Below are 72,089 nucleotides of genomic sequence, written 5' to 3'. Positions count from 1 at the left end.
CTGTTTATTTCCTCCTAGAGGGCACTTTCGTCGTACATTCAAGTCGAGCATCACTAAACGTTAACTTAGTTCATCTCGTTTCGTCAAACATGTAAATCTGAGGGTGTAAATCCCTATTTTATTACTGTTCTTTATTTTTGTAATCACAATTGTAAGATTTATGTCGAAAATACTCTTAAAACCGATTTGTAAAACCTTGTTTTAAAACCCTTTTTACGGATTATCAGAAGACAACCGTCGAGAAAGGACGCAGCAACTGCTGCGCCTCTTCGAAGGGACGCAGCACCTGCTGCGCCTCTTCGTGAGGCTGCCGCAGCTCCTGCTTCCTTTCTTCTTCCTTCGTCTTTTGTTCGTCCTATTGTTTTTTTTTGTTTTGCATTCAATTGTACATTGTTCATTGACACGGTAATTTCTAATATAATAATTTGACATGTAAATATTTCATCATCATTAACTTATCATCATTAAAATCCCGACTTAAATCCCTTATAATCCATATTTGCGGGTTTTCGTCATTGAAATCAATTCGGGTTTTAGAGATTCGATTTATCAATATTGAGTCTCTGGAATTCATCATTGGTATATTTGCATCTGTTGTTTATCGTCACCATCATTAGTTCGTCATTAATAACTTGTTTAACCTAATTAATTCATTTAATTCGATTAATTTGTATTTATATAATAATCTTGTTAATCTTGTAATTAATTCGTTCTAATTAGTTTTGTTCATGTTTTATTGTTTTTATGTCCTCATTCACATGTAAATAATCTGTTAATCACTTTCATCCGAGTCAATTGTTCATAATCAAGCATTAAAATCACCCACGAATATTAACAATTTGCAATTCCGGCTTCACAGCCAAAACTGAGCCAAGGAACAGACGCAGCGACTGCTGCGCCTCTTCCAAGGGACGCAGCTCTGCTGCGCCTGTTCCTGGTTAAGTTCTGTCCCTGAACTTCCGTTTCTGCTTTGACCTAGTTTATTAATTACGTATTTAATTAACTATTAATCGTATTATCACCCTTAATCTGTTCGTTTATTTATTTATTCTTTGTTTTCCAAAACCATCCGTTTTAAATGTATTTTCGACATAAATCAATAAATCCGATGTAATTATTGTAATTTTCTTTATTGTATTCCTTTTATTATATTGCTTGTATGTTTTCACATGTAATCAATCTAAATCCCGATTCGACCTAATTGTATGCTAAATTACGTGATAACCGACTTAGTCTAATTCTTCACATGTTAGTATTAAAACGTTGGATGTTGCATTGCATGCATATAATCGACAACATATCGAGTATAGAAAATTTCCCTAATCATTAGTAGAGGCCGCTATCGAGGCGGGCGGGATTAGGTGTTCGATCAAAAGAGCTTCCTAATACGTACCCTCACCCCTTACTCCAGATCTCTGTGAACACCCGTGTTCATTGGCATCCACGAGAGTCATTCTAGACATAGAATGCTAAGGGTAACGAGTTCTTGGTGTTCATGTCACTACTTTGTGTCTTGACATGACACGCGGTGTTCGAACGGTTTCCAATTTTCCACAATAAATTGGTGGCGACTCCACAAATGCACAAGGAAAAGCTTGCTTCACTTTTCGCCCCCGTGGGCCCGCGTCCACATGTTCATACAGTTATACTGGACTGACAACACCTTACTTCCCTTACTTAACAGACATATTTCTAAGTAACCCCAAATGTACCACACAATGCCCCATTTAAATAACCTTAATTCATTTGTTAGAATTATTACAAGTAAACAGGCGCAACATCAATAATAACCATGTCTCAAACTATCGTAAATCTACTTATCTTTAACAGGCTTAAGCCAAATTAAGGGGTCAAGTCGCCATTGTTAATCTACACACGAGCCAAGCGACGCACAATTGCAATTCTGTTATCATGCACTCGGAATGTAATAATCTAATCTAATTATTTCTACACAAAAGGCCATCAATAAATCTGTGTGAGATAAGGCAGTTGTGTTAGCCTTAATTAGCTACTTTAATTCGGTAGTCATCTAGCCTAAGTTTCCTCAGTTGAAGACATGCGACCGCCGAGTAAAATCGAGACACGTTTAAACTGCACACCTAATTAGATGTCAGCGAGTTGCTTGTTCCTCCGAAGTCGTTATTAGTTTTACGCCACAGAAGCGGCAACAATTAGCGTTATATAAGTATGGTGTTAAAGACATATTCAATTATTCATCCTTGCTAAGCCACTATTAATCCTTTCAGAACTCGACATTTTAGTTTCAATTTAATTGGCCTGGGGGCAAATCGGTAGTCTGATTCTCTTTCTACCTACATTACAGCTAAGTTTGTTAATTTTAAGCGCATTTAGAGTTACCGTATAGCGAGGATTGTTATCCTCTCAGAACAATACATGAAACTTCTAATCTTACTCTTATCAAATCTGTCTGTGTACTAAGCATTAGCTGTAATTTGTTTATAATTGTAAGCTAACTATATTGCAGCGAAGACTTATTATTTAAAGCGCTGATACAATTTACATAATATTCGGCCAATGAAACCCAAGACTGAACATAAATATATAAAAGCGAAAATGCCACGACAGCAATAACAAGCAGTTTGCTGCACTGCGATCACAGTTATGGTAAACCAAACGCGAAGGCGAATATCCAATCGTAAAACTAACATAATGAATCGTAAAAAAAGTAAGACAAACAACACGAAGAAACAAGTCAAGCCCAAAGATAAGGCCTTCAATTGTCAAGGACAGAGCAACAGACGTTTGCATGTGCCATATCCAACTAACTATTCGACCCACCCTCATGCAACAACCGAACTCAACCCGCCCGGCAAGGATTAAAAAAATAATAAATATCAACTATTCATCCTACTATTCATTAGGAATAGTAACTTGGCTTGCTCACTTTTATATAAGGGGAGGACTATTCGACCCACCCTCATGCAACAACCGAACTCAACCCGTCCGGCAAGGATTAAAAAAATAATAAATCTCAACTATTCATTAGGAATAGTAACTTGGCTTGCTCACTTTTATATATAAGGGGAGGATGCGACGCTTTGTAGGAAGTGTAGGTTCTACATCCATATCAAGAGCAATTTTTTTAGCAATATTAATACAAGAAAGAAATCCATCAACTCTAAACTTCTCAAAATATGATATTATACCGTCAACATGTACTATTGTGGTGTCAATATACATGGACTTAGATTGCAATTTCTTACTTACCTTGTTTATGACAAATAAAATTTCATACCAAATAATCATACCAAGCAAAAAATCAAAACTCCCAAGTGAATTATACAAACTTTCAGCCTCGCTCTTTGACATTGCATCATTATCACACGAATCATATAAAACTGACAAAGCCACCCTTAACTCGGGTGCTTGAAATCTAATAGCTTAACACTTTTAATTCGACTCTCCCAACGAGTATTAGATAAAAATTTTAAAGTATGTTCGGGAACATTATCAAGCAAAATTTTCCATCTTTTTGCGGAACTAGAAAACAATGCATATATGCGCTGCACAATACCAAAAAATGAAACAGCTCTAGTACAAGAATGTGCCATATCGCTAAGAGCAAGATTTAAACTATGACAAGCGCGAGGCATATATAATGCACTTGGGTTTACTTCAAGTAAACGTTTTTGTACGCCTTTGTGCTTTCCTTTCATATTGGAATCATTATCATAACTTTGACCTCTTATATCATCAATATTAAGATCAAGAGACTTTAAAACTTTTTGTAATTCAATAAAAAGTCCTAACCCCGTTGTATCATTCACCTCTAAAAATTCTAAAAAGTACTCTTTAATTTTTATTTTTTCATTTGACATATTCACGCATCTTACTATCAAAGCCATTTGTTCTTGATGAGAAATATCAGGAGTACTATCAAGAATTATAGAAAAATATTTTGCCTCTTTGGTAGTTTTGATTATAGAACTTTTCACATTATAAGCCAAAAGAGATATAAGTTCATTTTGAATTTTATGTCCAAGGTAATGATGATGAATATCATGATTTTGAATCTGTCTAACATGATCTTGCATTACCACATCAAATTCAGCAATTATTTCAATCAAACCTAAGAAATTACCATTATTATTTTGATATAATTTTTCATTAGATCCTCTAAATGTCAAGTTATGAGTAGCAAGACACTTTACGGCTGAAAATATTCTTAAGTAATACTTGCCTCCATCAATTTTTCTCTTTCATAATTATTTCCTGCAAGTTTTTATCAATTATTTCACACTTATCTAGCCTTACTCTCGTTTCATTCCAAGTAATCATTATAGTCTAATTTTATTCTCAAATTGCTAAAGAAAAAAAAAAGTAAATACCAAATAATACCCTTTATGGCTTTATCCCTCCCTTGCCCGTAACTCCTTTATATCCTTATTAGTTCCTTCCCCATCCTAAGGCTATGTTTGGCAAAGCGTTTCAATCTACGTAGTTTATTTGACTAAATTTCAGTTACCTTCCCCATTTGCTCTCTCACTTGCAGCTTGTGAGAGGTTTTAACCAATCCCGAAAAAGCCTCAATCCAAAGTGACTCATACCCAAAATAACACGACTCTCTATAATTCTGACAACACCACATCCGAAATTGGATTGAAAATAAAGAGCTGGGAAAAAAATGTGTAGCATACCCGACCTAATTGGCCACTTGTTAAATCTAATTATAATGGAATTTCTTCGTAACATGTTTGGCTTAGGTTTGAATTTTGATATTGTTCACGACTATTTTAGTCTTGACTCTTGACTGTGGGCTTAAATTAACAGGGCGCAATATACTCCAGTTTTTTTGGTCTTGTGGATGAATTAACGAGCACATTTTGATTAATAACAAGCCACTAAGGCCCATATTCCTTTTCTTGGTTGCTTTCTGTTTCGGATTCTGTTTAGTTTTACCGCGAATATGTGACTGACTGCTGTACCTGCAAATCTGAAATACTGCAAGTTTACAGCAGTTATCGCGTTATTAAGGCTATCAAAATTATATTAATGCAGGAAACCAAGTAATTAGGATTGAGACGAGACCACTAATTTCTCAAGCAAATGGAGTGTCGGAACCAAATGGATGTTTCATTAAGTGTTCATTTAGGCAAGGAGAACAGAATCCGCTTCCTCTACCAATGGTTTAGTATTCAAAACAGTACATCCAAATCTCAAACTTCAACCAAGTTTCGTGGCATAAAATTATGCGAACTCAACTGATATGTCGACTAAAACTTCTACCCTCCAAATTCAACATGTTATGCAGCAGCATCAACCTTGAAGCGTCTGGTCAAAGTGCCATACACCTGAAGATAGGCAAAATAGCATCATCAGTATCAATAATGAAATTGATATATAGGATATAGCACATTATTGCAAAACCAATGAGGTAAACATTTACCATGTCCCTTGCCAACTCTCCGCAGCTGGGCCACATATTCGGATATCTTCTTGATGGCGTCAACCTACACAATGATAAATAAAAATTATGAGATGTATGGTAAATAAAGATTCTGATACATGTATTAATAGGCAAATGGAGTGGTCTCACAATAAGCAATGTGAGAGGCCGTCTCATTTGAGAATTCGTGATGGATAAATTGTGCAAACAGCAGTAAATGCATATCAGCACCAACTGTCATTTAAGCCTATAGCCTGAATTCTGAAATTACCTGCTCGGTTAAGAATTCTCCTTCAACAAACTCTTGCAATTGGACATCGTTGTTTTTCTCAGCTACCTGTCATTTAGCCAACCAAGTAATGTTAACAAAAAAAATATGATCATTGTCAAAAAAAGAGATGCATTTGTAAAATCACAAAGGATTGAGATGTGTAAGAGCTACATTTGCAGATTCTAATGGAAAGAAGGTAAAGGAATCGCGTGGAAGATTATGTTTTATGTACTTACTTGATGCAGATTAAGTAACTTCTCATTTGTAAGCTTTTCCAATGACAACGCAAGTTCCATAGCTACATCACAATAGAAGCAGTAAGCATTGGAACAATAAAACTGACCGCAATAGAACAATCGCCATTCGACACTGCCTATAGGTAATGTTTGGTAACTGCAAAATGAGATGACATAACCAACATTCCTGGAGGTAAATGAGTATATGTGCTCGTTCATGCCATTGTAGAAAGTAGAAACTAGGGTATATTAGAGGTCAAATGAGGTGAAGTCCATTACAGTTAAAATTAAGCAAGACACAGAAAAACTACTAGTTGGAAAGCCAAAAACCGCATAGCAAAATTATACGAGGATTGACCTAAATAGTTTATCGTCTTCATACTGCTTTTACTCAACCACAAGAACTTGGCATGTCGAACTCCAGCTCAACATTTATACTCGCTAAAAAATCAATACATAGGACAACAAGTCATGTTGGCCAACATTACATATCATATGCCAAGGTGGCACAATGCTGGTAATGAGATTGTCAGGGAATGTTAAAGTCAACCTTCAAATCAAATATCTAATGCCAAAAGATCATTTATATCAATCACAAGACTTGTTATGCGCTGGCTACAAGAACATGTACTCCACCAGAACCAAAATGCTAGGGCAGTTTCCTTCCACTAACAATTTTCCTCCAAAAAACAGTGATTAATTTAAATGCAGCTTGCATAAACAATAAAGAGTAAATATAATGCCTCTCCATAACATTCCCATGAACAAGCAGATATGTCATTCTAATCTTACTATCAAGGTTTGCAACAGGCATATACACTACTTCCACTCCTACCAAACACAGTACGACGACATTCTAGCAAAAATCAATTAATTATACGCGTACAAGTCAGGTCACCACACCATTTAGGTTTAATTGTCAACACGAGACCAAATATAAGTTTCAATGCAGTCATGTAAGGAATGGCAACAAAGACGCCAAGTTGCAAAGAGGAATGGTAACAAATACTCCTAGTTTCAAAGACAAGACTCACCATGTAAAGCGTCTCCTTTCTCAGCATGATCGAATTCAGAAAGAGGCATCACTATTGATTGCAATTTCACCTTTCCACCTCGCTTGTTCTGCAATTCACCAAAGTAAACAATAACTTTTGAGTTCACATAAAAGGACACACTATTTCGTGATGATTAGACAATAGTCTTATCGTAAGACCAAACTGGATTATCGTGAATATTTGCAAGACACTCTAGTTGACTTATCAGTTATCATCGCAAAAAGAATTTGAGTAAGTATGCAAGTTATGTACCTGGTATTCCATCAATTTCTCAGCATGCTCCCTTTCCTCATCACTTGATTCCTTGAAAAACCTAACCATATGAAGCCCAATTTTCAACATACATTCCAATTGACACTAAAACATTACAAAAACAATAAAAAAAAGAATCGAGTATTTGATATTATACTTAGCAAGACCCTTGAGAGCCACATTGTCCCGATCAAAGTAGGCAAACATGGCATGATACACATAAGAAACGTTGTACTCCACACTGCAAAATCACCAACAGATACGATTAGGTCAGTAACTATCCAGAAATTAAGATTTGCACACGTTCCTATTCCTAATCGAATAATGGACGTAATCTTACACTTGCAACAACCGATTCAGAACTACAGAATTGCAAATCAACAGTCAAACGTACATAAATGTCATTTTAATTAATTCCACAGGTATCATTTGAAAAACTAACTATTTCAGCTAACTTGTACAAAAACAACGCAACATTAAACGCTCAAACAAATTAATGGCATCGCATTCCAAAAATGTACGAGTACTAATTACTTACATAACAATTATTTAACGGAATTAAGTACTGCCTGACTAAATGTAACTAATCGCATTTAAGGAAACACGCTGACAAAGACGTCGTCCACAACAACTGACTTAAACATCTCGAAAAATAACAGAAAACTAATCGATTTCCCACACATTTAGAGCTACTAAACGAACACACGTAACTGAAAGAACTTTATAGTTCGAAACGAGAATATCTGTATTAGTGTATCTATAAATCTATAATCGCATCTACAAGCTGATAACGGTATCAATGAAAATTCGATCAATACACAGTTTTAACACCATTAACACATACAAAGCTTCAATTCTCACAGATCATTTTTTCAGTACGGATGTATACTAAACTGTTTTGCTCGTAAATTACGATAAATCAAGATGATCAACCACAATTGGCGCAATTTGATCGAAACATAACATTTATAATCGACACATGACATTAAATAAACAAATTAACAACTTCAATTCTCACAAATCATAACTGTTCTGGTGAATTACAATATAATCAACAACGATTAGCGCAATACGATCGATAAATAACATTAATTCAAAAAACTCATTAACAAATTCAATTCATAATAAGATAATCATAGACGATGCAATCGAAAATTAAATGCGGAAACGAAGAAAATACGTACTTAATTTGCTCATTAATGGCGGCCACACACTCATCGAAACATAACATTGATAATCGACACACGACATTAAATAAACAAATTAACAACTTCAATTCTCACAAATCATAACTGTTCTGGTGAATTACAATATCATCAACAACGATTAGCGCAATACGATCGATAAATAACATTAATTCAAAAAACTCATTAACAACTCCAATTCTTAATAAGATAATCATAGACGATGCGATCGAAAATTAAAAACCGAAACGAAGAAAAATACGTACTTAATTTGCTCATTAATGGCGGCTTCACACTCATCAACAAACTTCTGACGAGCGAGAGAAGCTTGAGGAACATTCGGCACCATTGACAACTCCTTCTTCACCTCCTCAAACGGCTCGAACACGACTCCAGTCAACGCCCTGTTATTCGACTCCGTAGCCGCAACCACAACTCCTCTCCTCATCGGCAATCGCACAACCGCCGGCGAGAGAGGAGTACTCTCGCCGGAGATGGTTCCGGAACCGATAAGGGAGAACGCGGGGGAAGCTCGGAGAAGCATTTTAAACAAACGTATGAAAATGAAATGAATCGAGACGGAAATCGAAGAATTGAGGAATGGTGTGGAAAAATGCGGATGAGGGATAGGATGAGGTGGTGAGGTGGTTATATATATGTGGAAGAAGGGCTTGTGGTTGGAGTTAGGTTTGGAAGGAGAGCCGTTGGATTGGAGGACACGTGGAGGGATGAGATTAGAGGCGTGTGTTTTGCTCGTGGTCTAAGATGATGATGTTGACTGTGGTATGGTAGTAGTTTGTTACGCCACACATTTCTAGGTGTTTTGATTTAGATATTTTGTTATGTGGTTTGTTTAGACCCGGCAAATGGTGAGACGACCTGAAAATACGATATGAACCTGAGATGAAATTAGTGGGTTTGAGTCAAAATTTAGTGATCTATTTATGTAAGTGGTTCGACACGAATATGACATTAAACTTAATTGGGTCGGGTTTGGGTTGAACTTTATAAACACAAACCCGACATAAAAGGCCAATTTGTGTTTACCAACAAATCTCGCTTGTGACCGTACCCTCTCTCTCACTTACTCTCCCACTTATCATTATTATAATCGATGTGAGAGGTCACAAACTTGTGACTGTCAGAAATGACAATTTGTGTTTACTACATTAATAGTAATTTCTCTTCATCCTCTATCACGTAAATATACTTAAACTGTCCAAATATTAACAAGCTACGAACCCAACACGAAATTAGCAGGTTAGGGTTGAGGCTTGATTACCCAACTATGTAAGTGGGTTGATACAAGATCTAATTGGTTCGGGTTTAGGTTGAAGAGTTTGTGACCCGTTTACATATGTCACGAACATAAACCCGACATAATCCTGTTCGTTTTTGCGAGACCTAGGTTTGTGGAGTATAATGTGGGTTGGACTGTGTAATTACTAATTATTGGGCTAAGGAATTGGACCTACAAATAATATGATGGCCCAAAACACAGGCGCTGATATGTGAAAAACATTATCACACAAACACACACTTTGACATCAAATACTCGTAGAAAGGTTTTTTTTTATAAGGTATTTAACATTTAAGTCACTTAGCTTTCTTTTTTTTGCCTAAAAGTACTTAAAAATTATATATTTCAATTGTTAACAAGTACCAATTAATGTTTCCCCTCAAAAAAATAATTAACCTTAGGATTTGACTTACGGCAAAATGTGATTTATTTTACTCTCTCCTTAATACCGTTCTCTAAGATTGATTAATCACATAATTTAAATCACGTGATAAGAGTATAAAGTATCATAGGTGGGGAGGAGGAAAAGAGTTAAATTATGTGATTAATTAATCTTAAAAAAGGGATTAAGGGAAGTATTTAAGGTACCATGTTGAAATTTTTAATTCGCCTTGACGCCAAGTATAATTTTCAAATATTTGATTTTGACACCAAATTTGAAATTCAAATTTGATGTTAGTTTTTATTTAATATTTTTTTTATTATTGATTTTCGAATGCAGTTTCATAAATAGAATATTTATTTAAAAATTAAATTTTTTCGTTTTTTCTTAAAACAATCTCATGGTACTAAAATCTTATCTTTATTAATTCAGAAGACAATACTCAATCCAGGGCGCGCCACGTCATTAATTCAGCCTTTTTTTTTTATTTTTGGAAAATACATGTTATGGTGATACCCGTTAGTATGCAATGTATTTATTTCTTCAGAATTCCGGCTATACAAACATGTGACAAATTCCGTCTTAAAACAAATACTATGAAATAATTTTATACATTCCGAATAAATAAAATTAGTGGCATATAAGCAGAATGAATTACAAATCGTAATAAATGAAACTAATTACAAATAAATGAATTACATAATTTTAAAAAAAATAAAATAATAAAATTACATAATTACGAGAAAGAATTACATTTAATTACGGGATTGAATTACATATAATGCGAATAAATTACATGCATAATTTTTAAAAACTAGATAGTACGATATATTTAAAAAAAAAAATATCCTTTGTTATTTCCTCTTAAACCATTGCATGTGAACACGTATTTGTAACAAGTTTAAACATTAATTATGTAGATCGCTGATTTAGACCAACTAGATAAGTACAATAGAAATGCAAAAAAAAAAAAAAAAATACATCCAAAAACATTAATACCGGCCCAAATACATACCCGTGCAATTTTGCACGGGTTTAAAACTAGTTACTTTTAAAATAATTTACAAAAAGCCAGAAAAAAAAATATAAAAATTGGTAGAAATATAGAACAAGAGATGGATGAATGAAGGAAAAAAATCTGTTAGTTTTTTTTTTTTCAAAATTTATTTTTTCGGGCCGGGTCAACTTTTGGGTTAATTTCGAGTTAACATTTGTTGGGTAAGGTAAGGTCATGCCAGTATATGAAACGGGTTGACTTGGGTCACAGGGTCATCTCGGGTCAGCCTAAATCAGGTTATGTCGGGTTACGATTAATCAACGGTCCGGTTCAGTTCGGTTTCGAGTCTTAGACTCTGTTTGGCAAGACATTTCAGGTACCTACGGTCCGGTTCAGTTCGGTTTCAAGTCTTAGGCTCTGTTTGGCAAGACATTTCAGGTACCTTATTTTTTTGTAAGCATTTGGGAAGTAATTTATTTAACCAAATAAGCTACCTGAAATGAAATGTTATCTAGAGTAGCATTTAAGATTCCAGGTACCTGATTTGATTTGATTTTACGCTTTTACCCCTTAAATTCATACTATTAAATAATTATCATATCCATTTAAGTCATTTCATCAAAATCAGTTGCCTTTTCAGTTACTTAGTCAAACATTTTTTTGATATAATCAGCTATCTTATCAATCTAATTTTCAGCTACCTTATCAGTTACCTTTTCAGTTTTCAGTTAGTTTTTCAGTTTTCAGCTACCTTTTAAAGTTTTAGCTATCTTTCAATTAATTTTACCAAACAGAGCCTTAACATTTCCGAGTCAGGTTTGCTCGGGTTCGGGTCATACTTGCCAACTCTTTAAAAAAAAATTACCTAACCACACACTCTAACCAGTGAGTCAAGCTCAAGAAACAAATTACTAAATGGCTCCTTCTCATCCATACACCTAACTATCTCCCTCTTTCTTCAAAGTTGCTTTACTCGAGCTTCCTGATTGACACTGCTATCACTGTTGTAAATTTCTATCCCCTCCCCTCCACAGTTATGCTTCTTTCCTCTTTATGGCGATTCTGATATTTTTTGGGGAGCGGAATCTTTATTTAGAATCTTCATCGATGAGATCAATGAAGGTATTAGTGACATTCAGTGGGATTGATTAGATAATTTTAAAGATAACAATTTATAATGAATGTGTGATTAAATAATGAATTTGGAGAGAGCGAGGCGATAGTTTGACGAGCGGGGGGGATCAAGCAAGATTTCAAAGTGTATATTGAACATGGTATGTGCTTGGCTTGCATCTTGCATAGTTGTAAAGCTGATTATAAACTGATTACAAATTATCATTTTAAATCAATAAGCAGAAGTCAGACAAAAGCGAAATATTACTATGGCACCTGCAGGCTTATTGAACAACGGGTGTGCTATGGTGCCATGTGAGCCGCTTAAACAGACAGACCTGTGTACATGTTACAACTACATTTAGTACGGCTTGGGTGGTGGTGTGTATTTAGCTTGTCGTCAAAGCTAGCTTTCAACCAAAACAATATTTACTCCCTCTTATTCTACATAACCGTCTCATTGTGAAAATGACACAAGAATTAAGAAAATGAGTTTAGACCACACAAAACGTACAATGGGACAGTTATGTGAATAGACGGAAATGGAATTGAATTTGGACTACACAACACTTACCAAAAATAGACAATGAGACAGTTACCCGACTAGACGGAAATGGACAATGAGACGATTATCTGGAATAGGAGGGAGTATATCTTAACAAACGATTTTTAGTAGAGCGGTAAGTAAAGGTCTAATCCCAATGGACGGGTATTGTATTGACTTATCAATTGTAAATAGCTATGTCTTTAGGTGTCACAAATTGGGTTGATGTTGAAATTTGCAATCTAAACTACTAACAATGAAATGTAAATAAATGCAAAGCAATGCAAAGCAAGTAAATAAGGGTGTAAACAATTGATTAAAAACAACAGGGTGTCATGGGTTTATAGGGGAATCATGGTGAAATTACATAAACAAGTTCATAGATGCAAACAATTTATTGTTGTAGTGGAATTGAGTTAGTGTATATCTTATAATTCTTAGAAAGATTTGGGTCCCTGAGCCGAGTCGGTCACGACTTTACAACACCTAAAATCGACTTAATTCTTCCCATTCAACTATATGCATGGTCTAATAAGCCTTGAGTTGGTTTATGTCTTTCAAGTCTTGTTGAAAGGATAAGAGAGAATCATGCTAGGTTGTCAATCAAGCATTTCATCAAGCATAACAAGTGCATAAGTTGAAATTACAACAAGCAAGCAATCATATAAACATATTAAGTTTAGATCTACCCCATGATTAATTCCCCTAATCCCTCACTAACCCTAGTTAGGAGACTACTCACTCATGATCATAGAAAACATGCTAATATGGGTGTCAATCATCTTAACAAATGTAAACATGATGGATGAGTAAAACAATAAACAATAATTGATTAAGGAATAAAGGAATTATACCAAACTTAGGATGAACAATATGTAAAGGAGAGAATAATAGAAGAAAACTTGATTTATTGATGAAAAGATGTCAATTCTTCAATAATAAACCCAATAATCTTCAATGTCCAACTAGATCTAAGAGTACTTGAACAATAATTAAAGAAGGATTAATGTGTAATTAAGCTAATTGGTTTCTAATTAGCTAGTTGATGTAAGTCGTTGATATGGAAGCATAGACTCATTTATATTACGTTTAATTTACAAAGTGTGTCGGTTTAATTCGTCGTCGTGTTATTTTATTAGAGTGCTCGTCAGCCAAGTGTTATAGAATGTGGTTACTACATCATGAGGTATATGCTGGAAATTGTCACTCGTCCTAATCCGACGACAACTATCAATGAGGTCAGATTATCCCACTCGCCTGTTGTCCTACAAATCTTGGTGTTGCCTTGCAAATATTTCCCCATACAATCCCATTATTATAACTAGAATTGAACTCTTCAGCTAGCTCAGACCTATTATATCTTTTATTATGTGTGTTATTATCTAATTAGAAACCTTTATGTGCATGATTTACAACTTTTTCAAGACAAAATGGCTTATTCAGAAGAAGAAACCAATGAGGTTCGGGACTTATGGGCAAACTATTTTCTTAATGTCTAGTCATGTTACTAGATTTTACAAATTATGTTTTGGACCTTTGTAGGATGTTGAATTTGGATGGCAATTGTATAAACTAAGGTTTTGGTAAGGTCGTTGTAAGAAACTATGACGGACGACCTTTCTTCGTTGTTGATTTGGACGACGTTGTATGAATCTATATTTTGGTCGTTGTATGAAAGTATGATGAATGACCTTTGTTGGTTAGTTGTTGAATTGTGGATGGTGTTTTTTTTGTTATGAATGGCCTATGTTTTGATAAGCCCGCGGATCTATGAATGGTCTGTTTTAGAATTAGCAATTCCAAATTTTTTTAAAAAAAATGGCAAGAAAAAGGACAACGGTTTTATTAGTAAACGGATTGTAATATCATTTATAATACACATGAGGTTTAGGTAAAATATTGATGAATATAGGTACATAAAGACATCAGAATTCTATTGAAGAGGTAGGAACGATAAACACCTAAGAGGGGGAAGGGGTGAATTAGGTGTACTTTTTAAAAAATTTATCCTTAACTTAGTTAATTGATTAACTTAATTAAGTAAAGAATATTGAAGTACACAACTTGAGAGACTTAATTGAATGTAAATTCACAAGAAGGTACAACAGTTCTATGTCACAGTATAGGTGATTGTGACACAGAACTTGATTAGGTACATGCGAGAAATAGCAAAGTGAAAGAACGTAAAAGTAAATGAACAAACAAACGACATTTTAAAAATTGGTTCAACCTCTACTCCGAGGCCTACGTCCAACCGTTATTTTATTACTTGTTTAGAAATTTACTCAAACTTACTAAACCCCTTACAATGAAAATAACTCGCCAACCTACTTCGGTTGCACTCAAACTTAAAGCTACTTGGCTTCAAGAGTTTATGGGTTCTATCTCAAGGTGTTACAGAATCTTGAATCTCAAGAGTTCACTAAATGAACATGGAGATCACAATTAAGATCTAACACGAGAAACATGGAACAAACTCATTATGTCACAGTACAGCGAACTGATACTTGGAGGTTTTACAGCTTTTTCGAAAACAAATGAAGACTTTAAAAATCTGAAAAATATTTTGCAAACACTTGAAGAACAAAGCTTTAAATGCACAAATGATTTGCAATGTTTTACAATAAATGCTTTGGAAAGTCTTAAGAAATAAATGAGACTAAGACACTCTATTTATAGTGGATTTAGTCTTAGGTAAGTACAACTTAGGAAAATTAAATCCAATATAAAAATAGTAGCCTTGAGTGATGGTAAGTGTTAGACTATAGGCTTGGAGCTTAAGAAATCAGAAAACTTAAGCTACTACACTCAACATGTGACATTTTTACCAAAATGGCAAAAAACTTTTCTTACTTTAGAAGTTTGACAAGTCTTCCTTACCATTTTAGTAAAAGGTGTTTGCACAAATCTAGAGGTTTAGTCAAGTGGATTTGTGACTCAAAAATTTCAGATTGTTTTCAAACTTTTGAAAATTCAAATGTTTAAGGTTTGAAATTTGCAAAGTTTTAACACTTAAAACATTTTGTTGAAAGACCTCCTTCATACGGTAGTACCAGAAACCACAGCACGACGTACTGTTGCATGGTTTTGCCATAACTTGACTTAAATGAGAATATTACACTTACTCTTACATTTTTCGACTAAGGCTTAGAAAATATCATTGTCTTGACTTTCTTGATTATCTTGATCATCTTGAATCATTGTTGAAAGTCCATTTGATTGCTTCAATCACTAATCATTCAACTAAAAGCAAACAATCAAATAACAAAGGGGACTTGGCATCATCAACTTAATGTGTTCTAACATCTATGTAAACCGATGTACATAACAACAACAGACATCGGATTACAACTAAACACTGATGTACATAACACTAAAAGACATCGGATTATAACTATACACTGATGTATATCAATATATATGGACATCAGATATTTAGAAATCCGTTGTGCAAATTTTAATGGACATCAGTTTAAAATCCGATGTACATTAATCCACAATACTAGACATTACCGAACTCTACATCGGGTGTCTATCCGATGTCCATATACCAAAACGTCCGATGTGGATAACGAGTTTTGTAGTAGTGCACTCCCATAATTGACTTTTGCCAATCTAAATTTCTACCATCTCTTAGAGCTGCTATAAAGCTCTGTGGTAATCCTTCAAGAGTTAAGGGTTTAAAAGACACTTGGACTAATCCTATGTGAAGAAACTTATAATCAGATTTTCTGTAAGGTTCTATATCATAATTATTTAGTAATTGAACGTACATCTCATCATTATTCAAAGAAATTGATTTTTCGGTAGTTTTGACTACTTGTTTTAAACATATTTTTTCAAACCATCATATTTTATAAATGTTTTAGTATTAACTTTAGGAATAGTCCATTTGTTTAATAAATCAAGATCTTGAGGTAAATCAACCTTGTTAGTGATCTGTTTTTAACAGCAGACTTGCTCATATTGATATGCTTTACTAACTTACTCATAACAAAAACATGTTGAATTATATCTTAACTATCATAAACTCCCTATTATTCCATGACTCTGATACCAAATAATCTCCATGACTAAACAATAATCTTTTAATTAAAATAAAATAAATTTGGTATGAAGCCATAAGTTACAAATTGCTAAATTTTTCATTTGGCGTTATTATAAGAAAATGATTTAATGCGTACTTATTTCGTATAAAGTAAAACTATAAATTGTTATTATAAATAGTTTTGTGATAAAAATATTCATTAAAAAATTGAGAACGTTTATACATGAAACCATTAGCTTCGAGTTAAAAAAAAAACATTTTCATTAAAAAACACATTTCAAGACATTACTTATTTTTTTTATTAGTTTTACAAATTAGTTATTTTCTCTTCTCAAATCAAAGTATATCGAGGTGAAATTACAAAATTAACGAGGTGTCAATTTAATACTCCCTCTGTTTTTCTATATATGACTTTCTCACATTTCGAGACACACACTTCTCTCTTCAATATCTCTCAAATTATATGATTAAATATAGTGATATGTATACTCATATGAAAGAATTTTTCATAAGGAATTTAATGGTATAATTTTTATAATTTTTTACCAAATATATTTTTGTAAATATTAAAGTCAAAGGCTCACCTCGAAAAAACAAAACGTCATATATTAAAAAATGGAGGGAGTATATAAGAGCAATAGCAATAGAAGAACTTTATATAAAGTTCTTTTTTTGCCATGTCATATTTTAGTAATTTCAATGTTTAAGAACTTTTGTTTACAATAGATCTCATTTATATAGGTGCTGTTTGGCCTTGCTTATGAAAAATGGCTTTTCCTTTTTAAAATGAGTTTATTCACAAGTTACTTTTCGGAAAAGTTTTAGTTGTTTGGCCATACTTTTGTAAAAACGGTTTCTCACAAAATTTATATGTTTGGCTTAACTACTTTAATACAACTTTTGTTTGCTTATTTGGTTCTTTATATAAAAAGTAGAAGTAGAAGTAGTAAACATCTACTTCTCCTTTTGGGGGTGAATAATCAGTTTTTGACTTCTCAAAAGCACTTTTAAAACTCTCTAATTTACCATGTTTGGCCAAGCTACTACTTTTTCAATTACAAAAGCACTTTTTAAGCTTGGCCAAACAGCACCATAAAGTTCTTAAATTGAAAATAGATTATAGTAATTGGCCTTTCACAATTTTCAAAGTTATATTTATTGGTCACCAAATTCCAATATGTAACAAACTAAGTTCTTATTTTAGAACTTGGTTCTTTATTTTAAGAACAACTTTTAGTTGTAATAGAGGAACTTTATAATTTGGGGTTCTTATTGAAGACCCCAAGAATAAGAACCACTATTGTTATTGCTCTAAATATTGCATAAATGTTGATTATTTTCTTTCTAAAGTTTTTGTGTCAACATTTAATATCGCATTATTTTATAATTTGTTACTCCATTAAAGAATAACAATTGACAGGAACGAAGAAGGTGTTGAGAATGCTCCAAAATTAGTTTTAGTTAGTCTCCTATTATTTAGTTAATTAGGGGCTAATATGATTCCTATTAATATGGCATTAAGATAGTAGTGGTCAAAGTAATTGTTAACAACAAAGTGTCTAATGGCAGTTGATGCAAGAGGTGGGTTTGCCCACTAGTTTAGGATATTTAGTTAAAGTTGTAAGCCTATAAAAAGGCTAGTAATGTATCGGAAATAATTGAGTCACTTTACGATAACTTTCTCCCTATATTTCACTCTCCTCTCTAATTTCTAGTCTATCATGTGGTATCAGAGCTTTTGAGGCGGTGTTGACAACGTTGTCATCCCCGCTCAAGTAGTCAGGTTCGATTCCCGAAATGGGGCGATCATAAAAAAAAAATGTTGAGAGCAAAAAAAAAAAAAAAAAAATCCCATTTTTGTGTTGAGTTACAAGTGAGCCACGCAGCCTTTGTACCAATTTATTTCCACATTGAAAAAAATTTGAGAGAGAAGTTGAGTGAATTGTTTGGTAAAAAAAAAAAAGGTGAAAAGTGCATCATAATTGAGAGATAGAGAGAAGTGCTCTATCGGGTTTGGTAGAGAAAAATGGCTCTACCGTATTTTGGGTGAAGAGAAGTGCTTCACATATTATGGTGAGAAGTGGTGGAAAGAAGGGCTCCATCGATAAATCGGATTTTGGAGAGAAGTGCCCCAAATGAAAGTTGGTGATGATGTGCACCAACAAGAGGATGACGAGAAGGGCGTCACAAAGTGAAGACAAGGGCTTCACAAATTGAGATGGAGAAAAGTACTCCGTTAATTGACGTTGGTGACAACGGGCATCAACAAGGTCGGTGACAAAAAAATGGGTCACAAAGTGAAGACAAGGGCTTCACAAAGTTAGATGAAGAAACGTCTATTTGATCGAGCAATTTACGATTTTGGAGTCCAAGAAAAGGAGACTCAATATAAGTCTCGAAAGGAGACTATATTTGAAGTTGGGTGTGAAGCTCAACATGTGCGGGTGCGAAAAGGATCGCATACCGTTTAAAGGTGATTTGCTCATCGATGACAATTGAAAGGGAACAATGTTCTGAAGATGCAAAATTGTAGGCAAGAGGTTGATAAACATGAAATTAGGTGTTACGTGATGAATTTGTTGGTCTAGGTGTAATTCAAGATCATCGTATTCAATGAAATTGGTTGGAATGGAAGTATGTTTTTTGAAGGCATAAGCAAGCAACCAAGTCAACAAAAAATGAACGTGAGGTCTGGTTAAAAGAGACGCCAAATGCTAAATTTTGAGTCAATGAAATGGAGACTCGTCTTAAGTTTCGAGCTCGAGAAATTTTTTTGAAGATGTTGGTAACAGAATCTAATCATGATTGATGATGGTGATTGAACAATGATTGTATGAATGTAGAGAAAGAATCAGAGAGAATGAACTTGAGAGAAGAATTCTTATCTATTTAATGAATGAATGATAACTCGTGTCTTACAATGGTACATGTGATCTTGCTTATATAGTCAGTGATAAACCGACCTAAGCTCTAACCATAGAAAGGTAATTCTAACTAATTGAAGTAGTTACAACTAACTAAAGTTAGTTGTACTAACAGCTTATAACTAACTTTGTAACAGATTTCTTCCTTAATCTCCAACACCCCCCCTCAAGTTGGAGGGTGTGGAGAACATCCCCAACTTGGCTTGTAGAAACGGATGCCTTGGTCCAGACAATGCTTTAGTGAATAAGTCTGCTGGTTGCTGATGTGTAGGTAAATAGGACAAAGTGATCAAGCCTTGCTGTAGTTTTTCTCGAATGAAATGGCAATCCAAGTCTATGTGCTTGGTCCTCTCATGGAAAACGGGATTCCTGGCTATATGAATAGCAGACTGACTATCACATTTGATTGGTACAGCAGCAATGTTAGGAACTGATAACTCAGAGAGAAGACGACTTAACCAGGCAAGTTCAGCTGTTATACGACGTAAAGATCTGTACTCAGCCTCTGCTGAAGAAAGTGAAATGGTCTGTTGCTTCTTCGACTTCCAGGAAATCAAGGATCCTCCTAAGAAAACCAAGAAACCACTAACAGACTTCCTTGTGTCAGGACAAGATGCCCAGTCTGCATCACAGAAGCCCTGAAGAGAATAATCGTCTTTATCATTTAGAAAAATACCCTTTGAAATGTCCCCTGCAATGTATTTGAGGACGTGGATTGCTGAAGACCAGTGTTGCTCCCGTGGAAAAGCCATAAACTGACTCAATAATTGGACAACAAAGGCTATATCAGGACGTGAAGCTTGCCTACTAACTTTCTGTAAGCAGCTGGATCATCTATGAGATTACCAGATCTGTTGTGAAGCTTGACTGTTGGATCCAGTGGACAAGACACTGATCTTGCAGAAAGGCAGTCAAATTCTTGTAACAGCTCTTTTGTAAACTTTGCTTGTGTGATAGCTATGCCACCTTGTAAATGATGAAATTCCAAACCTAGGAAATAATTCAGTTTACCCAGGTCCTTGATCTTAAAAGTATTGTCTAAGAAAGTCTTGAGAGCAATCATTTCATTATCATCATCTCCAACTAAAAGAATATCATCAACATAAACTGCTATATATACAACCTTGCCATTGTTATGCTTGGAAAACAAGGAGTAATCATTTAAAGATTGCCGATAACCTCTTGACTTTAAGGACTGGCAGAGCTTGGCATTCCATTGCCTAGATGCCTGCTTCAGACCATAGAGTGACTTCTCCAACTTGCAGACGATATTTTTATCCTGAACTGGCAGACCAGGGGGGACTTTCATATACACTTCTTCATGTAACTCCCCATGAAGAAATGCATTATTGACATCTAGTTGTGTCATTTTCCATCTCTTCTTGACTGCTACAGCAACTAATGACCTGATGGTGGTCATTTTGACTACTGGAGAAAACGTCTCTGTATAGTCAATGCCTTCTTTTTGTGTGAAACCTTTCACAACAAGCCGTGCTTTGTATCTCTCAATAGTGCCATCAGACTTATGCTTGACTTTAAACACCCATTTGCAAGATATAGATTTCTTCCCAGGAGGCAAAGTAACTAAAGACCAAGTATTGTTGGCCTCTAAAGCATTGAACTCAGCAGCAATGGCTTCTTGCCATTCAGGATATATAGATGCTTCCTCATAATTTTTAGGTTCTTGTACAAGCAGTATATTTCTTATAGTGGAATTGGAATCAACAACAACAGACATACAAATAGAGTTTGATACTGATGGTGTGGGAATGCATAAAGAAGTAAGAGTGTGATTGCAAATATCAGATATGGCAGCATTACAGGTCTTGTTATGTGATGGACAAACAAAATCTTGTAGATAAGATGGAGGATGTGACTGTCTAGTGGACTGTCTAACATTTGTATGAGGTTGTGAATGAGGAATAGATACTCTAGATGCATGAATGGATGCAGTATCAGCTGAATTATGAGGATTAACAGGTTCTGGTATGTCTGGTATAGTGGGTGAACCAACAGTGGGAGTAGATGACTCAGTACTATCAGGTGCAGAGATGGGTATAAAAGAATTCATAGCATCTTTAATATAAGGAAATACATTCTCATGAAACACCACATCTCTTGAATACATAATGGAAAAATTATTCAGATTTAATAGCTTATATGCCTTCTTGCCAAAAGGATATCCTAAAAAAGCACAAGTAATAGCCCTGGGAGAAAATTTATCTCTACCAGGCTTAGGTGAAGATGCATAGACTAAACAACCAAAAGACCTCATGTGACTCAGATCAGGTTCTTTTCCAAACAGTAATTGATAAGGAGAAATATTATCTAAAATCTTTGATGGTAATCTATTGATGATATAAGTTGCAGTTAGAATGCATTCTCCCCAATATTTAGTGGGCAAATTGGATTGGAAACCTAATGCTCTGGCTGTTTCTAACAAATGCTTGTGTTTCCTTTCAACGACCCCATTTTGTTGGGGTGTGTGGACGCAAGAGGTTTGATGTAAAATTCCATTATCATTTAAAAATTGAGAAGTGATAGTACTAGTCCCAAGCTCAAAAGCATTATCAGACCTGATACACTTAACTTTCTTACCAAATTGAGTATCAACCATGGTGATGAAGGATTTTATGAATACAAAAGCATTACCTTTGCAAGTGAGTAAATGAGTCCAAGTACATCGTGTAAAATCATCAACAATTGTGAGGAAATATTTGTAACCATTATAAGTAGCAGTGTGATAAGGACCCCATAAATCAATATGTAATAACTCAAAAGCTTGCAAAGAAACAGAATCACTTGAAGAAAAAGATAGCCTATGTTGTCTTGCCTTGGCACAAATAGAACAGGAAATGAGAGCATTTTCATTCATAGAAGAGACATTACATAGCTTCTTAAGTTTGTAAAGTGGTAAATGGCCTAGTCTATTATGCCAAACATTACAATTCTCATCAGTAATCACATTATTAGAGCTGCTACTATTAAGAGAAACATCAGGTACAGCAGTTTTATTGTGTTGCAGTAGATAGAGATCATTATAATTCCTACCAAGGACCAAGTGCCTCTTGGAATAGTCCTGCAGATAGCAAAGGGAAGGGGTAAAGCTAACTACTGAGTTGAATTGCTTATTTAATTTACTGATTGATAGCAGATTATATTTGAAACAAGGCACATATAAAACATCATTCAAACATAACTCAGCAGTTACAGGCACTGACCCAATTGTATCTATGCACACAACACTTCCATTTGTTAAGGAGATTGAATAAGGTCTTTGTAAGGTTTTAAACTCAGAAAACAAAGCCTTGTTAGAACACATGTGGTCACTGGCACCAGTGTCCAGAATCCAAGAATTAAGGAATGGGTTAACTAAATATTGCGAATAAATTTCAGGAGAAGAATGAGATGTACCTGAAAAATTAGCAGAAGATGCTGGTCCAATAGAGTCATCAGAAGAATTAATCCCAGCAAAATTAGCAGATGAGCCAGGCACAAAAGAAAAGCCTCCAAAAGATGAAGCAGAACCTGTAGCATTATTGAGAACTTGATTTGAACCGGAAATAGAACCCTGAGCAAAACCTTCAGATGCAGGCCCTACAACTCCTTCTTGCTCATTGAAAACGTTGCCTGCAAACCTTCTATTTCTATTCTGAAGATGTCTACAGATTTCAATCTTATGCCCATGCTTCTTGCAGTAATTACAGAAAGGAATAGGGACTGATGGAACAGCACCTTCATCTGCAGCCAAACCCTTGCCTTTAGAATAATTTTGTTGTTGCTGAATATTCTGATGCTGAAAATTTTGTTGAGGATGCTGCTGATAATTGTTTCGTCTAACATTGAAATTCCCTTGCTGATTAGAACCAGTTGATTGAGTCTTGTAAAACTGATTTTTCTGTTGATACCCATTGTTATGATAACCAACATTGCTATTGTTAAAACTAGTATTGTTATAACCACTGGAATTGCTTCTATAAGCATTCTTGGAATTACCAGCATAGAGTGCAGCGGAATCAGCTTGGAAATTAACAGTATGATGCATTTCCCTTTGACCTTCTTCCTGAAGAAGATTGTTATATATGGAAGACAACTTAGGAAGAGGATTCTGCATCAATATGGTGCCTCTAACAACTGCAAAGGAATCATTTAAACCCATCAAAAATTGCACAATTCTTTGATCTTCTTGAAACTTCTTCTGCTTGATCTTTGCACCACACTGACAGTTGCAAGAACAAAGAGGGTTCATACCCATGCCATCTAACTCATCCCATATCGACTTCAGTTTGGTAAAATAGGAAGATATACTGTCGTTACCCTGAGAAAAATCAGATAACTTCTTCTGTGTGCCATACAATTGAGCACCATTACTCTGACCAAATCTATCTTCCAACTCAGACCAAGCAACTTCTGCAGAACTGCTGTAGAGGATAGACTTGCCAATTTCTGGTGAACAAGAGTTCAAAATCCAAGAGAAAACTATATCATTGCAACGTTGCCAAGATTTTGCTGTAGAATTAGTAGCTGCTGGTCTGGGTAAACTTCCATCAATAAAGCTCAACTTGTTCTTTGCCGAGAGAGCAATCAGCATAGCACGCTTCCAGCCGCCATAACCAGTACCATCAAACACTGTACCAACCAATTTAATCCCTGGGATGTCAGAATGATGAATAAAATGAGGATCTTCTGGACCAATGGAGTTGTTTGTTTCAGTAGTTTCTGGCATGATTGATAGTAGAGAAAGAAAAGATTTGGATTGAAGAAATTAAGACAAAATCTTGAATGTAAAGAAAAATTTATGATGATGAAGATGAATGTTTGATTGTATACTAAGAGTAAACTACGATATGCAGAAACAAGATCAAATTAATGACCTTGCTCTGATACCATGTTGGTAACAGAATCTAATCATGATTGATGATGGTGATTGAACAATGATTGTATGAATGTAGAGAAAAAATCAGAGAGAATGAACTTGAGAGAAGAATTCTTATGTATTGAATGAATGAATGATAACTCGTGTCTTACAATGGTACATGTGATCTTGCTTATATAGTCAGTGATAAACCGACCTAAGCTCTAACCATAGAAAAGTAATTCTAACTAATTGAAGTAGTTACAACTAACTAAAGTTAGTTGTACTAACAGCTTATAACTAACTTTGTAACAGATTTCTTCCTTAATCTCCAACAGAAGATGGGTAGACAAAATCCCAATCGATCAAGACAAATGGACGGTCCCGAAATGAGGTAACCGGAGTATTCATCTTACAAGCATGGGTGAAGATCAAAAGAAGTTTATGAGAACATGAAGTTTCGTAAGGGTTTCTTTGTTACGGCGAAGGACGTAACGAGTCTAGTAACGAGTATGGTTCGGCAAGGCAAGAAGTCGACGTGAATCCAGCAAATTTTGGATCAAGGGGGTGTGTTGAGAATGCTCCAAAATTAGTTTTAGTTAGTCTCCTATTATTTAGTTAATTAGGGGCTAATATGATTCCTATTAATATGGCATTAAGATAGTAGTGGTCAAAGTAATTGTTAACAACAAAGTGTCTAATGGCAGTTGATGCAAGAGGTGGGTTTGCCCACTAGTTTAGGATATTTAGTTAAAGTTGTAAGCCTATAAAAAGGCTAGTAATGTATCGGAAATAATTGAGTCAGTTTACGATAACTTTCTCCCTATGTTTTACTCTCTTCTCTCATTTTTAGTCTATCAGAAGGAAGTTTGTGATTATTATGTAAAACGAAAATGTTGCCATGGATAATGGATGAGAAACATAGGAGTAATAAATAATCAATCAAAAGATATGTACATGTATGTAAGTGGTGATGGAAAACCATGCATCTCGAAAATGAGTGTTTGCTTAGAACTACGATTACTCATTAATGATCTACATCGGAAGCATCTCCCATGCACACACTTTATTTTGCCTTTCAAGATGTGATGAAAAGATGTCTGTTTTCTGGGTTTTACCAAAAAGTTTTCCATCAAATTATGAAATAAAACAATCTAATCTAGCTAGGGAACAATTGTATAACTAATTAAGATAAGGGAAAAAAAAAACAATACAACAAGCAGACAAGAAAAGGTTCGCACTCCCATGGATTAATTTCTACAGGGTTCTTAAATCATTTAATGCCCACTAATGACAAAGATACTTCCTTAATGTAATCCCTCCTTAAAATCCTTTTAAAATTTTATTATAAGACCATTGTATGATATAATCATATAAAAAGTAATCATTTTATAGAAAAAAATTACCATTTTTTAACATATTATAATAAAGCGATCATTTTTAAAAGTGGTCACTTTTTAATATAAAACTAGTGTAGATCCCGCGCAAATGCGCGGTATTTTAGATAATAACTTATAAAGATGTCAAATATTATAGTTTAGTAACATGTTTAAGTGATATACTCCGTAAGAAAAAATATTTGATAGTTTTCACACCATATATGATTAACGTTCTAACTGAACCTTATTATATAAATTACTTCACTGTTACAAATAATATTATTATACGATTACATTAACCAATAAAATAACCTCAAGTAATGAATTAATTATACAATAAAATTAGAAAAACTGCAAAAGAAGCTGGTCAACTTGTAGAGAGGGGATTATCTGTCCCATTTGACGTTCCATCGTGTGTCCCATTATCCCTCCTTATGAGTTATGACACATCATTAACTTAATCAAAATAATTACCATTTTTATTATGTGAGTGATAATGTGTCGTAAATAAAAGCAATGGGACAGGAGATGGAACACAAAAGTGGGACAGAAGATCTCAACTACTTTTATATCATAAGACAGAAAAATAGAATTATAAAAGACATATTTTTTAGCCGAATTTCTTATCATTAAATGTCAATAAATTTTTATCATAAAACTCTTCAAATAAAAAAATAATAATTTCGGTATCATAAAATAGACTGGAAATAAAATTATAAGAAATGTAATATATATAGAATCTTCTAAATATTTACATGTAAAAAATAAAAAATTATGTCCTTTTATTACAGATACTTAGCCCAAATTAGGAAATATTTTTTAGGCGGAAAAATGAGAGTTTTACCTATTCATTTAATAAATAGGGGATTAAGTTAGAAAAATATTGAAATATTATATTTTGTATTTTATTTGTCATCAGTTATAGTGGGGATTTGTCAAGTTTTTTTTTTTTACGTTGACAACTTTAGGTAAATTTGCTAGAGTATATATTTAGAGAATGAAAATGGAATATTAGTGGAGCCAATTAATGAAGTGGGTCCAATTTCATTAGTCATCATAAAGTTGAGCGCAATTTTCAATATTTAGCCCATATTTGAGCGGGATAATTAAGCGGGAATATTGGAGGAGTGTTAATCTTTTAGTATATAGAGGATGACCACTATTTATCATATATTTCAAATTAATAGTTTACATGTCATTGTACAATAACTATTATACAACGATTGCATTATACTGTATAACGACCGCATACAATAACTATTATAATTTTGTACAGTCGAATACAATAACTATTATAGTTTTGTACAATACTTTATTCATTTGAAATAAGGTATCCAAGCCACTTAATAACTTTGGTAGCTAGTTGGCTTTAGCTTGCTAGACCTTATTCTGTAATGAGCCTACAACCAGAATCAAAGATAATTAATACATATGCCGTACGTGAAATACTGGAGGTAGATCGGATTAGCAATTTTATAAAATTTTACGAAGGATTATTATAGATATATATATACTCCGTATATAAATTTCTCTACATTTTGACATTTTTATTAGAGAATAAGATCTCATATGCAATTATATAAGGTAATATTAAGATGGGTTTAATGCGTATTAGGAAATAATATATGATAAGTTCCGTTATCGGGCCTGGGCCGCACCCGCATGAAGGAGAGAGAGTCCGACTTATAAGTCCAAAGAGGTTCCATCCCAAAACCAATTGGCGATGAGTGGAGTAACTCATTGTTTTATATGATAGACAACTCTCTCCTCTTTTTCCAATGTGGGATACTCACATGTGCCTTTTATCATGGGTGAGCCGTATCTTGACACTCCCTCTCACATGTGAGGTCCCTATTCAGGCAGATTGGACTTTTTAAATCTTTTGGCCAACTGCAATTTTCCTGGCCCAGTTTTTCTTTTTCTATTTTTCATACCCAGTTTTTCATACCCAGGTCTTTGTTTTAGTTTTTTTTGGACCATGGACTCTGATACCATGATAAGTTCCGTTATCGGGCCTGGGCCGCACCCGCATGAAGGAGAGAGAGTCCGACTTATAAGTCCAAAGAGGTTCCATCCCAAAACCAATTGGCGATGGGTGAGTAACTCATTGTTTTATATGATAGACAACTCTCTCCTCTTTTTCCAATGTGGGATACTCACATGTGCCTTTTATCATGGGTGAGCCGTGTCTTGACAATATATTGAGAGAAAATATGTAAGATATTATTAATTTATTATTGTCCTAGGGAATAAGTTAGAGGGTTCTAAATCTATAAATTTAGGGTTTGAATGAGTATTATAAATACGGATCTTATATATTCATATCAAACACAATACTAATAATACAAACTACGGAGTACGTTTCATGAAACCCTCCCTTTTCATCCACAAATAGGATTATACATCCAGTTGTACCATGAGCATTGTACAACCAAGGTATAAGAATCCGAACTTATATGTATTTTTTCTGAGCTAATTCAAAATTCATGTTTTTAATTCTAAATGGATGAGTTTAGTATTTTCTACTAAAGCTCATATTATTTAACATAAAGCTCGAATACTTTATCACAAAGCTCAAATTCTACACCGTACAACATATACAACTGGTTGTATAATCCATGAATTGCTTTTCATCTACTAGATCAATGTCGTCTTGCTCCAATAAACACATCGTTTTCCACTAGAACTTCCCCTTCATCTACGTGGAAAACGATGCTTCATCTACGTGGAAAACGGTGTGTTATTGAGCATGACGACATTATGGCGGATTTCGAAGAATTTTCTCTAATCATATACGAGTATTTCTTTAATGCAATAGCCAAGTTGCCGATGTAACATCATAGATTTTTATCAAAAGTTACATGTCAGTTATTGAGAAAACAGTTATATAAGGAAAATAAATAAATCTAGAGAGTAATTAAAAGTTACCTATTATAAAAATAGAATTTCCATGATATTCCCTATTTTATTTCGAAAATTCAAATTTAAATGTTCACACTACTAAAACAACTAAAATAAGGATGTTATTAGTGATTCACTGAATTCAAAAATATATATTGGCTATTTTTTTAGGAAATAAATTAAAATATTTTTCCCATAAAATGGTAAAATATTTTCCTAAAATGCTAGAAAATTTTATGCATACTATAGTAACCATATTTGTCAATATTATTAAAAAGATCAATGCGTGAGCTTTATTTAAAAATGAGGAGTTTAAATGCAATTAAGTTTCTAATTTCCAGGCTATAGTCACTCTCAATTTAAAATTAGCAATTTTGAGTCAATGTACTCATTACTTATACACCCCAACTTGAGATTTAGTTAATGATGATAGGTTTATTTGTCAGGTTTATTTGTCGTACGATCTTATGAATAGGATTTCCCAATCATAAAAAAAAAACATAATTATTATTTTAATATGCTTAACAATAACAAAATAATAAAATCTAATTTTTTCTTTCATTTTCGAACATATATAACTATGTTTATCGCCATTATCATAACTATTGACAAAGTGTTATAATTATATATAAAATGAGTTATTAAGTAAGGAGTAAGTTTTCCATGTAGTTGTTAATATTAAAAAATTTAAAGCAATCCCGTGAATTTTCACGGGTTTAAACCTAGTATTAAGATATAGTTTAACCCTAAACCCATAGATGATCTTGAACACTCTAACTTATTTTCTAAAACGATAATAATATCTTAATATATATATTTGTTCTCAATATATTATTTCCTAATACTTATTAAACTACGAAGTACCTTAATATTATTATCCCATATGACTATATGAGATCTTATTCTCTAATAACATTTGTTCTATAAAATTCGCCATTTTAATCTTTTTTTTTTTTGAAGAAGTATATTTCTGAAAGAAATCCTTCTATGAAAAAAGTGACGAATTTTCTTAATATACATATACGCTTCTTCTTATCAAAATTATTTATTTACTTTTGATAAAATAACTCTTAAAAAAAATCGAATGTGTGGTGCTGATGTGACTACTTCTAACACAAGTCTAGTAGAGTTTCAAAGAACAGCAGGGAGACAAAAGGCTAGTTTTATCATTAGCATTTAAGGGTCTGCTGGTCACATAAAAAATATAAGGAAAATACAATCTTTTAATTTCTTAAAAGAATTACTCCCTCCGTGCCGGTCATTTGTTGTCCTTTGGTTTTGGTATAAAGACCAAAGAAAGGGGGAAGGGGCCAATTGCTAAATGACAAGTGGAATAAATTGAGTGTGAATGATTAAATTACTCATCAAATTCATTCTTAAAATAGAAAGGACAACAAATGATTGAGACACCCCAAAATAAAAAAGGACAACAAATGACCGGGAAATGTACAAGTATGTTATCGAGTTTTATAAAAATATATTATTGTGTAATACGTTTTTATACTTTAAGACGGTCCAATTCTATAAAACTCACACCTTTATTGATGACAATAAATGAATGATTTTTTATAACCATCTCATAATATAAAAAAGTCTTATTCAAGAATTTGCGATTAAGTATACTATAAAATAAAGGTGTAGACATGCAGACATGCATGAAGGTTCTTACTACTAAGAGAGACAAAACGCTAGGAAATAAGTGCTGTTTTTTTGGCAGGAAGACAAGATTCAATGAAGTGATTTGGAATCATGTGAAGTGCCATTAATGCATGTTATAAGTATTTGGGAGAGATAAGGATTAGGGTTTTCTCCAATGTTTAATTATTCATTTACTTTTAAAATTTAAATTTTGTTCTTCTTCTTTTCCCTCGAACTAGGGTTTTGCTACTCTTTAATTTACTCTCATGTCAGGCTTCATTAATGCTATTGTTGGACAATAATCGAGGAATTCCGTGAAAAAATTCCTTAAGGGAGGTATCTAATAAGATTCTAAAAGAGTTATTGTAAAACCGGTTTTCTTAATAATTATTAATTATTTTACGGATTACTTATTAACACGGTTATGTATAGATTTTAATATCGTGTATTTAAAAACTGTTTATATATATGCATATAAGACTGACGGTTTTTCTTTAGTTAATTAGGGGATACTGGATGAAAATGCAAATGTAGCAAAGTTTCTCATAGTTTTCATACTGTTAAGGATGGAATATAATTTTTTAATTTGGTTAAAATATCAAGTAAATGATGTTCAATTCTTGCATTGTAATATTGAATACATTTCCTCAAAAAATTAATTCAAACAATCCTTCAAGCAACCTTCTTACTTGTTGGATTTGCTTAATCCACTCTAAGACCATCCCAAGCAAGGTCAATTGCTTGATCATGACCTTGCTTGGTCATGGTTAATGACTTAATTATGTGAAATGATGGAGATCACCATTGATGAAGGAAATAAAGCTTGAAACAGAGTAACAGAATGTAGAGAGAGAAAACACAAAGCTAAATAAAGTTTGTTGTGTATTGATTAAGTTAGTTATGAAAGTTGTTACAAGGTATTTATATACAATCTAGATATGTACAAGCTACTATGTTCATATCCCCCCTTCAAGGTGGATTGGCTGTGAAGACAAGGCCAAGCTTGGAAGCTAAGAAATGATGCTGTTGAGAACCCAGGGGTTTAGTCATCAAATCCGCCAGTTGCAGTCCTGTTCTAACATGACGAGGCTCAAGCAACCCTTCTTGTAGTTTATCCCGCGCAAAATGACAGTCTATATTGAGATGTTTTGTGCGCTCGTGAAAGACGGGATTTTCTGAGATGTGTAGAGCAGCTTTATTGTCACAAAACAAGGGTATGGGTAAACTTGTTTGTATTCTCAAATTCTTTAGCAATGCCTGCAACCAAACAAGCTCACTAGAAGCATAGGACATGCTCCTGTATTCGGCCTCAGCTGTACTCTTACTGACGGTTTTCTGTTTCTTGGTTTTCCAAGAAATTAAAGAAGAGCCTAACAGCATACAAAATCCACTTAAGGATCTGGAAGAAAACCTGCAAGTTCCCCAATCTGCGTCACTATAGGCAGTGAGGTCGAGAGTAGTATAAGCAGAGTAGAACAATCCTGCATTAATAGTGCCTCTGAGATACTTGACCACATGAATAACAGCCTGAAGATGAGGTTCCCGTGGTTGAGTCAGAAATTGGCTCAAATGTTGGACAGCATGAGAAATATCACGACGGGTAAGATTTAAGTACAGTAGTCGGCCAACAAGTCTCCTATATTGCTCAGGATTTTGTAAAATATCACCATTATCAGTGGATAACTGCAGGCCCTTAGGCAAGGGGAATGCTGAGGTGGTGCAATCTTCCATATTCATATCCTTGATGATGTCAAGAATATACTTGCGTTGATTAAGCATGATCCCAGTAGAGTTCCTAGCCACCTCAAGACCCAAAAAATATCGCATTTCACCTAGATCTTTGATAGTAAACTTGAGATCAAGTTGATGCTTTGTAGCAATGATTCCTTCAGAATCATCTCATGTGAGGAGGATATCATCAACATACACTAGGGCAACCAAAAAGGAACCAGCAGTATGCTTTGTGAACATAGAATAATCTTCTCTAGACTGTGTAAATCCCAAATGCTTCAAAAATTTGGTAAGTTCAACATTCCATTGTCTAGAGGCTTGTTTAAGACCATAGATAGACTTCTTGAGTTTGCAAACCATGTTATGCTATGCTTTGGTATACCCTTCAGGAGGTTTCATATAGACTTCTTCCTCAAGATAGCCATGAAAAAAAGCATTGTTGATATCTAATTGATATAGGGGCCACTTCTTAACAGCTGCAATGGCTAAGACTGCCCTCACTGTTGTGAACTTGGCAACAGGAGAAAACGTGTGCTTTTAATCCTTGTCCTTGACCTGGCTAAAACCCTTAGCAACAAGCCTAGCTTTATACCTCTCAATGCTCCCATCTGCCCTATGTTTGACCTTGAATACCCATTTGGAACCAATGGCTTTATGACCAGTGGGAAGAGGAACCAGATCCCATGTTTGATTGTGCTCCAAAGCCTGAAGTTCTTGATGCATTGCTGCCACCCAATTAGAATCAGTACTTGCTTGTTTGTAGGTGGAAGGCTCCAGTGTGTTAAACACAGTGTTCAGAGAAGCAACATATGTCTCAGCATAATCAGGGAGATCTTGAAGAACTTTGGCATGAAAAGAAACAGATGAAGTTGTGCTGGTATGGATAGCAACATTTTCTGCAGGAATGATGGAGTGAAGCAGATGTTTAGGGCATTCATATCCTCTGAGTCTGACAGAGGCTTGTCTAGGTCTGTGTGATTGCCTAACAAGTGGAGGAGGATCAGAATGAGTTTGAGTAGAAGATGAGACAATTTGTGTTGTGTCATTATTTGGAGAAACTGTAATGTGAGGAGTAGGTATATCATTATTTATGGGAGGGACGGAATCATTCACATTTGGGTGTGGAGAAATGGGAGTGGAATGGGCAGTGTTTGGTAAAATTGAAGAAATAGAGTTGTTATGAGAAGACTCCTGAAGAGGAGACCAGGAAGATGTGGCAGGATTGACACAATGTGTGTCAGATTCCTGGGAATGGGACAAGGAAGGAATAGAGTCCTTAAAAGGAAAGGAATATTCCCTAAAATCACATATCTACTGACAAAGACCTTGTGAGTGTCTAAGTCATAGAGTTTGTAGCCCTTTTCTCCATAAGGATATCCTATGAAGATACACTTTCTTGCTTTGTGGCCAAACTTGTCCTTATGTGTTATAGGAACAGAAGCATAGCATAATGAGCCAAAAACTCTTAATTCATCATAAGAGGGCTTTTCTTTCAACAAAATCTCAACTGGAGTTTTCCAATGGAGTATAGGAGTAGGCATTTTGTTGATTAGATAAGTAGCAGTGAGAACAGATTCTCCCCAAAACTTGATGGGTAAACCAGCATGAATCCTTATGGCTCTTGCAGTTTCAATCAAATGTCGGTGTTTCCTCTCAACCCTGCCATTTTGTTGAGGTCTACCAACAATACTCTTCTGATGTACAATCCCTTTAGCAGCAAAAAAATCCCCACAAATGTCTTGAACAAACTCTGAACCATGGTCAGTGCGAATAACTTTGACACAAACACCAAATTGTGTGTGTACTAGACTAAAAAAACCAGTAATCAAGCCATAAGCTTGCTGTTTATTTTGCATCAAATATGTCCAAGTACACCTTGAACAGTCATCAACAATGGTTAAAAAATACTTGGCACCATTTAAACTAGGAGCCCTATATGGCCCCCACAAATCCATATGAATAAGGTCAAAGCAAGTAGTAGCATGAGATAAACTACGAGCAAAAGGAAGCATATGATGCTTGGCCAAAGCACAAGCTTCACAAAAAAAATCTTTCATAGAAGTGGTAAAAGATCCTGTTACATGGCAAAGTTTGTCCTTATATGTATGGCCCAGCCTAGCATGTAACAACTCAACACTAGTCTTATTTGCATTACAAGAAAAACCAGCAGAATGAACAACATTAGCATTTACACATCTCTCACGATGAAGCTTAATGTCTTTAGGATCAATTATTAGTTTATAGAGGCCAGTTATCTTCCTTGCCACAGCATAAACGACCTTACTTGAAAGGTCCTGAAAACAACAGATATTCTCAGTAAAATGAACTACAAGCTTTGTAGTATCAAGCAACTTACCAACAGAGAGTAAGTTTTCCTTAAAATCTGGAACAATTAGAACATTTTGCAGAGTGATGTGTGCATTAAGTCTAATTTTACCAGCTTTATGAACAACTTTTATTGTGCCATCAGGAAGACCAATATGAACAGGATAATTCAGGAAGTGAATATCATGTAATAAAGACTCATTTGAGGTCATGTGATCACTAGCACCAGTGTCAACAATCCAATTTAGCATATCAGGCTGAATATGGACATTATTGACATGAGAGGAAGGAATAATACCTGCAAAATTCAAGGAGGAATTTGTAGTATTGTCTGGTAAAGATTTCATGACCTGATAAACAGATTGAACAATGCCTTGCATCAAAACGGGATCAATAGTAGATGTTGAGACATCACCAGAAGCAGAAGTAGAAGACAAGTCCTGAGGTTTCATAGCATTCTCAGGAGACTGAAAAACTTCATCGGAAAAATCAAGAGGTGAATATTCATCAGGAAGAACGTCTGCATTATATGTTGCACGCCTATAAACATTTATGCCATTCTGAAAGTAAGTATTAGATGGTCTGTAAGAAGCAGCACCACGTTTGCTCTTAAACTGTCCTCCACTTAACTGTGGATTGCTGAATTGTGAATTGCTGAATTGTGAATTGCTGAACTGAGAATTGGGAGAAGTCCTGAGAAGATCAAAACAGTAATCTCTGATATGACCCTTCTTCCCACAATGAGTACAAGTCATAAGTCGGTGACATGTACCAACAAGATGTCCTTCCTTCTTACAGTTGGAGCAGACCTTCACAACTGGTTCAACAGAATCATCTTCAACCTTAGCTTTCTTCCACTGACCCTGACTGTTATTAGACTGTCTTGCAGAAGCATAAGCATTGGCCTCTGTCAAGGAATCAACAGCTATAGTCACATGTTTCTGCTTTTCAACTTGCTGCAATAAAGCATATGCCTTATTAAGAGGAGGCAAAGGCTCCATGGAAAGAACATTAGTCTTCACATTCTCAAAACCGCCATTTAATCCCATGAGAAACTGAATTAGCTTGGTCTGTGTCTCCCTGGCAAACAAACGCTTAAGAAGAAAATAAGTGCAAGCTGCCATAGCACCAGAAGTACACATAGGAATTGGATCAACATTGTCCAAAGTCTCCCAAGTACGCTTCAATTTGCTGTAATACTCAACTATAGGAGCATTAGCCTGAGAAATACCAGATAATTCCTTGCGTAACTGATAAATCTCAACACTGTTCATCTGACCATAACGTTCCAACAAATCAGACCAAATTTCCCTTGCTGAAGTAGCATAATCCACAGTCTCCTTGATTTCAGGTGTCAAAGAGTTGGAAATCCATTTTAACACCATGTAATCACAACGTATCCATTGATGATACTTATCATCAGAAACTGGAGGCATGTTACAAGTACCGTCAACAAAACCTTTTTTTTTTTTGGCAATTAAGGTAAGGTAAGCCTCTCGTTTCCAAGAGAGAAACTTAGTTCCATCAAATTTAATAGAAACAAGTGAAAGTGAGGTAGATTCATTATTACTGAGATATAATGGATCATCAAAGACAGCGTAAGCAGAAGGTGTAGTGGAAGCAGTAAAATCAGAATCAATCGCCATTAAAATAACAAGAAAACTCCAGAAATGTAAAGAATTGAGAATTTTAGGGTGTAATTTGACCAGAAACAATTGAAGCTAAAAATCGTACTGAAAGATGCGGAATCACTTGCTGATGAAGATTAGCGGAAGCGATTAGCAAAGAAGAACGAATTTACCTCGAAATTCAAAGAAATAATCGCGAAATAAACGCGGAGAAAGTAAGAAGAACTTGAGAAAATAATGAGAACGAAGAATCGCGAGATCTCCAGAAGATGATCGAAGAGAAAGTGAAGAAGGAACTACAGGATCAGTAATACTGAGCTCCTGATACCATGTGAAATGATGGAGATCACCATTGATGAAGGAAATAAAGCTTGAAACAGAGTAACAGAATGTAGAGAGAGAAAACACAAAGCTAAATAAAGTTTGTTGTGTATTGATTAAGTTAGTTATGAAAGTTCTTACAAGGTATTTATATACAATCTAGATATGTACAAGCTACTATGTTCATAAATTAAGTTACTTAATTGGTGACCAAAATTGCTAATTTGTGACCAAAGGTCAATTTGTGACCTTTGGAGGTCAATTTGTGACCTCTGCTTCATTCTTGTGACCTCTTCCATGACCCAGTAGGTGTCAATTTCTGATTTGTTGGATACAAAAAAGGACAACTCCAATGATTGGGTTGATGACCTAGGTCGCGACTTTCTGCTTGGGAGGGTGAAAATGGATCAAGGTTAATAAAGTGGAATTAAGAGTAAAATCGGATCGTGATCTAATTAGCGTGACATTTGCTTGGGGATGGTCTAAAGAAAAATACAACTCTAGACTCTATCATCTAAGATTCTAAGGCTCCAACTTAATTAAGATATAGGCATGTTCTTTTGAATTTAATTTTATCTCTTTCGTTCAGTTCAGCTCTATTCAATTCAATTCATTTCAGTTCAATTTTTGTCTTCATAAATTAACTCTTATTTCAGTTCAGCTCCATTCAGTTCAGTTCAGCTCCATTCAGTTAAGTTCAATTCAGACGATTTCAGTCCAAAAAACAAAGCCTTAATATTGGCGAATTATACATAAAAATTAGTTAGTTATTGTCTTTCCATTTTTTGAGTTTCATCTCGCTATATAAGGGTTCAAAATCTAAAAATATTAGTCCGTACAAGTGTACAACTAAGATACACGCTCATATAGTGTATATATAATGTTGCATTTGATGCGGAATAATAGATTTTCGTAAGCAAGTCATTATTGAGTCCGATCGAAATCTCAGCTGGTAAAGCTATGAAAAGTAATACTCATTACCTGAATTCATATCCCGTCCACATCAAAAATAAGTTTATATTAAATCAAGAGTTGTAAGAGTTAGCCTAGTGATGAATTAATATGATGATTACTTGGAGAGTTGAGGGTTTTGATTAGATAATCAATTAGTATGATATACACGTGTAGAATGATTAGTATGTTTGTTAAGAGATATTGTCAGTTGAATCTTCTCTTGGATTTACTTAAATTCTAACAAATACTAATCCGTATATGTTATGTCCACATCGTGATGAGAAACAATGGTCCTTTGGAATTTAATTTCAGATTTGTCAGTTAAATTATTATTGTTCCTTTCGAAACGGTCATTTGATTAATTAACAATAAATTGTATTCTAGTACTATCAAACTAAGTGCTTAAGATAACTCATCTCTTACTAGTATTACATTAACAAATAGTAGTTCTTAATTATGTTTATTAGAATGAGGGAATCTCGTAGAGATCATGTTAAGGAGTGGTTTGACCACTTGGAAATGAAGCTTTGAAATTTGTATTATCTTTGTTCAGGGACCGAGCTAAGTACACAGGTCAGGTCGGTCATATAATGGTTCAAGCCACTTACTAGAAAAGAAAATTTACAATTTTTTTTATTAGAAATATAGGTAAATAAGTCCTAGTTAGAATTTGAGCATACCTTCATCCATTATTGTCAGAATCCGATTCGATCCTATAATTCTACGATTTTACGATCCAAAAATGCTTGTCCGATCCCGGATCCTACGATTATATCATGTTTGTAAAATCTTACGATCCTAAATATTTGAAATTTTCTAGAGGTAGGATCATAATACGGTTCTACGATCTTACGATCCTATGATCCGACTCCATAGTAAACATATTAAAATAATTTTTTATATAACGACATCGTAAAATCCAAATTTCATGTCATTTGTAGAAACATGTTCATGAAATGATACTAAACTCATTAATTATCAATATTTTGGGTTTAAATAAGTGTTTTGATCTTCAATTATATATTTTTACCAAATAAAAAACTATATTTAGTGAATTTGTAAAATCTTACGATTCTACGATTTGATCCTACCCTCCTCATCGATTGAAAGTAGAATCCCAATCCTGACAATATTGCCTTCATCCCTGTCTCACGCTCATGTATTTTACCATATTCCGTATTTGATTAATTTTTTTGAGCAAGTCTCCTTGTTATTATTTTCTTCATTACATGCATGTAGCAATGCAATGCAACATTAGTTGTTCATTGTTCTTTTTGATAAACAAAGCATTTTAGTGTATGCTATAAGACAAAGCATTCTTATTCAGTTATTTGAGACCATCTTATAAATAAGTTTATCAGATCATTTACCTACCACATAATAGTAATTATTTACTTTCTCATATATATATATATAGGAGTATTTTGTTAAACAACTTTTGTTTGTTTGCTAGCGAGTTATGTGATACAAAGTATTAAGTATATATATATATATATATATATATATATATATATATATATATATATATATATATATATATATATATATGTCTCAAATTATCTAGTGTGAGATAATATCACAGAATATTTATTCACGCCTGGCCTGTAACTCTGTAAGTAACTTATAGTACTCAGAAAAAAGAGTTTTTAAAAAATTATACAATAATCGTTTAATCACTCTGTAAGTAACTTATAGTACTCAGAAAAAAGAGTTTTTAAAAAATTATACAATAATCGTTTAATCAATTAACATGTGAGTATTAAGTACTCCGTACATAAATACTTGTCTAAAACAATCTTATACAATAATCGTTTAGCCAATTAGAAATACTCGGTAATAAGAGTCTATACATGATGTTATAAGTGTTATATGTGTGCTTGAACGTGCATTTTTTTTTTTTTTTTTTTTTTTTTTACGAATTGAACTTGAATTGCATGCATGCATGCATCGATAAACTCTCGTAACAGTTTGTTACACCGGTAATTGGTTAAGTAAGAAAAAGCCGACTCTGAACTCTCCCACTACTTCAATAGTTCAATTGTAAATTTGAAACACGCGATTCTTTTCTTTTTTTATGTAAAAAAGGCCGTGTCAATAGTTAATTTATACTCCCGCTGTCCCGATTATTTGTATACTTATTTCATTTTAGCGTATTTCAATCAATTGTTTATATTTTTATTTTAAGATTGGTATTGATGAACAATTTGATTCTCCACACTCAATTTAGTCCACTTGTCATGACCAATACGGAGAGAGTACATGATATTTCAATATTCCTTCATATTCAACCAATTAGTTTCTTGCGAGTTGCATCAATGAAAGTATATCCTATTTTACAAGTTTTGTTACTGCTTGAGTCTTTTAACAACATGTTGGGAAATTAGCGCCAATCTCCCACGCGCAACGGAAGCAACCAATCGATAAGTAAACCGTAAAAGTAAATAAATGTAAACAATAATAAGATGAGACGGTATTTAGGGTAAAACCCAGGGCAAAACCTTCCAAACCGGAAGTAAAACCCACTAGCCAAATAGACTAAAATCCACTATAATAATATAGTACCAGTACAACGTAACCGTCCCGAATTAATACCAATTCAAAACCCACAATAATATAAGATAACAACCTCTAGACCTCCAGTAATATTAGTCAATGCCACTAATATCACCCCTAGAGTAACCTCCTAAATTATTGTATTATAACACCCGTTATACTGCCTCTCACCCTCAAACCCGACTTGCTATTTTCTACCTAGCTAAGTCACCTCGTTTGATATTTGTTGTGAGATACTTTTTTCCAAAAGATTTGACATCCTTTATATAGCTACGTAAAATGACGTTAGATTTTAAAACCATAAAATCATTCTACTTTAAACAAATTAATTAATAATAATTCATTCGTTTCACCAAATGCTAAAGCAATTTCACGTAATGTTTAGCAAATGCATTGTCCATCATTTAACACTACCTAAATGTTACTTATACATCATTAATTTATGTACATGTAACACTTAACAAATTGAATACCTTGTGTTGGATGTTTTAACCCAACACAACAAAAGAAAGCAAAAAGTAACCTAAGTTTCTTTATTACTGAAACTAACATCCAATCTTCATTTATTTTCAAATTATAAATCTTTTATTTACGGAAAATAAATTGGTCTCATATATCTCATATATACGGAGTATTAATTATTGTCGTGACTAAATCCGAAGTACTTGTAATAGTTAAGTTAAAATATCAATTACACACACTATGGAGAGAAAAAGGATAGTGCGAGGTTTGTGCATGGTCACTCACGTGAATGTCTGTCTAACAAACATTCACGTTGAGCCACCTCCTAATTAATGAAGGTACCGTATTTAAGCCTAATTACATCGTCCCCTTAATTACCAAATGAAGCTAGGGTCTCTTAAGTAACGAGTCAAAAACTAAAAGGTGGACCCCTCAATAGTCAATAGTCAATACACAAGCCAACCAAATGGCGGTCAATGGAAAACCCTTGTCTTCCTCGCCCCGCCCCCGCACCATTCTCCCTTTACAATATTTGTTACTTGTAGTTGGTTAGCTAGCCCTTGCATATTTGCACCGGTTATTCTTCTGTAAATCCGTCTTATACAAAAATTGTATTCAAGATAATACAGAGTAGAGTTGTGATCGATACATAAAAGCATCATGAGGTGTAATGCATCGTAGGGCAGAGTTTAAAGCTCAATTCATCAAGTGTAAATCATCTGTCTCATTTCGTGTCTCATCTTGTATCTCATTTCTATTATCTAAAGTGTGATATGTCCAGATCTTAAAGTGGTAGTACACAAAAAATGGAAACTTAGGCTCTAATTTTATCATTAAAATTTGAATAATGATAAACATAATCTTTAGGGTCATAAATAAAAACTAAATTGTATTTTTCTAATGTGAAATTAATGAATATGACAAATTTACGTGTATATTAATGTCCTAATGTAGTAATGTTTGATAAGTTTTTATATCCTCTAGTTGGCAAAAAAAAAAAATTATATCCTCTTTTAGAACCTAAAATATTAGGTGAAAATGACTAGAAATTCATGTGTTGTGACTTAATAAGAATTATTGTGTAAGGTGCATGGATGAGGGACCATGCTAAGGAGCAGTTGGCAGTTCATGTATTAGCCGGTTTATTACTTTTCAACAAGTATAAACAAAAATAGCAGAAGATGAGGAGAAAAGATGTGAGCTACAACAAAGAATAATGCACCCTTGGTTACGATTGTTAAATTCATGTTTTAATTTACTACATTTCATTTGACTTGGACATTCCTACCATGTCTCATAATTGATTATTGATTCCTAATTGCTAATTCTCGTAGCTAGATTTTTTAATTCACCAATTATGTGGAAGAACACAAAAATGAGATAATCTAACAATCAAGTCTTATGTACGACGGTCTCATACTTTGACAAAGAATATATAAAAACGATATTTCTATTGTTTTAAGGCATAGAAACACAATATTTCTATCCGTAAATAAACTCTTGGTCATACGATCGTCGCATACAATCTTTGCGATAATCTCAACCATAATTAATTTATAAAACAATGTAAAGCAGTTATATACTTATATGCCATACAATGGCTTTAAAACGAAACTAATGGTGATAAAATGGTGATATTATGGTAACAATTAGTCTTGCTGAATACGGGTTGGAGTAAGTGACGGATAATGCCACTCACAAAACGGATAGGGGGACAAGGTGGGGGCACCCCCATGTGCTTCCATCCCTCCTCTATTTGGGTCATTTGTGAGGGAAAATGGTATCCGTCACTCCAAAGTGACGGATACGTGCCGTCACAAATGAGATTTTGTGTTATGGTAATAGTAAACCTGACAAAACTGACTCCACTCAACTGATCTGACTCCCGCCCGAAAAGGGGTATGAGGAACTTGACCCAATACAGCCAACTGACCCGACTGAAATGACCCAACTCGAAGTGACCCCAATTGACCCATAATGACTTATTTAAGACACAATCTTGTCCCGAAATAAGCCAAGCGACCCAAAAATGACTCGAACTGAAAAGTGATCCGGTAAACATTAACCCAAAGACCACCCGATCCGAAATGACCTGATCAGAACATGACCTGAATGACCCATTTACCAGGTCTAGGTCTAGGTAATAATAGTGCACTCAAATCAATAAGTCTTGGTATAGACGGGTGGGGCGAACAGACGGGTAAAAACCTCTAATAAAATGGGTAGGGGGGACAAGGTGGGGCACCCTCATGTGCTTCTCACTTTATGGCAAATGGGTATTTTGTGAGGGAAAATGGTATCCGTCTATACGTATGGACGGATATTATCCGTCTATAATGAGAATTTGTGCAAATTCAAATACTTAACCAATATGTGAAGGACACTAAATTTTTCAAAAGATAATTCACCCACTGTTTTCTGGATGCCAACAAAATGCCAAAAACAAAAAGAAAATAGACCCTTCCAAAATCTCCATGATATAGTCACGTACTCTCTTCTTATCGAACATATTTACAGAAATAAACAATGTTAATTAAACTAATGTTTTAATAATCACCTTTCTCTAAATTTTAATAATAATAAATAAAGTACACGAAGGTTCACCCCCAGCTTTTGTTTTGACTATAAATATAGCACATACCTTTTCACAAAGTCCCCAAGCCATAGGATTAAGCCATTTACATTAACTTCTCCATCTATTTCTTCTTTTCTTAGCCATCACAACAAAATACAAAAAAAAATGGGTGGCAACGGAACTTCTCCTTGCGCCTCTTGCAAGTTGCTCCGACGTCGATGCGCCAAGGACTGTATTTTTGCTCCTTATTTTCCTTCTGATGATCCTCACAAGTTTGCCATTGTTCACAAAATATTTGGTGCTAGCAATGTCAGCAAAATGTTACAGGTTAGTTTAATCAAAGTCGAGCATATATATACTTTTAATATCTCGTCGCGTATTTAATCAAAGACGAGTTGTATAGTCAAACATACAACTCATACTACCGGTCTACCACAAACATTTACTCCATACTTACAAAATGCGTATGTAAGAACCTTTGGAGCACGTTATTGAGCTTATATGAGACTCTAAAGTCAAACACATACTCTTTCTTAGTTAGTTGTTAACCTTTTATATTTATCGTGAAGGGTATTTTAATAAAAGGTAAACAAATGATTGAGACAGAGGGAGTAGTTAACTTATATGAACCACTTTGCATTTAAATCATTCTATACAAAATTATCGTGAAGGGTATTTTAATAAAAGGTCACGGGTTTGAATCTCCCTCCCCTGTATATTGTAGGCGCCTTGCGTCTCATTTGACACCAAAACACAAAAAGATAGTGACGATGGTACTTTAGTTAGTAACCATGATGTGATTAAACACACAAATAATAAGACCATTTCATAGGGTATTTTTATTTACTTACAATACCTTGACGCGTATTTTCCAAACAGGAGTTACCGATCCACCAAAGAGGAGATGCAGTGAGCAGTCTAGTATACGAAGCAAATGCAAGAATGAGGGATCCAGTGTATGGTTGCGTAGGCGCTATATCATTCCTGCAAAACCAAGTGTCTCAGCTTCAAATGCAACTAGCAGTAGCTCAAACTGAAATATTATGCATTCAAATGCAACAAGAACCAAGCAACATGACAACCACCACTCAGAACAGCTTCGAGTCCGACGACAAGTCTTTCCTTCTCCAAAACAATCACCAATACCTCAACTATCCATCTTCTAGTGATCATCATGTAATTCAAGACTCTTTTAAGAGGGAGTCTTTCTTTGGACATGACATGGTTTCATAAATTTTTACCATGTTAACTTTAGTAATATAGTGCATGGTTTGCATGTTGCTTGCAGCCTCTTTTTTTTTTTTTCTTTTCATTCAATTATCATTCATCTTATGCTTGGATGTTTCTATACTCTCTTAATCCCCCTTTAATTTATTTTCTATAATCGCAGAATCGATTTTTACCCTCCCAAGTCCGAGCACAATTTTCATGTGCTCATGTCACATAAGGTACTTAGGAGGGTAAGAATCGACCTCCATGAGTAAGCTATAGTTTGATGTTTGATTTCATTTAGGATCGGTTTCAAGTTCACAGAACGTTAGGGGCGGAGCTAGAAACAAAACTTTAAAAGATTCCCTTTTCTTCTCTTGTTTTTTGAGCTTGCTTGACAACAATGGCGGATTTAGGGGGGCTAGCAGGGGCGCTCGCCCCCGCTGGCCAAGGAAAAATTAGAAAGTTTTAGTTAAAATCTCCGAATTTTTCGCCTCCCCTGAACGTTAAATCCTGGTTCCGCCACTACTAGAGAATAAACAATAAACAATAAACAATATGATCAAAAAGGTCCAATAGACAAGAGTCATTTTCACTTGTGATATTCACTACAATAATAGACAGACCAAAAGAGACCAAGAAAGATTGTGAAAACGTATGAAAAGGAAGTGTTTGAAAACAAAACCAAGCAAACAATAGTCAACTATACAACATCAATGTCTTGGAGTAAGTAGGTTGTGTATTAATTATCTTTTTTTAAATAATCATTTGCTAATCTCTAATTAATAGTCTTAAGCCACTAAAGTAGAGTGGTTAGTGCAATTAATCTCAGACATACATTCCTACTTTCCACCAAGTGCACATAGGTTGCATAAGATTTCAATCACTCTAGCCAGTGACGGATCTAGGGGGCTACCAGGAGACGCTAGCTAGCCCCCACTGAAAAATGAAAAGTTTAAAATTTTTAGTTAAAATTTTCGAAATATTTTCAAGTTTGCCTTAAAACAGTATTTATTCGCCTCTAACTGCAAATCCAAGCTCCGCCAATGCACTCTACATCATCAACTTCATTATAAATCATCAAAGAAACAATACCCCATGCACCAATAGCTAACAAACAGACGAAAAATTATTTGCAAAAATGTAAAATAATTTGTGATCGATGGACACAAAAATATTTAATGCACTATATAATAGGAGTAACAAATATGGAAAAGTTTTAGTCCCAAAATAATTTGTGATCAGTCTAATAGAGAAGTAATGTGCACACTGACAGACCGAGCCAAGAATGGTAATGGTATAAGGTACACTAAAAAATTCGAAAATCTCATCCGCCATGGAAGGCTTAGGAGAAAAATGAGAGAAGGCTACAATTTGAAAGGTGAAGACTGACAAAAGTCACATTAATGACTGGAGTACTGGACTACCAACTTAAAAAGTATATTCATACATTTGTTTTAGATTCATGTCGGTATATATCATTAATATGACCAAAGTTTCAAGAGAAAGAGTTACTTCACAAGTCTTATGTTTTCTGATTTCTGACCAAACCATTAAATGTTTTGCTGAAAATCGACTTTATTAGGTTCAGACAAAACTATTAGGGCACAAAATTACCCATTAGTTTGCCGTAGCTGTCGGTAGAGATACTATTAGTCAACATTAAATAAAAAAAAGGTATTCCTGTAATTAAGGGAGTATTTCGTTAACAAAATTTATTTCTTTCTAGAAAAGCTTGGACGTTACATGATTTAGGAGCGACTAATATGAACAGACTTGCGAACCGCAAGTTAATCACTTGGTCGGGTAAGAATGAATGAACAGTGCATGCATGTTCTTAATCAAAAGCAGGAGCCAAGATGCTTTGAATTCAGATTAGTGAAACACTAGAATCAGAAATCACAGTACAAAACAAATATAAAAATAATAAAAGATGTTATTAGTGGAAGCTAGAAGTTGTACTAGCAGTAATAGTAGAAGAGGTTGCTAGATCATGGAACCCTTAGAATTTCACGTGGGAAGGCAGTGTTAGTGCTAAGTTCATGCTGTGACAGTAATACAGTATTACAGTATATACTAAGTAAGACAAAGATTTTATTTACATTATCATCTTCACACGTTTCTCCAAACCTCTCTCTCTTTTAAAATACAACTTCTAGTTAAATAGATTCTATTTTTTACTATGTCTAATCCGGTGATTTTCTAAAATTTTACAGGCGAGTCTGAGAAAATATTTAATCCCGAACTTTTGCAATATTGAACTGTTAAACAAAGTTTTTCATTGACAAACAAATCTTGCACCGGAAAAAAGTTTTTGTTTTTTTTCTCTCAAGAATAAAGCAAAGTTCAGCGACTGTTTACGTCTCCTTCTATTTTTTTTAAATTGCAGATTAGCAACGTAATATAAGACGCTTTAGATAAAAAAAATGTTTAATCTCAAAGTTTTAAGTAAATTTTTCCATTGACAAAAAAAATCTTGCGTCAGACAAAAAAAATGTATTTTAGTTTATTTTTACTCTCGAGAATAAAGGTTCAGCGACTGTTTACGTCTCCTTTTATTTTATTTTATTGGGGATTAGCATCACAATATAAGGTGCTTTACTTAATTAAAAGAGTTTTTGAGATACTAGGATAATGTGATTTGTTTCATTTAAGGAGGAGAAAGGAGGATAAAAATGAAAAGCAGGGAAAAGTGTATTCTATTTTTTTTTTCTCTCGAGAATAAAGCAAAGTTCAGCGACTGTTTACGTCTCCTTTTAATTTTTTTAATTTTATTGAGAATTAGCAGCGCAATATAAGGTGGTTTACGAAATTAAAAGAGTCATTGAGATACTTGGATAATGCGATTTGTTTCATTTAAGGAAGAGAAAGAAGGATAAAAATGAAAAGCAGGGGAAAGGCAACAGGGATAGACAATAGCTGACTCAAGATTCTTCTTAACTGATGAAGGAAACACTTTCCCATGTCAAACTTCCACAAATTTTCTTAATTCCATCATAATAACAAAAAGGAAAATCCCTTTTGTCTCTGTAGTACTTTTGTTGATATTTTTTTAATAGTAAAACCAGTCCACTAGTTAAATAGACAAAGAATCCTACATTTCATAAACCAACTTGATAGTCAGTAATTAATTTGTTTCCTATTTTTGTCTTATTCAGTCCTTAACCTCATATTCACACCTATAGATAAATAGACTAGTCTTAGCACAGAAAAGTTTGCTCTGAAGTTTTCAATGTTGAAAACTTGAAATCACTCCTACAGGGAACACTATGCTCCAAAGATATCAGTAGTTATTGTGTAAGACGGTCTCACACGGTAATATGGTCTATTTATTAAAATTATTTTTTTATTGTTAGGAACAAATGAATTAATTTTTATAGAAAAAAGTCGCCTCAGGGTATGAGACCTGTGAGACCGTCTTATTTTAAAATTTGTGCAGAGAAATATAGATTGCATCACTTCATGCATAGGAAGAAAAATAAGGGTATCCTATTTAATAGTGATTTTGGTTAACTAAGCTAAAAAATTATACAGTATATAGATAGCAATTAAGATTAGAGATCAAGGCAAAGCCATCCTCATCATTTTGCACTTTATAGTCCCTTTTGGTTCTCCCTATCTAGATTAATCTGGATCTCAGATGGGTAGAATCACAGGACGGTAAAAATTTCCCGCTTGAATTTAACAGTATTGTATTCTTAGACTCAACCTTGAGATCTCTCCATGACTCCATCTAGATTAAAACTTCCCCTCTTGAGTTTTAACATCGTTGTATTCTTAAACTCAGTCTCGAGATCTCTTACTAAACTTTATCTAGCCATATCAAGTGATCTAAGAAGGGTTGTAGTACTATTAGCTCTTCTAATCAAACTATGTTATTGTTCGTCATATAGATTTTGCCAAGTCTCGACAATATAGTATTTAGATGTTTCAAGACCGTGATTCAGAATCCCCTAAAGACTAAAAGAATAACACATCTGTGTTATTCCTGCTCAAGTTTTCCGCTCATCTTTCCCCCCCATACGGAATATTCCCTTCTAGAATATTTCCTTCTAATTATTGTAGTCAAAATATTTTAGTCAACCCATATATGGAATATTTCTACTACAATATTCTACGCAATCAATAATAATATTGTCGTCAATCACTATGCCCCATATATGGAATATTTCTTATGGTTACGTTTTATATATAAAAGTACATTTACATTAAATTAAATTCATATTCAATTTATTAAAATAATATTAATACACTAAATATGTAGAATTAACTTTTATAAAATTACCGTGTTGTAGCACGGGATGCTATACTAGTTCAATACAAAACATATATTTTGTTTATAATGCATTTCAATATTGCAGAATATTTCTCATGGATGTTTTTTTTATAAAAAAGTTGAAAACTTTGATTAACAAGAAGCTAAGAATTTTTAACAGTGGGGTGTTTTCTTTGACTTGTGTTTGTTTAGTGTTCCAAAGATTAAAAGATTTTGTGTCGCAAAAAATATTGTAGATGTTGACAGAGAATAAGAAGGTAGCAAAATAGTCAAAAATAGAGGAACATAAATATTAAACAAACAGTTTTGATGGAAGTTTATATTACAAGACAAACATGCATTCCTCTTGGCTTCAGCAATGAATTAAACCTCTAGACACAAGTTTTGGGAGGATGCTTGTTTCTCTTTTGAGGTCTCGAGGTAAACTCATTCCCAGAAAATAAGGGTCGTTTGCTTTCTTAAGTTTTGCTCCAAATTTTTGTTATTTTGCAACTTTTTCTTCCGTCTTTCGGAATTTTGTTCATACATGTACACTCCACTCAATAGCACCACCACCTAAGTCTCAAACCACTCGTCATGATTTGGGATCGGCAGACATAAATTCTCGTGTAGAACTGTCATGCAGTTTGCACGAATGAAGACTTGATCTTAGTAAGTTGGATTATACTCTAACATTAAAGGGTTATCAATTCAACGGGTTTATTAGGGATGTCGATGGGATGGCTACCACGACTGCTCCGGTTGGAACAGGCACAGATATAAGCTTTAGTAGGTGGCGGGGTGGTTATGGATATAAAAAATTATACACAGAATTTTCAAGACTATGTTGTGCAGTGAATTAATTAATATTTATTGGTGGGTTTCATCTCTCCGTATGAGAGGTTTAAGAACTATATGGAAGATGATGCTCCTAGAACTCTTAATATGTTCTGCAATTAATATGGAGTTAACGTATACAATTTGTCATACGAGACAAAACTCGTCATTTTCAAAAGTATTTAGATCCTAGACTCTCTCACAGAAGGGGGTATGAATAAACTGGTATTACAGGGAGTATGCAGAAGAAGTTTGTAAACTTACGGCGATGTTCATTTCAGAAAGAATTTATTTTGTTCGATTTTCACAAATCTGTATTTAGCTAATTTTAATGCGTATTACAGATGTCATATGGCAAATTGCATCCGAGGAACAGAGCATATGTGATTGTATTGTATGTTATGTTCACATCAAATAAAAAATAATTAAAGACAAATCCAAAAAGATTTCTCTATGATCTAGCATTAACAAATTTCATTATCATATTAGCGAGAAGCCGAGAACTGTAAAGACGCAAAACACTAAATCCAGAAAACATCAGCGAAAATCTTTAGCAAGTAACATAATATCAGCCAAAGAAATATATTATCAAGAAAAACAGACAAACTGAGATCAGCAAATAACATGTTATGGTCACACCACAAAAATAGTTAGTAAGCCATGATAGCGACCCAATATCCAATAAAAAGAAAGAACTTTGAACTAAGTCACTAACAGAAGAAGCTAACCTTCAACAGACAATTGAACTGATGGAGAATCATCCAGAGGTTGGCGGCTCCCGTCGACTCCGCAAACTTGGATGAAAAATTTGAGAGAAGAAGTTCCAGAAGGAACTACTAGGTTAGAAACATAAAAGGCTTCCACTTGAGCTGTTCCAAGATAATCTTGTTTTCCATCTGCTTCTGGTATATATTCCACATATATAACGTACTTCTCGATTTTGTTGAAATCATAATGATCCTTTAATGACCATGATATGTTAAGACTAACAGACTTGGATTGGCCTGTGCCTTCCCATAACACGGATTGAGTATTGATTAGCCAGGAAGATGATGGCGGAAACTTTAAATTATGACCGGGAGTTTGTATTGAGAGATGGCCGAGGACTGCATAATAGTCACGCTCAATTTGATCTGAAGGGATAACATTGGGTTCCAAAAAGTAGCATACTGCTCGGATATCTGTCAGAGTATAACCAGGCATTGCAATGGCGTTCTCCTGTAGGACCCACCCTTCCGATGATTCTAGTTTGGTGACTTGGTGTGGCATAATCACTTTAGTGAACTTGGAAGAAAAAGTGTTCATTGTGAGCAAAGCGTTGCCATGTGATGCAAGGAGTGCCGATGTGGTCTCACCCTTAGTGGAACGCAACTCCAAAGAAAGACCCACCAGAGAGACCCCATCTGATTTTACCTGCATATTATTCATCAACACTCTTTAGAATTAGCAGAAATGAGGTCTACAAATAACAAAAATAATAAAATATTGTAATTGCTAATTCATGTTCGAAAGATCATCTCATAGCTACCTAGCTTGTAAAGCTATTAAACGGTGGTAGTCTCATGATCTAAGTTCGAAATACGCGTCTTCTAAGAAGAAATCAGTTAGGATAATTACTACTCCGTATTATATTATGTAGATAAATTGGAAGACACAGATTAAGCAAACTGCCAGCTACGAAATTACATAAGCAACAACTCGGTGAGGATTGGCATTTAGCCATTTATTGTTGACCCTCGAAGTCAAAAGGGGTCAATATATAAAAGATGGCAGTGTGATAAAAGAAGACACCAATTGACTTAAGGACATGGCTTACAGAATATGTGAAGTGAAGGGGTGAATCGTCGAGAAGGAGCTTCCCTTGGAAGAGACTTTTAGAAATGTGAGCATTTCTTCCAAGAACCCCTTTGAAGGTAACATTACTTCCACCACTATACGACGTTTCCCTGAGACTGATAACCAAGTATGTCATTCATTATAACCAGAAGCAACAAACATGAGAACAAACACCACAACAAAGAGCATGGTTTATAACAGGTAAAGTTGGCTAACTTGAAGATATTAGGTATCCTCGACAAACAATTTCCTGTAATACCTACATAGAAACCTTTTACCATACCCAAGGCTAAGGTAACATTCAAACTGGAGACTGTGTGCAAGTTGAATGAGCAAGACAGATGAGGACTACACAAACAGTATTGGTCATGACAGGTAGGAGATGTAGAGAAAGGATCAACACACTACTCCTAATAGTTTCGTGGAAAATAAATTTAGAAAAAACAAGAACTATGCCCATGAAATTAATATGGACAAGAAAATCTTGAAAGTCTAGAATCTGTAAATGTATATGTTCATTAGAAAAGTTTAGTGTATGCCCTAGGAGACCTGCCATTTCACGAATTTTTTCAAATGAGAAGAATAAAAACAAATGGAATATGGGAAGAACAAAGTGGAATGGAGGGAATGAAACACAGTTAGCATATCAAATACAGTGATTTAGTTTCCCATGGCAGGCATTAGTTGTCAATATTAAAAAAAATAACACTTAGGAACCTTTGCTACTTACTCAACACTAGCTTGGATAGAGTGTACATCAGGATCTTCAGAAAACTCCAGAAGAGGCTGCGTGTACAAAAAAAGGTTTAGTATAAAGATTGGTGTATGAAGTGCGCCCAAAACAGCAGTTGTGCAAGCAACGAACAAATTTTTAACTCTGACAGTGAATAGGGGGTGTCCTCTTTTAATCTGACCCGACAACCTTTTAACTATGGAGAATTAACAAATGTGTATCAAGTGTTTTTCATCTTCTCAAGTTGCATTTGTTTTCTCACAGTTGTTGATATTCAGCATGTATCTTATCTTAGCTTGGGATCCAATCAATGAGGAAGTCATAGTTACAAAAGCAAGCGTTATGCGAAACCAAATAAGAAACATGTTGATTTATCTAATTAGTGACCAACAATGCAATTGGGCAGTCTATCTCAAAAACAGGTAAAAACTAGAGCTCCAAGGAACAAGCTCAGCAGGAGATTCGCAGAATGGTCCAGCGGTTTCAGACGACAAAAAGTCATTGGTTAGCTGGTTACTATGCCTTACCTTCCTTTGTCATCAACTTTTTAAGGTAACTGGGACTATGGGTTAAAGTTGACAAACGCTGTCTATCTTTGAACTAAGGAATTTTGGCACAAACACATGCCGCAGACATTGTTGAATAAAGCAACATCAAAGTGCAGAAGGATAATAGTATTAAAGTGCTTCTGTTATGTTGTCTAACCCATACTATGCAACAAAGATAAGTCCACTGTCACGTTATTTCCCATTATATAATGCCCCATCGGAGAACGGTCATATTTTGGCCACGTCAACCGATATTTTCAAAATATCTCCTAATACAAGTTATTTCCGCGTGAGAAAAAATATAGGCAACCATGTGTATTATGGTGTATGTATTCATGAAAAGAAGTCATAAGAGACAGAACATAGACTATAAACATGGAAAATTAACTCCAATTTCATATTCAGGGAAGAAGGAAAGATGTAATGTTACGGTAAACGTTTTGAAACTCTAGCTGCATCGGCCGTTATTCTTTATTTTACATCCGTTACGGATAATACCGCCACTGTAATAGCAGGAGAATGATGGCACGGGCAGCCGTGCTTGTAGGAATGACTATCTGATTATTGTGAATGAATTTAACAGATGCTTATTCTGTACATTGTTTAAACCATGAAAGATCAAACTTAGTATTGCAAACGTTATACTGGATACCAGAAGGAGATAAGACCTACATCATAGAGAAAAGCAAACAGCACGGCCACCTAGAGCAGTAAGGACCAGAACAGAAGTAAATGACAGTTACCTGAAAACCTTGACATGATAAGTTGCACCAATCAGCACTAAAAAGTTGTTTTCCTTCAACAGAAATATGATGACCACGTCCCTGAGATGTATGAAAGAAATAAGATCAGACAATGTAATTCCCACAGAAACTGGACACTCTATATCAGTCGTACTTTATATCAGCCTTGAGGAAACCTCTTCAAGGCCCTTGGCAGTGTTTCGAACTAGCAATCAGTGTGCAGTATAACAGATTTTAAAACAAAGACTCTATCTCTCAAGTCTCAACACTTTAAAAAAAAATTAAATATGACAATTTGGACATCTAATAGTAGTAGTGGATCACAATCTAACTGATCACCTTCAAGGCTCTCGAGAGTATGCATACCCATTCAAGTTGTTAAGAGCAAAATACATTACAACAGCATAACCAAATGGTGGGGTAAGGAGGAGGTTTGATGAACGCAGCCTTACTCTTATGTCAATGATCCATAGATGTAGTTCGGATTGACCCATAACAAAAATAGCATAAATAATTGTATCAAATGACTGCTACTTCAGAATAAAAAGAATCGCAACTAGTGTCATTTTGGTTTATTCCATTATAATCTACAATTAAAGAACAGTGAGTCTAAATATTGTCAGTTCAAGCAATCAGAGGGAAGTCTTATTTGAACCAGCAATACTCGACACTTTAGAGTTTTTAATAATACACTGTAGCCCTGGATCCTTTCAAGTTGCAGTATCCAGGCTCTACAGTCTACACAATATCTGCCTTTCTATTGCTATGTAAGGGAAAGAATGTCATCACTCTGCATACTCTATTATCTACCATTATATGTAAATAAACAATATGTTGTCTATCCATAATTAACATGCTTTTGTTGCTGTCCGATGTAACTTTTTCATGAATTCTCCAGCCCATACAGAGAATACAATACCATTAAACAATACAGGCAGTCCTTGTGTTCATTCACATCTGAGTGAGTTCGTCGACCTAGGAAACTATTAGATCAATAACAATAAACGAAGTATCTGTATACAACTCCTCAAAATAAACTTCCCCTTTTACTTTACACAGACTCCAAGACAACCACATTAATCCTAACCCTTTTTGCTTTTATATACCATTACTTTTAGTTAAAAAAAATATCAGAAAGAATTTTTAGATAAATGTAAATCTACTAGTATAGTAGTCAGAGTTTGGAACTTCAATCCCAAAAAGTAATGTAGGATGCGTAATGAAGAAAAAAAGAAAAAGCATCCGACTACCTGATCAAAGTCCGAGTAGAATGGAATTGCCTTTGGATAATTTTGCATTACTCCCCATGAATTTTCAACAAGACTCCACCAACTGCAAAATGCGCACCAAAAAAGGGCTCAAACAACACCAATGTGAAAGGCCAAGGTAGTGAGCGACAGCATTCGGTGACATGCGAATGGCCTAAAATTAGATAAAAATATTTAACCTTTGATGTTCTTTACATATTAAACTTCCTGTAGATAAAATAAAATTCGGATCTTTAGAGCTGATACATCTTTTACCATATATTGACAGTTTTTCATAATTTAGATTTTAGACCCATAGTTCACCACCAAAGCCATGGGTCACCACCACAGCCTAATTAACTGAAGGAGATTTAATTCTCATTGATGGTAACTCTCCGACCTTTTTTTAAAATGCAAAGGAAGTACAAATGCACCATAAAACTTTGTCAAAAATAAAAATAATAAAATTGCAGCATAAATCAGAAAGAAACGGTATATGCTAATATTGAGAGGTCGAAATTTCAAAAATAAATATAAACAGCCAGCTACCGGTTCTGAGCAGTTTGGAAATCTGGAGGTTGATGTGTCTCATATACCCATCCAGGTGCGAATATTGCCGCTGATACAGCATTCTTCTTTATAACCTCTAGTGCTTTGTTTGTCTACATATGTACAATGAGTTTTTCAATGACAGTCGAGTAGTAGAAAAATTAACGCACCAAGATGAGGGATTTCAATACTTTGCAATATATGGTTAGCTGTAAATTATAGAGTACTTGTATTTCTTTTCTTGTTTTGTATCTCGCATTCTTCCCTTGCATTTCACTTAATAAACTTTCCAGAAACACTTTATTACTCAGTTAAAACACTAATCACGACATCACATGTATGTTACAGAATATTAGTTTTAGGCATAAATGCATAACAACTTGTTCAAATTGGCCCAACACTTATTAACTGATAAAATTTCATTTTTCACATAGGGAACAACTTAAGCTGAACTCATGAAAAATAGACAACACTGAGAAAAAGAATGCACCTATACAGAGATCAAACTGTAAATAAAGCAAGATGATTTGCAATAACATAACTAAAGAAATATTTTTAAGAACCTACGTTATCCAAGATGAGTGGAAATTGCCAACGCTAGAGACACTTTTAGAACTCGGTATAGACAGCAGCCAAGGAGAAGAAAAGAATTGAAAGATGTTAAGAGTTAAGAACATACATCCCATTGCCCTCCGCCATAAGTATTCCTTCCAAACACATCTATCCCCATGTAAACGTCAAATTTCCTGTCACCAGCAACTTTAGCAGAGAGCCTTGGGTAGTCTTCCTGTGAAATCAAGATAACATTCACTAGTAACACTTGAGGAAAAAAAAATTGCATCAGAAAAAAGAAAAGAGGGCGCATACCTCCCATGTGTAGTTTGTGAAAATGCCATCACATGAATCGAAGAAGGCTTTGTTTTTGTCATTTAATTGATCTTGCCAGTCAAGGTCCCCATAAATTGTAACACTGTCATACCTACAAACCACAATATAAAAATGCTTAGTAATTATAAGTGCATGGAACAACAGAAATATTAAAGTGGGTTTCAACACAGACCATATCACCAAAGACCCTGGTTTTGATGAGTGCATTGTATCTGTCAGATGCCTGACAAATTCTTTCAAATTCCCTATCTGGGACTGGTCCAATTTGACCTCCATATTGATCTGCACCAAGCTGGTGTTAAATGTTTTTCCGAGTCAATATTCAAAAGAAATTCTTTCCAATTCCTTCTGTTTTTTATCTGATCATCTATAACAGAGCAATTCGGATTCTTTGATTGTTTTTTCAGTAGTAAGATTGGTATTCCATACAGCATTATGTTTAATGCGAGTTTAACTTGGACATTAGTAGATTATAGGAATTTTTCCGTTATATTGTCCTAGGTTTGGACTAATTTCACTTCGGTGCCAGAGGTTTAGCATATTCCACGATCAGAGCCTGAGTTTTGGATTATTTTCCACTTGGGTTTTTCTATGGGGTACCCTCAAACTATTGGCTTTTCTAAGTGGTACCCTCGCGTTTTTCAAATCATCACTTGTACCCTTAAACTCTATTAATTACCCACAAACGTGCCCATTAAGTTTTAAACCGTCAATTTAAGCGTTAAGTGCATATGTGGCATGATGAGTTGGAATAAGTAGGATGACTATGCTATCACTTTAATTTCCTTCTATTTTTCAGTAAATCCACCCCCCCCCCCCCTTCCTTTTTATTTCTTTAACTTTCCTCTTTGATTATATTATATACTTCCCTCCTCAAATCTCCTATTTATATGTTACTCAGCCATTCTCCCCCTATTTATAATATAAATAGGATATATGCACGGTCATTAGTGCACGGTGGTTCAAATAGGTGATGCGCAATCAGGTTTCGGTTCCGATTTGGTGGTATTTTAAGGAGGAGGGGGCGGCTGCTGGATCTGGACTTGTGCAGAAAGGAATAATCCACGGTGGCTCGTGGTGGTCAGAGGTGCGGCCGGGTAGTGCTGCTCCGGTGGTGGCTCACTGGTTTTGCGACAATGAGGAGCTCCGATATCGGGTTTTCGGCAAAGAAACATGGAAATGGTGGAGGTAATGTGTTGCAGGCCACGAGATAAGGGTGGCTACAGTGGTGCCGGAATCAAATCATGGCGATTTGAATTGATTGTTCGATGGTGGCTTGCTTCATTGGTCGATCCATGGACCATGGTGGTATTTTTAATGGTGATTGATAATGGTATATAAGTACAATGGTGTTGATGGATGTATTTGGTGGTGAATTGCATGGGTCGATGGAGTAGCTGGTAATGGAGAATTAAATTGAGCTTTACTATTAAATTGAAACTTTGGCAAATGAGTATTCTGGATGAAGAGGAACTTAACAGTAGGAAGTTATACATAGCCCAGTCATAGTCCAATCAACATTAGTAGTCCAACTCATAATGCCACCTATGCACTTAACGCCTAAACTTAACGGTTTAGAAATTAATGGGCACGTTTAGGGGTAACTACTAGAGTTTAAGGGTACAACTGGTAATTTGAAAAACGCGAGGGTACCACTTAGAAAAGCATATAGTTCGAGGGTACCCCATAGAAAAACCCTTTCCACTTTCATGACCGGAGTTTTAAAATTTTCTGAGTCTTGACCTAAGGTATAAGACATTCAGATTTCATCTAACTTGATGACCTATTTTAACATAATAAATTACAAAAATAAACATTTAAGTAGATATTAAGGTGGTCTTTAAAATATTCTGCAAAAGAATTAATTTGTCGTGCTTAAGAATATCTGTTTTTTGGATGAGTATGAAACTTTGATGATGTTAAAATTGGAAAACTCGAACCTCAGTCACCAAATGAAATTAGTGAAACATCAGCGTCCAAAGTAAAAGTAGCTCAAACCTCATGGCATCAAGCCATCAAAATGAAATGAACCCTACATTAAAAGCCGATAACTATGCGGCCGATAAATATTCTATTTTTTACAATTTCACCCCAAATTGGAACCATTAGTAGACTATAAGCTGACAACTATGCAATGCCAACAACAACAAAGATATTACTACAGTTCTTCAAGGGTCACCCAGGACGCAAATGAAGAGGTAAAGGGGAAGATGTACGCAAGCATTAACTCCATTGGCAATGATGCAGATTGTTCCTTCACATCCGGGCAATGAAATGAAGCAATAAAAAAACAACTAAGTGAACCAGAACACGGGAAAAGAATTACCAGCCACCCATCAAATCCCAGAGCAACTGCAAGTTCAGTCAACCGCTCGGCGCACATTTGAGCATACTCCTTTGTTGATAACAGCTTATCACACACCAGTTTTCCCTCATCCCACTCTGTAAGGAAAGTTCCCAAGACCTTCATTAAAAACAGTATGTTATGCATCGCATAAGGTCTCATACAAGTAGTCAGAGCAGTAATTTTGAGGGGAGAACTCAAATTTACATCATAAGCAAAAAGATGACAGCATAACAGGCACACTAGCAGATTACACCTATGGAGGAATGCACATCAACTATGATAGCATAATTGATCATCACTAATCACTATGTCAAACAGTGTCTTACAAATATGCCTCATAACTCAAGTCCATCCATGATCATAAACTAAAAGACGGAGAACAAAGGAGGAATTATTTTATCATAGAACTTGCAGTTTTTAAACTTAAAAATATAGAATGTTCGGTTTTCTAACCAAGACTTTTAAAAAAAACATCAGAAAATCTGAAATGCATTCAATCAGTTACAACTTGCAACACTCATGGAAAATTATGTCCTAATTACTCTGTATCTTTTCCACCATTTCAGCCAAGCTAAGAAATTCTGTATTCAATCATAACTCATACCGCTTTTAATGGAGTTACATAAAATGGTCAAGGCTGAGGAACAAAAAACCAGCATATATAAAGCTTGAAACGACGTCACAAACCTTAGTCAACAATCATACCTAACTAACCTAAGTAATATTCCATCCAACCCAATCTTATTGTCCCCTCTCCCTCTTAGTTTGTTTCCCCAATTAATTGCGCCCTTTCTTTTTAGTAAAGGAAGAAGAGTGGATCTTCATCATAGCCCCTAGTCAAGTAATTATCACTCCCTCCGTGACAATTAAAATGTCTTATTTTCCTTTAAATCAAGGGGTAAAGGTTGTTATTTTATCATGATTTCATAAATCATCAAAATAATACAAAGCGGGACAATAATAAAAATGGAATGGAGTGAGTAACATTTTACGGAATGACAAAGGTCACAAAATGACGATAGGTTTTGAGCCAAGTCATGGGAAGTTGAATCAACTTCATTAGATCACAACTATCATGAGATGGCTTTGTGTGTGAGAACGACCAAAAGACTCGGTTGATCTCACATATGGGAGTATGGAATAACTGGTATTAGAAAACGCCCACAAAACATCAATGAGCACTTGCCTAATCAACCAAAACTTACAAGCACATACTAATCAGCGTACTAGAAGCACAGATTAGGCAGCAAGACGCACTCCTCAAGTTTAAAGACATCCACTAAATTCTTATAAGCACATACATAATACACCAAGTCAATGGCAAAGCGGCGTGGGCTTAGCAGGGGGGCTACCTCAGTCCTCAAAGCAACAATAAATATAAACTTTTGATTACAATTTCAAATCTTTTTCTAACTTCCTTTCATTAAACTTGCCCCAAAATAATTGTCAAACTACATCTTAACCTCCCAAACTCCGAATCTAGGCTCCGCCACTACTGCACTACACCCAATCAATCAAAAACCGCAAGCATGAGAATATAAGACAGCTCACGGGGGAACATCAATCATCATTCAACAATCAACAAAACCCATCAACATAGTAACATTGAAAACTACACACACATCATCAACAACAACAACAATTGACTGAGACACCCTCAAAATGGAATAGGCAAACAAATGACCGGGACGGAGAGAGTACCTTAGTACCATGTTTGTGAGCAGCATTGACCCAACAAGGAGGAGGCAAAGTAACTAAACTATGTGAAAAATAAACAAAAACATCAATCAAATACCAATGCCATATTGCATATGCATTTGCATTTGTCCCACCTTGTACCCACTTATCATCACCATACCCACCTGCCATATCATGACATACTAAAATCCTACCTCTATTTGGTAGGCCCCACTTTACATCACCATCACCATCATCATCACCATCACTAATACCATCATTATGACCATAACTTGATGATGATGATGGGTATAGTGGGACTGTTGATTTATTAAAAGGGTAATGAAAAGAATCAAAATATGATCTTGAAACAAGATCTTCAAGGGTTTTAATTGGGTAAGAGATTGGATTAGAGGGTTTTAATGGGTCAAATTGTTCGGGTTCTGGGTGTGTTTGAGATTTGGAAGCCATTGATGAACAAGAAGGAAGGAATTGTGAGAAGAATGTTGTGATTGAAAAGATTATGTTTTTGAAATTGATTAGGGTTTGGCGTTTTACATGGGCGCGAAGGAAATTCAGCATTTGAAGTAGGAGGACTAGATTCAGTTGAAGAACAAGCAGAAAACAAGAGCTTGTATGAGTTGTGATCTTGTTGACAGTTGACTTGAACCGTTGCTAAGATTGCAAGTCAATGTCCCTACTTTATCATCATCAATTCATTAACACTCTATTTATTAGGGCAGAATACGGATCGGGTATTTGATCCAAAGTGTTAATTCGGATCGAATATCCATATTAAAAATCTTGGAGTTAGATATCCAATATCCAAACCAAATGTTTCGGATATCCAATGTTCGGGCATCCAAAATAATCGGATCGGATGCGGATATCCATACTTTAGAATTTACTTTAAAATTAAGTTTGAAACACGATTATATTCATAGTCTTACATGATGATTTTCTTTAGTATTCTTATTCCAATGTTCTCGACATAAAATTTAAGTACCACCTAGATATTTCTCTAATATTTTAAACATTAATTAAGTTGTTATATCAAATAAAATTTTATTTTCTCGAAATTATACTAGAAAACTATAGTTTCGGATCGGATCGGATATCCAAATGTTTTAATTCTAATATCCATATCCAAACCAAAACCAAAGATTTCGGATCAGATATCCAAACCAAACTTAACTTTCGGATCAGATATCCAAGCATTCGGATCAGTTTGGATCGGATATCGGATCAGTTTGGATAATCGGATTTTTTGCTCTGCCCTACTATTTATCCCCTCATTTCTTTGTTTACCTATTTTATTTCCAATGTCTTAGTTAATTATTTACTTTTTTTTATTTTATGAATATTTTTGATAAATAATTTGATATCTACACAATTTGGTCCACCTGTTATCTAATCATTTGTCTTCTGCCTTTCTTTGGTTTTCATGCCAAAATCAAAAGATAAATAAATGACCGTAAAACTGAGATGCAATGATTAAAATTTTAGTATCAAAATTAAGGAGTATCTTCATTTTCCAAGAATAAATTCTCCCTTGTATTGAAAGTAAGCCTTGTCAATGAGACAATCGGTTTCAATTTACCTCATTCATTCGAAATGATGAAATAGGTTGATCTTACCCTCGAGGATCAATCTAGTTTTTTACCTTATAAAAAAAATAAAAAAATAATGGGACAACTGGTTTAGGAGCTTGTCGGATCAGTTTGGGTCGTGTTAATTTGGAGTTTATAAGAATTTGGGTTAGAATAAGTCAGATCCGGTTATTTTGGGTTCGGGGTAATTTTTGATCTTTATTACTCCCTCCCATTCACAATAAACCTCCCTATTTCCTTTTTCGGTTATTCACAATAACCTCCCTATTTCTTTTTTTGGTAAGTGTTTGTGTGGTCCAAATTTAATTGTATGGTGGGGTAGTGTATTTGTGTGGTCCAAATTTAATTATATGGTGGGGTAGTGTGTTTCCTTAATTTTTGTGCCAAAATGAAATGGGAGGTTTATTGTGAATGGGAGGGAGTATTAAGTTATTTATCTGTAATAGTCGAATGTATCTATGTTGGGCCACGTTGGGCCCAATCTTTTCGGTTCTCAGTTCGAGTGTCCAATCAAGTAAGGTCAGATTAATTTTGTCAGGTCTAATTTAAAATGAGATCCATGGTTAACGTAGATGTTGATCTCTCCTAAAACGGGTATATCCATTTTTAAAATAGCAAATAATTCACAATCTTTGGAGATAGACCTTAAATCTTGCAATTGGTCTCCCTTGTGACGGGTTACCATTTGTGGCGGATATTTTGTGAGATAAAATGGTAATAAAATGGGTTAGTGGAGAAAGGGGGACCACATGAATAATGTTGCAGAGAGAGAAAAAGTGGGTACTTTGTGAGATAAAATGGTATCCGTCACTCAAGAGTGACGGATATGTGCCGTGACAAACAAGAATTTGTGTAAATCTTGATATGCGTTATGCATACCTGAGTTGTTTTAGTATGATTCATAATTTGTTAGGAATACTAATGGTTGAGCATCGGTCTAAGATCGGACCGAACTGATTAAAGACCGAAATAAAAATTTAGTGAACCGAAGACCGGACCTAAAACTTTCGGTCTTGGATCGGACCAAACCCGAAATATTTGGTCCGGTCTGGTCTTGGACCGAAATGGACCTAAACTAGTTTTTTCACTATTTCGTATACGATAATTACTTTTTAATTCCGCTAAATAAATTGCATTTAAATAATTAGATGGCTCTTTAATAAAATACATAAAAGAAAACATTTGTCGAGCATGTTCGAAGAAATTTCATTCAATTTTTTTTTTATTATAGTGCTTACAGTGGCAAAAAATATATATATATATTCGGTTTGTAGCAACAATTCAATAAAGCATGTACAAAAATTCAATGGAGATCCTCTGTCCCATTTCGTGTCCCATAACTTCTGATGATGACACATAAACACTTAGTTATTTATTATTGCCATTTTTATCCTTTGAAGTGTGATGTGTAAAAATCTTAAGCTAATGAAACACAAGATGAGACATAAAAATGGGACAGGTGATCTTGCATTAAGCTAATAATACAATAATACATCTTCAATGCATTCTAGGTAAATTGCAATTAGAGAAAAATATCCAACGAAGTCGATTTAAAAAAAAATCGAATGATAAAGTGTCCAATCTACTATATTACCGGAAAAAAGATGTTGCATATAAAATTTAAAGGTTCTGATTTATAAGGTTCTGAATATTTATCAACTGGGAAAAAATTGTAAAGAACGATAATGTAGCTACAATCCTAATTAAGATTACTAGAAACACTAAGACTCCGTTGACGGACAATTGGCATCGTAGAACAAACTATTTAAACACTCTCCAACAACATTTCTCTCGGCAAAAGATTACTCATAACCCCAAACCATAAAAGAGTAGATCTTCACCAAGAAAGTTGCCGGCTCTCTTTGGGAATATTCATCATTTCATCCTCATCAATAGCCTTTGCTTCAACATCTTATATTCTGAAGTATCCTGTACTCTCGAGTTAATTCATCCTTGTCATCAAGTAGCCTGTAGTCTCAAAAAGCTAATCTCTCGATAAGTACTCATCAAACGGAACAATGAAACAGGTCATTCAAGCAAATCATCGGCTCCCATTAAATGGGCATATTCATCCTCATCAATAGCGCCTTTTTTCAACTTTTTTAGTAGCCTATACTCTCGGGTCAAGTCATCATCGTCTTCTTTACTTTGAACAGCACGTCTCTGCTTTGCAGTTTTCTTCTTCATCTCAGCACTTTGATTATTATTTGGAGCAGCTTTACGTTTCTTTGGCATTTGGTTTTCTTCTGATTTCTTTGCTAGCAGGTTCCGTTTCCTTTGTTTTTCACGAGATTTATCTCTGAAACGAAAAAGTTAACAGTTGGCTCAAGCTAACTTATGCAAGACTGCCACAAGAACATGAAACAAATACATGCACATAACATGCCAAGGCTCAATATAGCATTACACGATAATCAATATTTCCATTGAGAAGCTAAACCCCTTAGCAGAACACTGAATGGACAAACGCCATAATATAGGGTGTGCAAAAACATCATCTCCCTAGTGATTTTTGTTTTGGAAATGGTTTGTTGTGTTCGACTGCTACAAATTTGCATTCCATTAATTTTGCGGTCTTCTGTAGATGTGTATGACCTTTTATTGAAGAATTTATTTTCAACTCGAAGAAATTGACGGTAGTGGAAGCTGAACTCTAAACTGAATTTGGCATGGCATTACATTTATGCCAGGAGTCCAAGATCACACTGAATATATGAAAGTTTTCAAGGTTGCCAAAAATTCATTGAAATGCTAGACACAGTTGCAACTTGATTACCGACACCAGGATGCAGCAGATTCTCAGACCCATATATAATACCACCAACTTCAGTCTGATAGATGGAGAATAGCTAAAAACTAGGCTGGTAAGACAGAGAGGAAGGGTTAGGAAATTTTTACTTAAACTTGATTTCCTCCAACTTTACACCTTCGGCTGGAGTAAACTCTTTAATTGACAGAGAATGCATCTTCAGTTCTGACAAAGAAGGAAGCTGCAATAACCCAAAACCCATGGCTAACTTTCCAATGTCAAGTCCCTTCCACCTACAATCGACAAAAGTATACCACTAATAAGTTTTGGACGAAATCCATTAGATGTAATCAACCAAAACAAATTTTCCTAGTGTCGTACCTGAATATAAAGGAGCACTGATGCTCCTTATATGCACGGACGAAGGAGACAAAGGCTTTAAGTCCTTTCTCCATAACATCACGATCATTTTTTGCAGCAGTCCTTATCTGAGATACACCAGATTAAAGACGAAGGATTAGTTTTCCATTGCTTGTGTAACAGTCTCATGAAACAAATCAATTAGCCATTAACCATATAACTAAAAGAAGGATACACGAGTATTTGTGTTTAAGATATAACTTTTAGGTATATACAAATGTTTGATGGAGTTAAAGACACTAACTAAGCTATCCTATATATATGCATAAAGCAAAAAACCGCTGAGGCGCTGAAGTAACACTCCAAATATCAAATGCACACCTGCGGAACGACATCAACAGCGTCATCAGAGCACTTTCTTTCTTGAAGCGGAACCCTTCTTATACGCAGAAATTCAACATAGGCTTCCTCCTACAATTTAATACAATCAACAAACAAAACGATTACGAAAATAAATACATTTCCAACATAGAGCTTCACCCTTCATATCCAACCATCGCTCTGAAGACCTGAAGCTATAGAACATACATCTCAAATTACCTTAGGCAACAGGAAAACAATTGCACTTCCTCGTTTCCCCAATCGTGCAGTTCGTCCTACTCTATGAACAAATACATTTGGATCTTGGGGTGGGTCATACTGCAATCCAAAAGAACACGATATGATTAAGTTATGCAATTTCAAATATAGAGCTTCGTGCTGATATGTAACTCCATCATTTATGTACCTAAAAGGCTAAAGCCCTATATCATGGTAAATTGAAGATTCCCACACAATCGTAATAGCAAAATAGTGAACTAAAGAACTACAGTGGTAGTATGCCAGAGTCAGACAAGATGAGGTTTTGTTGAATGAAACCCAATATTAACCCAGACTCCAAATAAGATACTTCCTCCGTTCCATATGGTTGTATACATTTTTCCGAATTCCACTCACATATTTTGAAAAAAGTATACAACCATATGGAACAGAGGAAGTAACAGCTAATTTTTGCTCGGCCCCAGAAATAAGCCAAAAATAGAAAATAATATGTTTTTGTACTTTTATCCAAGTAAATGATTCACAGTAATCAACTTCAAGAAAAATATAAACTTCAAAGTTCAATATATACGTCCTAGGAATCACTCTTACCTGCACGATGCAGTCAACGCCTGGGATATCCAAACCACGAGCAGCAACATCAGTACAGAGAAGAGCGCCATTTGAAAGACTTGTAAATGAAGCCAATGCTTTCTCCCTAGCTTTCTGGGAAAGTAAAAATTATCATCAACAAGTAAGAATATACAGCAACAGAAACAATAATTAAATTATGGCAATATCATTTAAGACATAAATCTCAGTGAGATACTTGATTTCATACTTGTTTCATTTGTCCGTGAAGAGGGATTAACGAGTGCCTCTTTAGAAGAGAAAGCCGTGGGAGAACAACTCCCCAGTAATCAACTGAAGCACAGGTCATAAAGTATCTGCACAAAGACATCAACCATATGTCAACTCCCCCAGTTGAATAGGTCCAAGGACATTTTATAGACAGAACAAATTTGAAACTCACATTATAATTTTTTTGGATTTATACTTGACAAGAAGGTCAACTAGTTCCGACGATTTCTTATCTGCTTCACACTCCAGGTACTGCGAAACACAAATAAGAGTCAGAAAGTGAGACAACTTCAGAACGTACGAGTGATCTACATAACCTTATGAACCTCGATACCTCAATATGCAAGCCCGACGGTGTCTTAGAAGTGCTTGATTTTGTTTGTACTTGAACTCCAACCCGAACAGGATTCCTTAATCCAGCTTTAGCAAGTTCCTCAACAGCCTCCGTCTGTGTCGCAGAGAACAGACCAGTTCTACGTTGCTTCGGTAAGCGAGAAATAATTGAATTTAACTGCTTTTGAAACCCCATATCCAGAAGTCTGTCTGCCTCATCCAAAATCAAAACCTACAACATCAAGCAATACAAAAACACAAATACTCACATAAGTATAATCCCTACACTGAGCTGAAACAACCTCAAGGTCACACCTCACAACTCAACAAAAAAAGTTTGATTAGAAATTTAGAATGCATACCTCAAGGTCACGGAAGTCCAACTCGTCCATTCGATCCATGATGTCAACCAACCTTCCGGGTGTCCCGATCAACACATTTGCCCCATTTACCTCTATTTTCTTGACATCTTCTTTAACTTCCGTTCCTCCAACAAGAAGCATAGTTTTCACATTTGGCAGGGTCGAAATAAAAGGCAGTGCTACATTATATATTTGTATTGACAACTCCCTGGTGGGTGAGATAATTACCCCCAGCACCTGCAAAATAGTCCAAGATAAACACATGAATGAGCATACCTGAACTGATGAAGCCCTCTACAAGGGATACAGCTGATAATTTGGATACCCGTTGCGTTTGGCAGGGTATGGTCTCCCAAGTCCCAACCTCTGCCATAAACTCATCATCCCCACCATTTGCAGTTTTTTCAGTTAGAGATTTAGAAGGGTAATTACTAAAATATTAGTATTAACAAATGTTCATCAATTTGAGAATGACCCACTCGAAGTTTTAGAACCGGCAACGAATAACATAAGTCTAACTGCTGCAATAGCTTCCATCGTCTTAGGACAAATAACACTTGATCTGTGTAAAGATGGATTCCTACCTTATACAAATTCACTACAAACTTATAAATACTTTACATTTTCCTAGAAAAACAATCATTAATTATACAGCAAATTAAGCCTTTATTTGAATAGAAGAATTTTGAGAGAATGAGAGGAGCACAAAATCTCCAGTTTGGTTAGCAAGTTGAGTTGAGTGAGTTTAAGATGATCGAAATGGAAGGATCAATTTTCGCTCATACAAGTCCAATTCAAATCTTTTCGACATAGAGAACTCTCTACTCTTTTTTCGTATCCAAACAAAGAGTAAATTAGCAATTCACCCTTCCAAAATTTCTTCGATAGTTATAGGTCTATGGGATGATTCATGTCGGCCGACCCCAAATCATTTTGGGATTAAGGCTCTCATGTTGTTGTTTGTTGTTGTTGTCTATTACATTGCACTAATAGAATCAAAAGACTACAAAATAGCACTTGTAGAGGAAATCTTAATATAACGAGTGTACTCGTTCATCGTGTACTATGCCCAATGAGAATAATAGAATTGATCATATTCTCCCTAAGTCTAAGAAGAATCACAATCAAGGCCTCTTATTGGTTGGGGCATACGATAATCTAAGTATACGCGGGCCCTATTCTTTTCAGCTGATTGAATCAGCTGAACTAATTGAATGAAACTTAACTGAACTGAATAGAACCGAGGTGAAATGAGCGGAAATTAAACCAGAAAGAACAGAATATCAGTCTACAGCTCAAAATTCCAATTCCAATTATAAAAAAAATACTACTACCAAAATACAGTATATACAACTAGTGTCGAAACGAAGGCGGGCTTAAAATTGTCGATTCTATTTCCGAGTTTACCTTATACACAACAATTGCCGAAACGAAGGCTGGCTTAAAATTGTCGATTCTATTTCCGAGTTTACCTTATATACACGAAGGCTGGCTTAAAATTTCCGATACTATTTCCGAGTTTACCTTATATACAACTAATGCCGAAACGAAGGCTGGCTTAAAATTTTCGATACTATTTCCGAGTTTACCTTATTACATTACTAATCCTCGATACCGAATACAACAAAATAAAAAGTGGCGGCATAAACAAAGAGAGCGAGAGCAAACCTTGTGAGGTTTAAGGGGAGTGGAAAAGCGTCGGAGAATTTCGACAAGAGGAATAACAAAAGCTAGGGTTTTGCCTGAACCGGTAGCGGCATCAACCGCCACATCTTTGTAGCTGAGCAGCGGAGGTATAGTGGCGGCTTGAACCGGCGTGCAAAAGTGAAAACCGCACTGGTCTAATGCTTCAAGAACCGAATCGGATAAAGCCGGTACGAGCTTGGAGAAAGGGGTGGTTGTTAGAGCTCTGTTGGTGTCGTCGGTGGTGTCCTCCGCCGTGGTATTCATTTCTTTTGCGAGTGTTGGTGACTCGGTGGTTTTCATTGCTTTCGCCGTGGTTTTCATTGCTTTAGCGAGGGTTGGCGACTTGGTGGTTTTCATTGATTTCGCCGACTTGGTGGTTTTCCTTTTCGTGGTGGTTTTCATTGTTTTTGCGAGGGTTGGGTTTGTGTCAAGGGAAATGTTTTTACTTTTTGTTGATGGTTTTAATAGGGGGCAATTTGTGGGGAGGGCTTCAAATTAGATTTAGGGCTTTACATTGATGCATTTTTGTGCTCGCCGACTGTTATTTGCTTTTTTTTTTTTTTTATAATGTCAATGGATGATTATTAACTGTAAATTCTTATTTTATTTTACTAGTTGGAAATGCGCGTTTACAGCACAGCACGCGGTATCTAACTTCACAAATTCTCATTTAAGATGGATACTATCCGTCATAAGCTAAAGACGAATAGTATAACTCTCACAAAATGCAAATGGATAGTGCAAGTGGGGGAAATGGACACCCTCATTTGCCATTCCACTTGCATTTTGTGAGAGAGCCACTATCCGTCTTCAGTTTGTGACGGATAGTGACCGTCTTCAATGAGACAGACTGATCTAACTTACTGTTTGTTGTTGCTTATACTACAATTGTTTAAGTCAAACGATATAAGGAAATATTAAAAGTCGATACGAAAAATATTGAAGAGCTTATTTCATTTACATGCAATAAAACGTATAGAAAACACACACGGGATATATTATGCAATTATTGTATCCCTTATGTTCTAATGTTCTATTAACATTATTGTTTTGATATCGTCATGTTCGTAATTGTTCAGTCGTTATCTGAAATTGAAAGAAGTTCAACTTCAGGTGCTATCTCATGTCTGGTGGTTGTGTAGTATTCAGTCTTTAGTGTATTGTAGTTACGATACACAAAATATAACTCACTCTAGTCGCTCAAGAGCTCTTGTAAATAGTATGGTAAAAGAAGTCGAGTGTTCACAACTTTACCCTTTTGCCGCACTAATTTTAGCTAACGTAAAAAAATGTATACATGGACATCTGCTAGAATTCGGAATTCGGAAAACACAGGGTTAACACGCACAAATTTTCTTTTCCAGGAAGAGTAACTAAGAGAGCGGATTTTCTGTCCCATCTCGTGTTTCACTATACCCTTCTTATGACACATCATTAATTACAAAAAAATTGCTATTAATGTTATTATGTGAATGTTGTTGTGTCGCAAAATAAAAATAATGGGCGGAAGATGGGATACAAAAGTGGAACAAGCGATCTTAAGATTCTTAACTCAGTAATTAAGGCTTGAAATGATTGTAATCACCGGTATTGGCATCACCAAATATCAGAGACTCAACAAAATCGACAAACAAGGTAAAACAGGCTACCAAACTATACATGTAATGAAGTTTTCGGGATCCAAGTCTAAAACAGAAGTTCTATTTTAGGGTGTCTCAATCAATTCTTTACTTTTTGGGATATTCTACATGGTACCCCTCAACTTTTCGACTTTCTACACGATACCCCTACATTTTAGAAAACACACATGGTACCCCTATATTTTGTCATTATCACTAAACGTAACCTTAAACTTATTTTCCGTCAACTTAACTCCATTTTAGCTGTTAAGTGATGACATGGACGCTTATGTGGCAATGACTTGGATATGACATGGCACTGAGGTGGAAAAGCACATAAGAAACTTTAGCTTGTTGAGTACATCATTCACTCGTGTCCTTTCATTTTCCTAGTTTCATTTTCATCTCCTTTTTCCTGTTTCAACTTCATCTCCCTCCTCTCAACTTCATCTCCTTCCTTCAACTTCATCTCACTTCACTACTTGCGCGAAAAGTAAGTTAATTATTGCCTTCTATCTTTTGTTAGTTGACGATCAAAATAGGTTGATTATTTCTAGATTACATTGCATGTTGGTCGTGTGTGTTAGCAATGTTATCCCTTTAATTGTTTAATTACACTACTACAAATCCAGGCAACTACAACGCCCCTTTAACAACGCTTATTCACGAAAATCACCATAAGACGTTGTAGAATGGATGGCGCGAATTTTACTAAACTTAATTACAACGGTTATGTGTTGATAACCGTTGTTATAGGTTTTAACAACGGGTCCAACTTGCACAACCGTTGTTAATATAAAAACTAATAACAACAGTTTACTCTGTAATACATTATAACCGTTGTTAATAATTTGGCGCAAAGTTAGTGAAAAGTAATTACAACGGTTATATATAAACCCGTTGTTAATACTTTTTAACAACGGTTTTCTAAGGACCCGTTGTTAATATATTCTCTAAGAGTTTTTTGTCAAAAACTACCTAAAATTTACCTGATTTTCATAAATACTACCTAAAGTTTTTAATTTTGCGAGAAACTACCTAAATTTTCTTGTCTTTTGTCGTACACTACCAAATTGAAAAATCCGATCAAATTAGACAAAATTCTAACTCGAAAATATTATTTTTGGCATTGAACATACATTATTTACTATACTTAACCATCGCCAACTGGTTTGATAAGCTACTAACACATTTATTTCAATTTGTTTTACTATAATTTTGACTAGTTTGGCCGAGATTGTGGCTAATTTGGACAAAATTATGATTAATTCGATTGGCATTTGACTTATTTGTCGGAATTTTAGTTAATTTGAAAAAAAAATTATCGAATTTGCTCATCAATTTCAATTTGGTAGTTTTCGACAAAAGTAAAAAAATATCAGGTAGTTTCTCGCAAAATTAAAAACTTTAGGTAGTATTTATGAAAATGAGGTAAATTTTAGGTAGTTTTTGACAAAAAAACTCATTCTCTAATGACAATCGGTTTATGCGTAAAAAACGTTGTCAATACTTTCCATAATATAAACCACACAAACACAGATCAGCTACAGCCACAAACACAAACCTAACACAAACACAAACACACACTTTCTCATCGTCTCTTTCTCTCTTTCTCATCGTCGCTTTATCATCTCCTATCTGTCACTGTTGTTGTCATCGTTTTTTACAATTTCTCTAATTATCATGTAAATATGCATGGTTTTAGGCTTTGTCATCTCAGTCATTATTTTCTTTCTCTAATTATTTCATTTGCATGTGTTTTTATCGATCATTATTGTTCTTTCTCTAAGTATTATTCGCTTAATTAGTTTTGTCACTGTTGTTTTTCTGCGTTTATTAGCTTGTATAACAAATTAAATAAAATAAAACAAAGAAGAAGATGATGGAGAGGAATGCATAATAAACTTAATTAATTAATATATATATATATAAATACATAAAAAACGAATTACATTGCTAAAAATGCAATTCTTAGATATGCATAGAGAGTCTTATTCTCTTCTATGATATCCATCCTCTCCTCCTT

The 72,089-nt window shown here is 34.8% G+C and overlaps 4 protein-coding genes across 5 annotated transcripts; 1 reads left to right on the top strand and 3 right to left on the bottom strand.

The window, feature by feature from the left end:
* Positions 1–5,055: 5,055 nt before the first annotated feature.
* On the bottom strand, positions 5,056–9,041 carry LOC141612333 (ferritin-3, chloroplastic-like). The gene is made up of 8 exons (XM_074431084.1): positions 8,672–9,041; positions 7,379–7,462; positions 7,222–7,282; positions 6,949–7,036; positions 5,915–5,976; positions 5,679–5,744; positions 5,408–5,471; positions 5,056–5,312 (listed from the first exon to the last, which is right to left on the bottom strand). The coding sequence occupies exons 1-8, from the start codon at positions 8,947–8,949 to the stop codon at positions 5,278–5,280; spliced, it is 738 nt and encodes a 245-aa protein (XP_074287185.1). The 5' UTR covers positions 8,950–9,041; the 3' UTR covers positions 5,056–5,277.
* A 33,880-nt stretch (positions 9,042–42,921) lies between these two features.
* On the bottom strand, positions 42,922–60,611 carry LOC141612330 (cytosolic endo-beta-N-acetylglucosaminidase 1-like). Of its 2 annotated transcripts, none has more exons than XM_074431082.1 (13): positions 59,929–60,611; positions 58,207–58,344; positions 56,053–56,162; positions 55,860–55,971; positions 55,672–55,779; positions 54,993–55,105; positions 54,447–54,528; positions 53,197–53,277; positions 51,903–51,958; positions 51,153–51,288; positions 50,065–50,749; positions 43,892–44,019; positions 42,922–43,336 (listed from the first exon to the last, which is right to left on the bottom strand). In XM_074431082.1, the coding sequence occupies exons 1-12, from the start codon at positions 60,484–60,486 to the stop codon at positions 44,009–44,011; spliced, it is 2,190 nt and encodes a 729-aa protein (XP_074287183.1). In that variant the 5' UTR covers positions 60,487–60,611; the 3' UTR covers positions 42,922–43,336; positions 43,892–44,008. The 2 variants fall into 2 exon arrangements, with proteins under 2 accessions (XP_074287183.1, XP_074287182.1); XM_074431081.1 differs by having other exon boundaries at positions 43,887–44,019; positions 59,929–60,591.
* Positions 43,201–44,311, top strand: LOC141612331 (LOB domain-containing protein 12-like). The gene is made up of 2 exons (XM_074431083.1): positions 43,201–43,362; positions 43,915–44,311. The coding sequence occupies exons 1-2, from the start codon at positions 43,201–43,203 to the stop codon at positions 44,266–44,268; spliced, it is 516 nt and encodes a 171-aa protein (XP_074287184.1). The 3' UTR covers positions 44,269–44,311.
* Positions 60,612–63,128: 2,517 nt separating the features above from the next.
* Positions 63,129–69,019, bottom strand: LOC141612329 (DEAD-box ATP-dependent RNA helicase 18-like). Its single transcript, XM_074431080.1, has 11 exons — positions 68,427–69,019; positions 66,759–66,995; positions 66,398–66,628; positions 66,236–66,315; positions 66,044–66,149; positions 65,815–65,928; positions 65,224–65,322; positions 65,005–65,094; positions 64,645–64,751; positions 64,413–64,556; positions 63,129–63,813 (listed from the first exon to the last, which is right to left on the bottom strand). Exons 1-11 carry the CDS (start codon positions 68,844–68,846, stop codon positions 63,543–63,545), a joined length of 1,899 nt encoding a protein of 632 aa, XP_074287181.1. The 5' UTR covers positions 68,847–69,019; the 3' UTR covers positions 63,129–63,542.
* Positions 69,020–72,089: the final 3,070 nt, after the last annotated feature.

The sequence above is a fragment of the Silene latifolia genome, chromosome 11 (genome assembly GCF_048544455.1).
Source record: "Silene latifolia isolate original U9 population chromosome 11, ASM4854445v1, whole genome shotgun sequence".
Lineage (NCBI taxonomy): Eukaryota > Viridiplantae > Streptophyta > Magnoliopsida > Caryophyllales > Caryophyllaceae > Silene > Silene latifolia.
The sequence above is the reverse complement of the archived record's forward strand: the minus strand, read 5'-3'. Positions and strand labels throughout refer to the sequence as shown.

Excerpts from the sequence above, each read along its gene's own strand:
- LOC141612329 (XM_074431080.1), bottom strand. The coding sequence starts at position 68,846 with ATGAAAACCACCACGAAAAGGAAAACCACCAAGTCGGCGAAATCAATG. Across the intron at positions 65,095-65,223 it reads TTGTTTTCCTGTTGCCTAAG|GAGGAAGCCTATGTTGAATT; the intron begins GTAATTTGAGAT and ends ATTAAATTGTAG. Across the intron at positions 63,814-64,412 it reads TTGGAGGAAATCAAGTTTAA|AGATAAATCTCGTGAAAAAC; the intron begins GTAAAAATTTCC and ends TTTTCGTTTCAG.
- LOC141612330 (XM_074431082.1), bottom strand. The coding sequence starts at position 60,486 with ATGCTGAATTTCCTTCGCGCCCATGTAAAACGCCAAACCCTAATCAAT. Across the intron at positions 58,345-59,928 it reads CTCACAAACATGGTACTAAG|GTCTTGGGAACTTTCCTTAC; the intron begins GTACTCTCTCCG and ends TTTTTAATGAAG. Across the intron at positions 55,780-55,859 it reads TCACAAACTACACATGGGAG|GAAGACTACCCAAGGCTCTC; the intron begins GTATGCGCCCTC and ends TTGATTTCACAG.
- LOC141612331 (XM_074431083.1), top strand. The coding sequence starts at position 43,201 with ATGGGTGGCAACGGAACTTCTCCTTGCGCCTCTTGCAAGTTGCTCCGA. Across the intron at positions 43,363-43,914 it reads ATGTCAGCAAAATGTTACAG|GAGTTACCGATCCACCAAAG; the intron begins GTTAGTTTAATC and ends TTTTCCAAACAG.
- LOC141612333 (XM_074431084.1), bottom strand. The coding sequence starts at position 8,949 with ATGCTTCTCCGAGCTTCCCCCGCGTTCTCCCTTATCGGTTCCGGAACC. Across the intron at positions 7,283-7,378 it reads GCTCTCAAGGGTCTTGCTAA|GTTTTTCAAGGAATCAAGTG; the intron begins GTATAATATCAA and ends TCATATGGTTAG. Across the intron at positions 5,977-6,948 it reads GAAAGGAGACGCTTTACATG|CTATGGAACTTGCGTTGTCA; the intron begins GTGAGTCTTGTC and ends ATTGTGATGTAG.